Source organism: Ochlerotatus camptorhynchus, unplaced genomic scaffold (assembly GCF_037179485.1).
Source record: "Ochlerotatus camptorhynchus isolate MF236.1 unplaced genomic scaffold, CSIRO-AGI_Acam_v1.1 ptg000012l, whole genome shotgun sequence".
In the NCBI taxonomy this organism is placed as follows: Eukaryota; Metazoa; Arthropoda; class Insecta; order Diptera; family Culicidae; genus Ochlerotatus; species Ochlerotatus camptorhynchus.
In genome coordinates this window covers 922,355-994,443 of record NW_027040504.1, presented here as the reverse complement: position 1 = coordinate 994,443, position 72,089 = coordinate 922,355, and positions in this window count along the sequence as shown.

The window sequence follows — 72,089 nt, the reverse complement described above, 5'->3', positions numbered from 1 at the left end:
GATCAATTTGATTTAAAAAAAATAATTTGATATCATTTTGATTTTATTTTGATATCCAACTTTGCTCGGGTAGGTATTTTTTTTTTAATTTCACTAAATAAATTATCATTGTTTTAGCTTCGAATGGACTTGGAATCTTTTGAATGGACTTCTGATGTTCAGATGCTTTGATTTCTCGTTGGAAAAAATAGTAGTTTCCCTTTCTATTGGTCGAAGAGTCAACTGGGTATATTGATATTTGATTAACAAAATTTCAGAAATAAAGAATATTGCAAGGGGCAATCAAATCTGCACACTGTACCGAAACACAGCATGACACATTGTTTGGCACATTAAGGCACACTTTGACAAGAAAGACACAAACAATATAATATAAAGCGGCACCACTGTTGAGTGTTGACATTTTGCCAATCGTTTCTAAGGTTTACTACTCGGGTCAATACTTTGTTTACTCACAAACGAAACTAGTGAGAGAATATCAATATCATACATAAAACTGGTGATACAAGGATTCAATCAAGAAGCTGTAAACGACAAACGGATACCCACCGGTGTTGGGGATCATTGGAAAAATTCTGTAAGTATTGTCTGAATCGTGAATCTCTTCAAACCTAGCAAAACTAAGTCCGTCTCTTTCGAATCACAGCAAAAATCACAGCGGATCGTGTTTTCATCTAGAACAGCTTCTATCTGGGCCTAACTTCACTCGAGTTCATTTATGTACACCATGGCCGGTCCAGAGCGTCTTTCCAATACGGCAGTCAAGACGGTTGAAACGGGTTTCGTCTAGAGACGATTCGTTTTCGATTGAGTGTGAAATCATTGTGAAAAATGCCCGATGGTTGCAATTGATGATAAATTCGAACGGCCACACCAACAATTTTATCAATACACTATGCTGTTATTCGTATGAAAATAAGAGTACCATGTATCCTGCAAAGATCGGATTTAATTGTGGAACAATGAGCAACGGGCATCTATAGTTTGATAAACCTTCATATTCACTATTGGAAAAGTTCACCAAAACGCGCTAGGACTCACGAACTTTTTCCTTGATGAATTTCGTGAAACATCGTGAAAAATTTCCAATGCTGCTCACATTCTAGCCCACATGCTGTCCCACTGGAGGCTTTATTCCAGAACACACTTCTTATTTTTGAACATAACATTTGATACTGTCGTGTGTATCCAATCTTTAAGCGTACAACGAAGGATCAGAGCAATATCTTCTGCGAGAGTTGAGGTACATCAACAATTTTGTTATGCTTAATGAACAATAAAGAAGAAAACAAGCTTATCCTAGGGGCGGCCAGATTTGGCTCCCGGTCTTGCCTAGTACCTTCGGGACGGAAATTTTCATATTTTCTCTTGCGTTTTTCCTCGGATATTCTTGTCAGTAATTAGTCTTAATTGGTGTGGTCTTTGATAGGACAACCACAGGACTTTAAAGCGATGTCCATACAATATTAAAAGGTGTATCTGTAATGCTATATGCTCTTGAATCACGAATCGCCCACGTTCACCTGTGTGGAGCTGACTGGATTGGGCGGAATCTTCTCGAGTTCTATACAGATCTAAGGCGCCTGATAAAGCGCTTCCGCTGAAGTCTGCTGACAATCCTATTTTCAACGTATGACAGTTCTTCAGGGGAAGGCATCAAAATCAGCGATACGATAGACTTGGGTTATATCTTTGAGGACAAGCACTTCTGAGTCGATCAGATGATTTAAAACTGGTTCGACGATGTTGCTCTAAGCGTGTGATTGAACTATGCTTCAACACCGTATTGGTTTGATGGGAATGGAGAATGGAGGTGAATATCTACCATGATCCATCAGAGAAATTGAGAATGTAAACAAAATTACAAAAGTCATAACTTTCAGGGTTGCCAAACACCTTGATAAGCATACTTTAATTGTCCTTGATATGTATGTTCGGTAGAGCGCTTGGCACAGCTTTTGACACAACTAATAACTCGGTACGAATTAAGGTGTGCAGAGTTGAACACCCCTTGGAATATTGCATATAATTCGACTAAATTTTCAGTAAAAGTTTTGTGTTAAAACTTATTGAAAAATTGCTGAGTTGAAAAAAAAACAAATGTCCAGATAAAGGTTTTCGTAATTACAGACGCACAAAAAATAAAATTCTAGAAATTGTGATAGTTACTTCATAAAGAAAATCGGATTCACCTCTAACAACTGAAACTTAATGTCACTTAACAAAAATTTTGGAGGATTTTGGATTTTTCAAATAGACAAATTCTTTAGAAAGCATGGCTGAAATTAGTAATTTTTCAAGATTCTAAACTTTGTCCTACTGAACTATGAAGAGATTTACGTAAAGCTAAGACCATAATAAAGACATTTTACAGATTTTTGTCAGTCAGATACAGATTAAAAAGATTTTTTGCGATGAAAATACAGATTGAAAATCGAAAAAATATGGCATCACTGGCTTCGAATCGTGTTCGGGTGTAAATCAAAAGTCAAGAAACTTAAACTCACCACGGTTTGGTAGATTTGTAGCTGGTGAGTTTTGTTAGCTTGATATTCTAAGAGATGAACTAGCCTCAGGCTAAAAATCTCTATAATAAAGGAAAAAAAAAAAAAAAAAAAAAAAAGCTTGATATTCGTAGCTATATCACAGCTTCTTATATCAGGCGCAGTTGTTGATTTATAATTTTTGTCTACGAAAATCAAGTGTGATCTTGGGCATGGGTGAGAATTGATTTTTTGATATTTTTACGACACTGCACCGCATGTTACATTGCCGTTTACCGGTGTAAAAAGGGTGGACAGCTAAAAAAAACTGAGGTACATAAATATCCTGAAGAAAATATGCTAACAAGAAGTTCAAACCATCTTGATTGTGACCTCTGTGGAGTTGCACAATTAAAATGTGTAGGTACAGTGTATCTCAAATTTGAGCGTACAGATGTCCTTAACTTTTAGCTTTTAAAGCACAATTTAAAGAGATACATACGTTTCTGAATTTCTGGTTGCTTAATCATCATACATTTATCAATTATTGGTACAGTGTTGGGCTTATTTGGTTGCGTCTATTAAAAGTAAGAGCTATATGAGAAAAACGCGCTTGAAAAACCTTATTAGGGGAAATGGATGTAATGACGGCCTAAATGTCTCTTATTTGGGCCCATACATAAATTTTGAAATCGGCTAAATGTTCAATAGCGACCATTGGTCGCCGACCAAACATATCTATTAGTACAGTCCCAATGACGCGTTCATCTAGATAAAATTTATAAATAGCAGTTTTTAGCGATGGGCTCAATTTATTTCATCAACATTGGAACCATTTCCCCTATCTTGAAATATAATGAACTAACCATTTTTAAATTTTTCTCATTTTTAGTCATAATAAAGATCATTCATATTCCACTAATTTTACTAAAATTTACATGTTATTCCAATAAAGTCCAAAACTAAAACGATAAATAAATAAACATCTGTTTCACCACCAGCAAAGTTTAAAAAGAAATATATCTATTCGGACTGTTTCAAAAAAATTTACGCTCTATTTTGAGGTACACTGTATGTGTTAAAAAAAGCACTGCAGAAAAATAATAATTTCTCCAGGGAAACGTCATGCAAATAGTGAAAACCGGAAACTTCAGAATCTCTCCGAATTCGCAGATAATAGTAAAGACCACTTTGTTGTCAAAAGCATTAGGGAGGTAGCCAAGACTATTTTTTCAAACGTCATAGGAAGACGAATGCGTTTAAATTTTAAACAGTTAGGACCAAAATCTGCGCTTTCTCACGAAGATTTACAGATCTAAATCTGATTTTTAATAAAGGCAGTATGTAACAGTTAATTATCTTGTTATTTAACAGATGCTAAAATTGGCTTAACGTATGCGACAAAACGGCTGTCAAACTATCCTACCCGCTTTCAAATCAGCTATGAGCAACATGATGTTCGAGCTCGAAGATTTTTTCCTGTGAAATATTGTAAAATTTCAAATATGAGCGATTTTTGAAAGCGTACAGGAAAAGGCTTAGATCTTGTTCAAACCGATGGTATCGTATAATAGTGCTCATTTGAAGTAAATTCCTTTTCTAGGGAGCACCATGTTTTACCCTTCTTACAAAGAAGGGTATAGATATCACTTGAAAAACCAACTATCGATCCGAGGCCCGGAGGGCCGAGTGTCATATACCATTCGACTCAGCTCGATGAGATCGGAACATGTCTGTGTGTGTGTGTGTATGTGTGTATGTGTGTATGGGTGTATGTGTGTGTGTATGTAACGAAATGAATGCGCTCACGTTTCTCAGCAACCGCTCAACCGATTTGGACAAACTTGGCGCCAAATGATAGGTCTTGGAGTCCCATTGTACGATATTGAACGGTTTTGGAATCGGTGAACCGGTTCCGGAGATATGGCCGGAATAAGATCCGGTGAATATGGACCTTCACGCTGGATTTAACGGAAAACGTATCAAAACCATCATATACCATTCGACTCAGCTCGACGAGATCGGAACATGTTTGTGTGTGTGTGTGTACGTGTGTATGTGTGTATGTGTGTATGTGTGTGTGTATGTAACGAAATGAATGCACTCACGTTTCTCAGCAACCGCTCAACCGATTTGGACAAACTTGGCGCCAAATGATAGGTCTTGGGGTCCCATTGAACGCTATTGAACGGTTTTGGAATCGGTGAACCGGTTCCGGAGATATGGCCGGAATAAGATCCGGTGAATATGGACCTTCACGCTGGATTTAACGGAAAACGTATCAAAACCATCATGCGAAACATCAAATTACTACAGAATTCAAAAATAAGATCAATGCAAGTCGTGTTAAGTGTTCCAGACCACATTGGACACACTTGGACATGTTCCGGGTACCCCGGGGAAGTTGCTTGAATATGAATTGAATTAAAACCCATTAAATCACATTAAAATACGATGCTAAGGTGATTGGTAGCCTCACCAAATAGACTACACCCGGAGATATTCAGGGTACCCCCAGGCAGTGGCGTAGCGTCACTGGATGACACGGGGGTGGGGGGCTTGGTCACTGTTAATTACAATAAAATAAATAAACTTGAATATTTAAGTAAGAAGGGTCTGATCACACCATAGGTGGATAAATTCGGGTTTTTTGTTAAACTTCCAGTAAATATTTATGTAAAGATTGATAAGAATGAATTAATCAGATGGAATCGATAATAATAATAGAGAGTAAAACCATTGCTGAATTATTTTATTAATAAAAACTAAAATAAGAAATCATGACAAAGTCACGACATCTTACGGGACCGAAGAGGGTATCTGACTACCATTGAAACTTAGTATATTGACTTTAGTCTCCTTTTGTACCACTTTCAGCTGAATTTGTTTCGAACTTTAACAGTTTAGTATCGTCAATAGTCGCAAAACGCTTCCATAAACGGCCATGTAAACTTCAAAACAGTTTTTCTTAAAAAAACTCAAGATGAAATATTTTAAAACCATCACCGATTTGATTGTTAGAATCGATACTAACTTCCTGCGAAGAAACAATTGAGGTACATGAAAGTTGCATAAAACGTACTTTCAGACGTAGCGTGCGACGTACAGAAGCACTGGGTTGTACTATTTACGTGCAAAAGCCGAGCGGTACACCTAGAAGTGGTTCCTTCCCTGGATACGAGCAACTGCATAATAGCCATACGATGTTGTATGGCAATTCGTAGTGTTTCTCAGAAAATCCTTACTCACAACGAAACGAATATTACTGGAACCAATCAAGAGCTGAAGAAGATGGTAAAGGAGCTTGATCAGCAGTAGATAGACGAAACACTAAGCGTGAGGTAGTAGTTGTAAAATCATGTTTATTTCTGTTCCCGTAAAACGGGGTATCTTTGATAATGCGGGTAGTTTTGATAGTATAATATAAATATTAAATTAACTCGCTGCGCTTTTTTTTTCCAAATTAGAAACATTGGTTCCATATTGTAGCTTAGGGTATTTCCGTGAATATCGTATATAATTTTTATATAGTATGTGTAACATATTTTACAAACATATTTAAAAACAATTTTCGTGTTTTTGGCCTGTTTGAAAAAGCACTCAAACCATCACTTATGAAATGTATTTCCGATATAGCAATGACAAATTCAATGTTGTATTCTTATTGCTTATGATGTTTTCTTATTATATACTAGTTCAATGTTTCATATTTAAAGAACTAAATTGTTTGAGTTTCACTCATTTTTTTCTACATTCATCGAGCATCATCAAAATAACCCTAAATCAAAATGCTGAAGTTCGGTCACAAAGCTTAAAAAAATATGCAAATGCTATTATTTCCATTGAACAAACTACTAACGAATAAACTCTTGGATCCTCAGTACTTGTTTTAAAAATATAAAATTTGAAAAACATTCATTGCTATAAAAAATATTTAGAATATACTTTAAAAAACTATCAATGTTACCCCGCTTACGGTACATTGATTCAACATTTTAATTGATTAGCCTACCTGGCTCTTCATCTTTGTTTAATTTGATATTCTAATTTAATATTTGCGTTTTTCAACTAGTCTATAGAATACCCCTTTGGGGGTGTGTTTTGTTTGAATTGAAAAAGTTAAAACTTACCTAACTACGAGTATAACTTAACCTAACGTATGATCTGATGATTTGATCTCAGACAGGTGCCTCTGAACCTTTCCAAGATGAATACTCTCCGTTCTTCTAATGTCTGAATTCCAGCCAGGAGGTGAATCTCAGTATTTCTAGTCCGCGGGGGATTGTTCAGGACCATTCTAAGGATCTTGTTCTGGATCCTTTGGAGTTTAAGGCGATGGCTTTTGGCGCAACTCTCCCAGATTGGCATCCCGTATTCTATTACGGGAAGGATGATTTGTTTGTAGACAGCAAGTTTATTTTTCAGGGATAGAGTAGACCTCCTGTTGATGAGTGGATACAGTGATCTTATCAAGATGTTACACTTGGTTTTGGTTTTGTCAACGTGCTCCCAGCTTGCTGTCTAGTGTTAAGCAGAGGTAGACTACCTCTTTCGACCATTCCACCAAGTCTGGGAGAGTATGAGTGTGGAAATATGATGACCTGGGTCTTTGCCGCGTTGAGACGGATCTTCCAGCTGTTGAAATATTCAGATAGGACGTCCAGGGCTCTCTGAAGTTTGGCAGTAAGACCTCCGATGACCCTACCCTTGTAGACGATGGATGTGTCATCTGTGAACAGAGACAACGATCCACCATCAGGGAGAGCCGGCATATCGGAGGTGAACAGGTTGAATATAATGGGGCCAAAGATGCTTCCTTGTGGAACCCCAGCACCGATGTTGAAAGCATCCGATGTGATGCCATTCACAGAGACTCGGAACAGTACGATGGATAGTTGTTAATTATCTTCACTAGGAAGATTGGAAGACCGTACTGCTGCAATTTGAACACCAGGCCATCATGCCAGACATTGTCGAACGCTTTTTCAACGTGCAACAACGCCATGGCAGATGTTTTCGAAACAGACTTGTTCCGTCTGAGAATGTTTGTTACTCGAGTCAGCTGGTGGACGGTTGAACGACCTTTCCGAAAACCAAACTGTTCCTCGAGTAACAAGTTGTTTTCTTCGGCAGATGTTAGGAGCCGGTGGTGGACTGCTCTTTCAAACAGTTTTGATAACCCTGAGAGAAGGCTGATTGGTCGATAACTTGAAGGAGAGGACGGATCCTTCCCAGGTTTCCGGATGGGTATGACTTTATCTGACTTTCTGCACAAGGGGAAGTAGCTAAGTCGGAGACACAGTTTGAAAATCAGTGCTAGATTGTTGTAGAATCTGGAACTCAAGTACTTGAGTTCCAGATTCAGGATGTTGTCGATACCTGGGGCCTTCATGTTTTTAGATGATTTTATATAGGCCAACAGTTCGTCAGCCGTAATCTCGGATTTCTCGGAAAAAATATTAGGAATCTGATGGAGGTTGGTTGCGTTTTCAGCAACCTCAGTTTCGTGAGGGCTGACGATGTTTTGTCCGAGATTATGGGAGCTGACGAAGTGTTGACCTATCACGGCAGCCTTCTCTTCAGGAGTTAACAGACGAACCACTGGGTCGCCGTAACTATCAAGTGGGGTCAGTGGTGGAATTTAGTTAGTTTCCAAAAGGGCATTGCACAATCTGGGAGAGAGCGGATCCTGTTTGCAAAGTCCTGATTTCTGAGGTCCACCATGCTGGCTTGGATGGTTTTTGTTAGGCGATTACACTGGGCCTTTGAGAGCATTGGTACTGCCTTCGGATGGTGTTACGGAGTCTTATAAGGTCTTTGGTACATCTGTCAAGGTTCAGAGTATTGCTCACTTGTCTGGATACTGGCACGTGTTGTTCCCTGGCACGGGATATCGCCTCCGCGATGACTAAGCGTGAGGGACATAGAGTGGTCCTTTATACCTCCAGGTGCGCCTCTTTTTGGACGGTGCTGAGAGCGTTTAGCGCGTTCGGTGAAAATAGGCCTATGTGATATGCTGAACAAGAGAAACCCTACTGACCATTGACACATGTGTCGGATGATCCTGATGATCTTGAGCCGTTAACGCCTAATATGTTATTACTACGACGAAACAACCGTATGCAGTACGATCACGATTTTGATGAGAGCAGTTTGGTGACAAGAGCCGCCTACAAACAAATTTACGCTGACAATTTTTGGTGTAAATGGGTGGGGAAGACAATCGAAACTATTACGAGTACGCGGTAGGTGATTGGTGATGATAACGATGAGAACCTGCATTGTGGATGCTGAACCAAACGTATTATCGAGAAGGCTTACTATGGACCCGATGGCAAAGTTTGGACAGTGAAGATACGCACTTCAATATCAACGTACCTTAGGCCAGTTCCGTTGCTGGTCCGGAAACTGTTGGAAACTAGTAAGCCCTGAGGAAGACTTAAACAAAGTATTCATTATCCTAACAACCACTGTTGACTCAAGTTCAATAAAAATTTGGGATTTCATTGATTGTGTGTTTGATCCTCGTTTCGGAGGTAATTGAAACCCAGCATTCCCCTTTCAAGAACCTTTTCAAAGAAGAGTTCCTACGGTAATTTGTGCGACGAAGATTCAGTCCCCTCCTCAGGTGAGCGAACTGTCTGAGATACCGAACCAGCCACCTGAAACAGGCTACTGTGTTACCTGGCTTATAACGAATATACGTTGTATACGAGTACCCCGAATACAACGTATGACTCGTCTAATTTGGCATAGTATTTGCTATGTTACCTACAGTCGTAGTTAAATTCCAACATACTTTTGGTCGGCTACATCACAACTGGCATCACTAGTGTGCATCTTTCAAAATGTAAAGACACAGACAAGCCCTGGGACCTGGTTGCCTGGTCAAGATGAGGCCAATGCCCAGAGAAAAAGCTCCCTTAAAATTTTCTAAACTTTCTATCGGATTTTTTTTTCTATATCAGAATCTTGAATTTTTTTCCAATGACGAACCATTTTATATGACTGATGCAAAAAAAAGTCTTAGAGTCTTGAAATGTATCTCAAGCTTTTGTTTTAGTTCAAGATGTCGTTATGTCATCTTCTGCATTTTTTTATGTGCTGCAACTCCGGATTCTTAATTTAGATACTGTTAATAACTTTTGAACTTTGAATAGTCCTTCATTAAATTATCTAAAATCAATTTGGAAAACTTCCTTGCAATCTTGGAGCATGACATATTTTCGCGATTGTTGAGGTTTTAAAATTGTGCAGTATTCTGAATGTTTATTTTGCTACTGAGATATGGGGCAAGTGGAGCGAGCGGCATCAGTTACTTCATTGAACTACTTTTACTCAACCATAAGACTATGCAGATAATCGAAAAATGTCCCAGCATCTGATGTTCTGATGTTTTTTCCTATCAAAGATTCAATGCCATATTGTTTCAATCGTGTTAAGTTCTCTGCACCCTCTGCTTTATTCAAGATATCCCAAAGTCGATCCAAGTAATCAAAAATATCAATCAGAACTTTGATCCCATAAAATATGTATACGAGCCGAACGCGCCAACTTATGACGAAGCTGCCAAGTTACGAGAGGAGACAAAAGGGAGCAAAAATTCATCTAATAATATCTTTGAATAAATTATGAATAAATAAGGCCACGCTTTCATTCAATCGTGTATGATGCGAGTGTAGCGAAATCCTCCAGTCAGATCGGATGGCTCGGTTCAGTTTGCTCGTCAAGCTGGGTTGGATTAGAAAGAGGATAGACGACGTGGCGCTGCCGGTGCGGGTGGCGGGGAAATAAACGACGAGATAAGCAAGCAAAACATGTCCCATGGATCTCCGGTTCGTAGGATGCTCGTCTGCGCTGCTATTCAGTGTAGATCGCTATGAGCAGAATCTGATGGAAAATATTACAACAGCAGGATCCAAGACGAGAAACACGAGAAAATATATCGCATATTACTTTGATTGGATGGGATGGATAGTGTAGTGGCATCAGGGCACATCAAAAAAAGGCAAAACGAGCCAGCGCTAGCAGAACGACGTTCACTTCACGAGCAACATAAACATAAGATACACACATAAGACGGGAGAAAGATGCCGGCTACATGCTCCGATGGATAAATGGTCCAACCCGGCGTGGAGCTTGCGGAGAAAATACTGCTCACAGAGCGGTCGTCGTTGCTTTTTACTCGTTCTCTACGATGGCGGTGGTTGTTTTTCTTGGCAGTCGTTCGTTCTCGACATGCTATATTCAGGCATTTGCTTGATTGAAGTTGAAGCTTTTTGAGGCTATTAGGAGTGCGCTCATCAACTTTGCTCTAGCATATACACACTCAAGCCAACATCAACAACAACACCATGAGAGACCTTCTTCTGCTTCTTCTTTGCCTTTATTACGTCCCTACTGGGACTTTACGCCGGCCCTCAACTCAACTTAGTGTTCTTTGAGAACTTCCACAGCTGTTAATGGTGAGCTTTCTAAGCCTGTACCATTTTTGCATTAATATAACTGTGTGGCAAGTCGGTAAGTATTTCAACCCGAAAACATTGCTAGACAAGACCTGGAACCGAACCCAGCCGCCTCGCACCAGCATGGTCTTGCTTTATGGCTGCGCCTTTACCAACAGAGCTAAGAGAGGCCCCTGAGAGACCATGGATTGGGCCATCTACCAGGGTCTGACGGGTGGAGATGTGTTTCGTAGGACGGCGACGACGACCGATGATGATGATGGTGGTGGCCTCCGCAATAACATAAATATCAGAAATGGCAAGCGAAAGCAGTGAATTCATTAGTTTTTTCCCAAAAGCGGCAACCAGCCATCGGTATCAGCAATCTTCCCTTTGTTGTGGGTTGCCAAAGGATTTTTACCTTTCTTATGGTACAATTCAGTGGAAGTAATTGTTGCTGGAAATATTAAAACGATCATATAGAACAAAACGAAATCAAGTTTTGATTGCCAAGGCTGGATTTTATTTTCTTAAACCGCTCTGGCAACACTGCCCAAGAGTTCCAAATGGACCGAACCGAAAGCACAACACAAAACTCATTTTCCGCCGAAGGGGATGGAACGGCGAGGAGACCGAAAAAAGATCCTTCCCCGCCCGAGAAAGATCTACGGTGTCAATCTTCGTTCCATCCATTTCCATAACCGTAATCATATTTCGTGGGGATGTGATATGTTTTTGATTCCCTGCACCTCCTCCTGCCGCCTGCCTTCTACGCCAGGACTGATGTTGATTGGGCTCTTGGCATTCCCGGTTTGTAGGCTTGGCTTGGCCTGGCAGCGGGCACAACGAACGGGCGACGGTCTCTATTTCACGTTGATCGATTCAATACATATACGGGACACGTCTTTCGATAAATGTTGCAGACGCATGAGAAAAGCAAGTCACTCTCGCCGTCAGGAAAAGCTACCCATTTGGAGGAATGTGCTGCCTCGAATATATTGCGGAGCGGAATGGCGGTGGCAGCGGCGACGGCAGCAGCTAGGACATGTATACAACTGCCGCACTAAATATAAACAATAACTTAGGATAACCCTCATAAGTCTTGTACGTGTTATTGCGCGATATCGGTGTTGTACAGTGCGGGAAAACAAAACAGTTTGGCGTAAAGGCAGATCTCCGGGTGTACATAGACGAACACGACGAGGATGACGATGGCTGCCAGACTTTGTTTGAATGGTGATGGCTGCTGAAGGATGGAAAAAAGAAAATTCCACGAAGGAAAAATCTTTATCGAGTTGGATGGGTGGGGGGAGAGAGGCGAGAAAGGCAGGAGTGTATTTATGTTACGACTCAGTTATCTACGATAACGAGTTTGCTCCATTTGATTGGATGGAATTCGGTTTTCGCATGAGATGGGTTCGAATGGGTGCAAAGGTTTTGATTTTCTTTCCGGTTCTATGCGGTGGGAACGTAGCTTTAGTCATAAACTTAATCGCTAGCTACACTTTATGAAAACGGTTACAGTTGTCATATAAGTGCTCTGTGGGCACTCCGTACCGATCACTGAAACAATATTTAATAATTTGATGAAATTATGTATCGAAAACGAAGTGGTTCTCAAACGGCAAACATATAAACGACACCTAAAGAATTCACACCTTGCACATAGAATGATTATAATTTTCGCTCGCTTTTTCATTACCTTCTATCCCCCAGTGTCATGGCACCCAGAAAAGCTTTACTATATTATTTTCAGACAGCTGTTGAAGTAACAGAATACTTTTCCAAACTAATTTTGATGTACAGATGAATGACTTCAAAGTATTTAACGCTGTTTTTCTGATAGAAAAAATACATATAGGGGAAACTGATGTAATGTCGGCTTAAATGCTCCTAATTTGGGCCCATACATAAATTAAGCAATCGACTAAATTTTCAATAGCGACCAAAAATATCCATAAGTACCATCCCAATGACGCGTTCATCTAGATAAAATTGATAAATAGTAGATTTTTAGCGATAGGCCCAACCGTAGATCCATAGGCCAACATTAGAGCCATTTCCCCTATTTTTTCTTTCTCTTATGGCTTGTATTTCAGCCTGAAAGAAGGTTGGCCATCCACTTATCGCGATTGAAATATTAACACCGGGACCTGTAATGCCTGCTCGCACATTATTATTTTGTTTCGATCCATCTGTAAAGAAAACGACTGATCATGGACGGATTTGTGGTCCTCCCGCATCCCAAAGGGAGCGGTTTGGTTCTTCCACATCGAACAATCGATTAAAATTGAGCTTCCTTTCATTCCAGTCATTGTCAACAGTAACGAATAGATTGATTACAACTTGTTTCGAACTTTGTAGATGTCCTTTAATCTCCCCTTTAACAAAATATCTTTGTATGTTTAAGTCTTAGTGCGCTCTTTTCAGCATGTCATTACTCAAATTGTTGCAATTCAAGAAAGTTGGGTAGATCACCTTTTCGTGGTACGTTACGGGATGTAAGATCTACCACAGATTCCTAGTCCAGACTACTTCAAACTAGGGGAACAGGATTTTTCAGTAATCCAAGGAACACATCTTAGTCCTTGTTACTTTTTATGCCTTTTTGATAGTGACAAAACTCGGCTTTATCCACCGAGGATGATCTTGAAACAAGGAAAAAATGAGTAAGTTAGTCTTCATCAATGTGATTGCTAATCTTCTATTCGTTGTTCCCTAGTTTGATGTGATTAAGACTAGGGTTCTACTACATGGTCATTATCGGTGTCATTCCTTAATTTTGTTGTTAAGGAATCCAATTTTGACTGACAAAGGGGCGCGCCTTTGGAGGGTGTTTCAACACTCCAAAGGGTATTCATAGCGGGCCATTTCAATTAGAGCCGGATCCTTGCGATAAATGCGACAATGACTACTGTTAAAAAATCGAATACTTCATCATTTCTCAATAGTGATGGAGTAATACGACATGCACTAAACTAAGGACACGGGATATACTACAATAGCTCAAATTACTGGTCGCAGTGGTGTTAGGTCCGAACAGAAAAAAGGCTTTCGTAGGAGTGATACGCATTGCACTTATTGTGGATGCCGTATCGAGTATTCGCAGCTTTGCTAGTTTGTTTATTACATTATTTTCCTTAGTTTTTGGCCACCATACTAACGAGGCATATGTAATTCTGAGACGTTTTAAAGCCGCATATATATCCAAAGGATCATTGCCGGTCTTAGTCCCCATTTACAAATGTTCTTTTACTTACCCAAAGTGCATTTGTTGCTTTACCTATGATTTTATTCAAGTGTTGGTTCCAGATGAGTTTACAATCGATTATTACTCCTAAGTCTGTAACTTCAGACGAAAGGTTTATTGAAGTCCTGTCCATATTTATTTTTATGTTCCTTTTTTTATAAATGGAACAATATGTGTTTTATGAGGATTGATACTCAGTCCTTCAAGCTTGCACCATTCGCTTGCACGGCGCTACACCACCCGCACTATGGGGAAAGTGGTGGCCAAAAATCGAAAAATTGAGTGGCTTTGAATGACGTATCTTGTAAACCATTTGATAGCCAGATAGTTCAAACCCAGATGCCCAAAATTTCAGCCCTCTGTGATGAAAACTCATTGCGCCACAGACATCAGACTTAGGAAAATTTTGAAAATTGTAGAAAAAATGCATTTGAAACAAATGCAATTTTCTCAGCAAATAACGGTCTAAACATTGAATTTAATACACCGTTGAAAAGCTAATTGTCTAAACTTAAAAATGGGTATGTTGACAAAGTTACACGGTTAATTAAAATTAGTTAAAAATGGGCAATTATTGAAAAAAAAATGTTTTTTTGCCTAAGTTGGACTATATCTAACGAGCAGGGCCGAGCAGGGCCGAGCAGTCTCAAGAGACCACCACTACGTTTTAGTTTAGGGTCTATACTATCTGCGGAACAAGGATCCAGCTGCGTATAGCTGCGTATGAGCGTCATTTTGGCACAAAGTCGTAAAAATGATTTTATAAATGTTTCTTTTGTTAATTACATATATCGATTATACGAGCATTAACCAAAAAAATCGTACAAATTAAACACTGGTTGAAAAGTGGAACTGTTAAATGTCAAGTTTGGTCTTAAAAATGTTACACACTTAATTATTATTGTTGTTACAAATGGGTAAAAACAGACCGAAAATTATCATTACATATAGAAACCGTATCTACCCAACTGGACTAAAAAGTTTTCAATGTTTTCACGATAACCTTTTGATATTTTCAATACATAATAACCAACGGAAAAAGAAAGACCACTACCAAAAAGAAATTACCTGTTCGAGTGCCATTTTACAATTTCTACCCACTAAACTTAAGTAAAACTATTATTGATGTTACCTACTTGCATTTAAAAGACGAGGACAAAATTTTCAAATCATGAGTTTGTTTTCGGCTTTAACGCTAACAACGTGTGTGTGCTAACAACAATATTGTGCAGTAGTTTAATCGAAAATCTGAAAACAATTGTTTGTGATAATATGGATCATAGGAGCATCGTGTTACTTTTTGATCCAAAAGAATCTCAAGTAGTCAATGCAACAAAAGCATTTGAATATATCAAGAAAAAATATAATATTGATCTTGCCAAAGAAGAACAACTTCTTAAAAAGTTGAAGTACGTAGCACAACATTGGATTGGCTCGATAGTCATTTGGAACTTGCAGAGTACATCGCAGAAACACCTTCAACATCAACTGGCCATGATGGACGCGGACGTCCACAAAAACAGTTTGATGAGCTTAGTGATAGAAGTAAGCGAAGGAAAACCGATGAAATATTTGGCGGTAATGTTGGCACTATAGAAAGGCCTGTTTTACTCACAAGACAAATTGCGTATAGACATGGGGATTCAAATATGGTGAATTTGATTGGCCATGTTCTCAAAAATCGAGAAAGTGCATTTAAAATGTTTACGACTCTCAAAGATTCGCATGGAATGATGTCACCTGAAGAGGCGTTCGAATATTTTTTAGACTGCGATTTTTCTAAATATGCATATGAGCAAACAGTGAAAAAGAACCCATCAAGCTAGAATGTAATTAAGAGTATGAAAAAAGTATGCTCACCTTCAGCCGAGTCAATCGAAGAGTCATCATCAAAAATTCAGGTAGACATAAATATCCACATATTTTTCCAGTACACCTACTTTAAATGTTTCTTTCTTTTCAGGTCAAATTACAGGCACTCATGAATCATACAACAGAAAGAATCATTCAAATCATCGATGCGGAAATCGTCCAACAAATGAATATCAACGATGACACAGAGCTAGTGCTTTTAAGCAGCTGGGGTATGGATGGCTCAACAGGCTATTCACAATACAACCAAGCGCTATCAACGCCAAATCAAAAAGATGACAGTGACGTCTTTTCAGTGACAACTACTCCTATACAACTTTATTATAAGAACAACAAGAAAAACATTTTGTGGCATAATTTAACACCCCAAAGCATTCGGTTCTGTAGGCCAATTATGCTGGAATTTATCAAAGAGTCAAAAGAGATGGTGCTTAACACCAAGAGATATATTGAAAATCAAATAAGTCAGCTTGTTCCAGTAAAATCCAATTATCGAATGTTGAATATGCATTGGTTGATTTTATTTTCGTTATGAGTATGATCGACGGCAAAGTTCTTAATTATGTAACTGATAATTCTTCCATGTCCAACTGTCCAATTTGTGGAGCTACTCCGAAGGCAATGAGTGATATAGAGGTAATATTTTTTTTTTCAAATTTAAAGGGCCATAAAAATAACAATGTTTTTTTTTATACTTTACAGAAGTTGGAAGCAGGATACGATTCGAACGAAGATGCTCTGCATTACGGCATATCTCCACTGCACGCTTGGATGCGATTTTTTGAGTGTTTATTACATATTTCCTATAGGATGGAAATTAAAACGTGGAAGATCACGAAGGATTTAAAGGCCAAATATCTTGAACGGAAAAAACTCGTTACTCAAAAAATGTACAAAGCGTTCGGAGTACGAGTTGATCAACCCAGGGCAGGCGAAGCTGGGACCAGTACAATTGGAAATGTGTGTCGAAAAGCATTTTCAACTCCTGAATTACTTTCCAAAGTTTTGGATATCGACGAAGAGCTTATTATTAGATTTCGTAATATTTTAATAGTAATCAATTGCCAAGACCCGATCAATCCTAAAAAAATGGATGACTATTGTAAGGAAACATATTGGCGGTATCTTAATTTGTATGATTGGTATAAAATTCCAGCAACAGTGCATAAAGTACTCGCTCACGCTGGAAGCATAATAATCCATTCACCTGCTCCTCTTGGCATGTTAGCTGAGGAAGCAGCAGAGTGCCAACATAAACTACTAAAAAAATGTCGTACCCATCATGCTAGGAAAAGGTCACGAGTTGATAATCTACATGACGTCTTTATTCGAGCTATGAACTCATCTGATCCTTTGATAAGTTCAATAAATCTAAATAATAGAATCCGAAAGCAGGTATCACTTGAATATCCAGATGTTGTGAAATCACTTTTAGTAATCGAAGATCTTGACAGCTCTGAAAATATAAACACTGAAGGCAATGCACTAGATGCATTAATGGATGATGTTGAACAACTGGATGATGATTTTGGTCTTGATGAAAATGCAGAAAATGAGTAGAATTGCTTGTGAATTTAATTTAGTTTTAAGAGAAAGTTATTAAATAAATTTTATTATGACAATTAGTCAAAGAAAATTATGTTTTATATTGTAGTACCTATATTCATCCCTGCAGTATAAAAAATGTAGTTCAACTTAGTTAATATTTTTTTTTTATTTTTTTTCCGTCGATCTTGTTTTCTGTGCTGAGCACCAATGCTACCGACGTGCCAGGAAGGCAGCTCCCACACCTGGACCCTACCTATCGACCCATCAACTCATGAACCGGGGACCAACGGCTTTACTTCCCATCCGAAGGAAGGCGTGATCAGAGATGTTATGCCTCAGAACATCCCGGCGGCGCCGACTGGGATTGAACCCAGGCCTGCTGGGGTGAGAGGTAATCACGCTTACCACTACACCACCGGCGCCGTTACCTTAGTTAACGATGTTGATATGTGTTCAGTAAAAATAATGGAAACATAGTAAAAAAATAATCCTTTCGACTAGCTTTAATGATTTATTTCTCGCCTTGAGTATCATAACGGCATAACTGCATTGATCGATTTGTCTTCATCGATTTTCTCTTTTGTTAATAACTTGACCAAATCGAAGCCGATCGACGTGATTTTTTTTACTGACGGAAAAGGATCATAACCAGTGCTGCAAAATTTCGACACTAAAAACTGATAATAACAAAACAACCCTGGTCACTCATTTCAGCAGAGAGTCACCATCAGTAGCAATCAATATCAATTGTCAGTGATATTACTATCAGTGACGACGATGTGCAGTTTTTTATTTTGCTGAATTACTATCGAAATCAAATTAATTTAGCAAAACAGTTACATAGAACCATCAAAGTGAATACGAATCATCATCAGCCTGGAGAACAATAATGTGACACAGAATGCGCAAATTCACAGTTTTTTCACCAAGGGAATCTTTGTCACTGACAAAGAAAAGAGTGAGATTTTGACAAAGGAAATTTGGATTTTCAGTTCTATCAGTGTTGCTGCTGAAATGAATTTTGTCTATATCCACTGAAGTTTTCTCAGTGAAAATGACAAATCGCAGCACTGATCATAACATCTTGCCACAGTCCAAAAATTGCGTCGATCGGTTTCGGTTTGGCCAAGTTATTAACGAAAGAGAAAATCTATCAATGCAGATACGCCCTTATGATGCTAAAGGCGAGATTTGGACGGAAAAATATTTTCAGTAGAGGGGAGGTTCGATAGACAAATAATTCTTCATCAAAATACCTGATTGGTAAAACAATACTCTTATATCACATATATAAAAAAAATGGGGGAGGGGTCAGGTCTTGGCTAGGACGGGGGGGGGGTTCCACCTCCACCTTTCCTATTTAATCTTATGCACAGCAACATTATTCTAGTTTTGATTTGCATTTGAACTGTCCCTAAAATTAAAAACAAACTTTCAAGTTTATTGTTCAGGAATAAGTAGCTCATCATTGGGTTTAATACTAGTTACACCTTCCGGATGCGATGAAAATACATAAATATGACTAATTTTATGCTTAACTTACTATAATACCATCAAAAAGTGCGGAAAAACCAATAAAATATTTTTGGCCACCACTTTGTATGGAGCCGCCCCATAGTGCACCCGTCAGGACGTTCCAGGCAACAATGCATACATTCAGGCACGAAGGAACGTACCGCTGTACCAAATGCACACAAATTTAAGGTTTTGTTTGAAGTCAGTATTCCATTCTTCATTTACCATCTAAACAAGGAAGACACTTTAAATATTTATGGCATCAACTCCATATTCCAGGAATTGTCAAATGGATCCTTGGGAATGACCCTGAATGATAATCAGGTCAAAGCATACTTCAAAGCTACCGCCCTTTGCGTTTAAGTTCATTGGAATATATTATTCCATATAACTTGAAGGTAGCATTAGCGTCTTTCTTGTTTAGATGGGAAATGAAGAATGGGATACTGAGTTCAAACTTATTTAAGGTAGCTACCTTAAATTTGTGTGCGTTTGGATATTTGGCAGGATATTTTGCGTTCTAATCTGCAAAATAGTGTCGGTTTACAGCGGTACGTTCCTGCACGCCTGGCTGTAACTAAACCGATCTGAATAATTTTTGTTTTGCATCCTATTTATATTAACATCGTCATATTTTCCTCTGATAACTTTAACAATGTTTTATAAATAGGAAGAGATAACGATATGAATGTGTTTCAGAATGAAATACATGTTTTTTACAAATGGTGTAGTAAAAGTTTATTGAAATTAAATATTAAAAAATGTAGTTTTATAACGAACAGTAGAAAACTAAGCGAACTAAATCTTTGTATTACATTAGGTAATGAAAATGTTCAAAATTGTAAAAAGTTAAAGGGATTTAAGTGTTGTTCTAGATTCTTAATTGATATTTGTGGACCATTATAACACAATAATACATAGAGCAGGCAGTATGCTTAATTTTATAAAACGTTTCGGTCTCCTCTTTAAAGATCCTTATACAATAAAATCACTTTACATTGCTCATGTGATGTCAATATTAGAATATTGTAGCGTTGTTTGGTCACCTTATATGAAAAAGCATGAAGAACGAATAGAGTCAATTCATAAGCAATTTTTATTATATGCACTACGTAAGTTAGGTTGGACGGCTTTTCCTCTCCCGTCATATGAAGCAAGTTGCTTATTGATCAGCATTCAAACATTGAAAGAACGTCGGGATTACGCAAAGATTTCTTTATTAAACAATATCATTTCGCAACGCATTGACTCAGCTGATCTATTGTCAAGGTTAAATTTGTATGCAACTTCCCGACAATTAAGCAATCGACACTTGTTCGCAGTAGATCGCCATCGGACCAATTACGCTAAATTTGGACCTGTAAATCAGATGGTGACTGTTTATAATCATCATTGTGAAATGATTGACCTAAATATGCCCTCAACAGAATTTAAAATATATTTCAGAACCCTGCGAAGTAATAGAACATAAGTCTTAATGTTAATATGTAGTCTACGATTTGATTGATTGACGAATAAATAAATAAATAAATAAATATCTGCAAATCAAATTACTTCAAAACCTTGTGACTCAAGATTAGTTATTAAATCGTCTACTACTAATGACCAAAGAATTGGTAATAGAACACCTCCTTGTGGACATCCTTTAACAGTTCGTACTGATATTGATGAGCTACCAGATCAGGTGATATTTCCCGTTTCAAAAGCATTTCATTATTAATCCATTTAACGATACAGCGACGCCGGTGGTGTAGTGATAAGCGTGATTACCTCCCACCCCAAAAGGCCTGGGTCCAATCACAGTCGGCGCCGCCGAGATTTTCTAAGGAAATAACATCTCTGATCACGGAAGGCAAGTAACGCCGTTGGTCCCCGGTTCAAGAGTTGATGGGTCGATAGGTAGGGTCCCGGTGTGGGAGCTGCCTCCCTGGCGTCGGTAGCATTGGTGCGCTCACCACGGAAAACAAGATCGACGGAAAACAAATCATAGAAAAAATGTAACGATACATAGAAGAATTTACGTATTCTCGTCAATCTATGCAGCGTCCGCGCTTCAATTAGCATTTTCACAACGTCACGCACACATATGACGTGTCTGATTGTTTATATTTATCTGCTGCTATTTTCTCTTTAAATTACACTCGACAGAATTGTTCAAAACTGTTTGAAAGCGTTTTTGCAATGCTCCAAACTTCTCAGGTGAGTATTATCGACAGGCTCTTTTTCTTCGGTAATCTTTCCATTTGAACTGCGTGTTTACCTGTGTTAAACAGCTGTTATATTATCAGCAACTCGAAATCAGCTACATTTTGTAGTACGTATATTTCATTTCAAGAAAATTCAGGCTTAACAGGATTGCTAAGTCGTAAAAATGTAATCAGATTGCAGCTGAAAGACTAAGGAATAGGTTGAATATATTTAGCGACATATTACCCTATGTCAAAGCCACGCTTCATCATTGTATTCATAATAGAGTTGTGTGATGTAACGTGTGTTCATCGACCAGTAAAATTTTTTTTTTCAACGGGTTCAGTATTTTTTTTATTAAAAACATAATGTTTATTCTTCAAAAAGTTAAACGTTAATGAATATTGGAGATGGGACCCTGGTCAGCCGTACGAGGCAATTTAGTCGCGATGCTCTCACAAAAGCGCTGGACGGCACTGAAATCATTCTCATTTTTTATTGAACACTCGTTATTGTCAAATGCTCCCTCTTTATGGAGGAATTTGCTTTAGGATTTTTTTTTCTATTTTTGAAACAATAGTATAAAAGGTGCCCCACATCAAATTGCAGAACGGAAAAAAACGCTGTAGAAAATTACCCATTGGGTTTAAAATTTGGGTAGAAGTAGTTTAGAGTGTATTGTTTACACTGTATTTTTATCGTTGTCAGTTTTTTAAGACATCGGAAAACAACTCGGAATCGTGCAGTCAACGGTGAGTCGTGTGATTAAACGTTACTACGAAACTCTGAGCACCGAACGGAAGGAGAAACGGTCAGAATGGATGTTCTATTAGTGATCAGGATCACAAGTGTGTCGAGAAAGCGTTTAAGTGGAACCCCAATGCTTCGGTCAGGGATGTGGCCAAAAAGTTGAGTTTGTCCAAATCTTTCGTTCAGAGAGCAAAGAAACGGGAGGGACTGCATACGTACAAAGTGCAGAAAGTCACGGGCCCGGAAACTGCACACCCATCCCCTGCCCCCCCCCCCCCCAACGCACCAGAACCAAGGCCCATCGAAAAATACTGGCCTATTATGAAGCAGGCACTACGGAAGCATCCCAAGGAGGTCAAATCTGAGGAAGACAGGGTTTCCATACAGAAGAAGCTGCAGCCAGATATTGTACAGAACCTAATGAGTGCAGAGTTAAGCGTAAGGTGCGAGCGTATGGTTAGGTTATGGTATTGAAGTTGAATGAAATAAATATGCCAAAAGCTTAATAATGGGTTATATTTAATTGTCTGAAAGTGTGAAAAGGATCGGTAAACTAGGTAATTTTCTGCAGCGTTTTTTACCTAGTTTCTAAGTGAAAATGTACCTGTGTTAATATATATTCGGTAAATGTGTTAATATATATTCGGCAAATTGCTCGCTTTCTACTCTTTACATACAATTTTCACACTGCCGTACTGTAACGGAACTATCAACTCTATACTTTCATCCCCTCATCTATTGTATAAAATGGAAATTTTAAGTCTGATATTTGTCGTTAAGCTTCTCCAACTATATAATTAGAATAATCGGTGTCTTCAGCAAACAGATTTAGATAAAAATTATCCATTAGTTACCAACTCTGTTCAGAAGATTATTCCTGTCATCCACATTTAGAAAGAAAAACGCAATTCAATTTAAGCTTTCTTATATTTTCTCAAAAATATGTTACGGTTCATATCAGTCACTTTTGTTCATCAATAGTCTAGGATCCGTTATTCAGATTGTCCATCTCAAGAACTTTACCGAAGCCGGAAACTTTCTAGCAAGTCAATATGTTAATTTGGAGCAAACAATTAATGTACACACTTAATTCAGATCACCGATGTCGGTAGGATTTGACCGGGTTTTTGAACAGCAGAACAAGTTGGTAAAATTTTCAAATGACCGTTGCACGTGAGAAATCAAGAAAATGTATAAATTTTATTTTTCATCAATAAATGGGGCAAACTGAACAAGTTCTGTCCAAGCTCGGAATAAAGTTTCTAAATATTGGATTTTACACTGATTTTTAAACTTTTACCGAAAAGTTCTGTAGTTCAAAATTTACCGAACGACGGAGGCCTGGATTAGTGTGTACCATATAATAAGTATTGTCAATTTTAACAACTTTAGCCAATACGGAAACCTTCTGTCTAGTCCATATGTTAAGTTAGGGCAAACATTGAAACATCAATATCACACTAGCGTCACCTGATGAGTTAATTCTGAGCTGAACTCATTACCATAATATAGATCTTGTCCATCTGAAAAACTTTGCCTAAGACGGGAACCTTCTATCTAGTCAAGATAAAAAGTTAGGGCAATCAATTCAAAATCTATGTCACACTAGCGCTGGCTGGTGAGTGCATTCTGAACCAAACTCTCTATCTTATGATAGGTCTTGTTCATCTGAACAACTTTACCGAAGACGAAAACCATCTATCTAGTCCATATGCTAAGTTAGGGTAAATAATTCAATTCAGGATCTGTAGATAGCGTTATATAATGTGTATATGAGATGACGCAACTTGATCATTTTCGTTTTAGCGCCATCTAGTAAGCATATTCTATCATACACTATCCATAATTGTAAAGGTCTTGTATTCCTGAACATTTTTGCAGAAGGAAGCAACATCCTATGTGGTTGGGATCCATTTCATGGGTATATTGTTACAATGACTCCTCCCTTTGGGAGATCTGCCCCCTAACATAAATTTTGATAATTTAGACAGAAAAAAACATTAAATTTAATTTACAAAACATTTGAAGTCTCAAAAATCCGTTGAACCTTTGCTGAGATATGACCATTTAAATTTGGGGTCAAATTGACCCCTAAGTGCAGACAACGTAAGCTTTTTTTTGGCACTGACGTAACCATTCGTCAACAACTTTCATCGTCTTTAGCTAACGAATTTAAGCCCATTAGTGGGATTTCTAACTTTCAGATATGATTAACATAACATCCAAAGGTGTAGCCATGTTTATTAGTTGGGTCATTAAACCGAATGGCATTATGCTTAACGGCCCATAGTGGGAAAATTCTGAAAAAAGGTGGTCAAAGCCCGTTTATTGCTTTTCTCGATGTTTTAGCGTTTGCATCTTTCGAAATATCCATACAAGGGCAATGGCCATAATGTTGGCATATGGACCTAAGATTGGGCCCGTTGCTAAAAATTTGCTGTTTATCAATTTTATCTAGATGAACGCGTCATTTGGACGGTACTAATGGATATTTTTTATCCCTATTGAAAATTCAGTCAATTGCTGAATTTATGTATGGGCCCAAATTAGGGGCATTTCCCAAGTAACAATTTTGGTTTTATGAAGGTTCTGTAGACCATGATTTAGTCTTGTAGAATGCTATAAAACCTCTATAAAACTGGAAATGTTACTTGGGTTAGGCCGACATTACATCCATTTCGTCTATATTTTTATTAGGCTGGTATTACATTTAGAAAAAAACTAACTTTTTGAAATCACAAGATACTTTGTTTATGTCTTGATAATAATATGTAGAATTTAAAATTTCATGAAACTTTGCTGAAGACACCAAGTTCCTACGTCATAAGTCTAGCGAAATATAAATGGATTTTTGTCAGGGCTACCTAAAAATCAGTGTTATGCCTTTTTTGCCTCATAAATCTTAACTAATCGATTCGACATGTTCTACAAAGTTTTCAATATCATCAAAATACACAACATTTCTTGTGACAGCAACAGGTTACTTTCACTCACTTCGCTAAAAAAAAAGTTTTTCGAAATTATGGAATCATTGGATGCTATAATGATATTTTGTACTTGTCAGATAAAAGAAGAGGTTGAAAAGTATGTGTGTGACACATAAAACCTCACAATCGCGAATTTATGACTCGTGAGCGTTCACTCAGAGTGAGCACTCACGAATCGCAAAATTGCTGATTGTGACGCACTAAAAGAAATAATGACAGGTTTTATGTGTCAAACACCTTGTTTACAAACTTGTCTTGTAACTTACTAGTACTAATTACCATTATAATATCTAATGATTTCATAATTCCGAAAAACAGTTTTTTATAGCAAGTGAGTGTAAGCAGGGTTGGACAGCATTATTTTACATCACTTCATTTGCTTTGTTGAGCGATTTTAAAGCAAAATTTTACCAATTTTGCGGTTACCCTTTCTCTGAAAGTGGCAGTTTTTTATTATGGTTTTCATGGTTTGTAGACAGAGGGCGCAATATGTTTTTATATTTTTCCTTGAAAATTTAGGCTTGTTTACACAGTATATAAAAAAATCAGCGATGTTTTTCGTTTTTGAGTTATATTTTTTTGAAGATATCAAGTTTTGGGTTATCGCTAAATACTCCTATGCGACTAGACTACCATGCATCTCCATTGATTTCCCGCGCAGAAACCGGTAGCTAATCGATTACAAATGAATATCTGTTTGTGGTATGATACCAGATTTTGGTATGCTTGTGGTATAAAACCTTGTTTTGATATTATTCAGTTATCGAAATATTTTGTAAAATATCAAATGAATACCAAAATAACAAAATGTAATCTTTCAGTTTTACAGAGTTATTGAATTGGAATTAAAAGACCTTCAAAATAACAAGCTATGTTATCCGTTTGTTATTGTAATAACTAAATTACTTATTAGTTCATTATTCGTAGTATATTTTTGAGGTATTACTTTTGGTAAGTACTAGTTAGCCTCACTAATGCCATATTTAGGCTGCCAGTTATGCTATATGCATACCTTAATTTAGTATTAATAAGTTCTTTGACTATATGACGGTTTTCATCTCTTTTTGCCAGTGGTGGCGGGGGGGGGACACCCCTCACCATCCCTCTCCAAAGGGGGAGGTAAAGTTTGGTAAAGAGAGATGAAAAAACCGATTTGTACCTTCCTTAAAAAGTTGTCCTAGTTCGCTATTCTAATATCTATATACAATCTTCACACTGCCGTACTCTAACGGAACTATCAACTCTATGCTTTCATCTACTCCATCTATCGTATAAAAATTACCACTACAGTCTGTTATTTGAAATTAGCATCTTCAACTATTAATAAGTTATTTTTTCCTGCTCGGTTTATAGCGACTGCAACATGGTCACGACGCATGGTTGTCTAGTTGCATAGGAGTATTGAGCGAAAACCCAAAACTTGAAAGCTTCACAAAAATATAACTTTAAAAATAAATTAAAGACATTTTTTCTTAAAGGTTTTTTTAATTACCTTCCATTTGATATTTCAATCTTTGAAATCGTACAAAAGTTATGATTTAAAATAAAATAAAAACAAAAGGTTTTTTGGACCACCCTAACATGAAAATGGTCACCCTAATGGCAGAATAAAAAAAAATACAGGTCTAATATTTTACGATAACGAATAAAAATACATTTTTTTACGAAATTCTGAGAACCACTATATCGTTTTGCTATGGAATGGCTGTGTACTACATGGCTACAAACCATGTAGCTTAAAAGTAGTCTACGAAATGATTGACGACTTAAATAAATAAATAAATAGTGCTGTAAAGATATGTGCCATTAATAGTAGCATAAACAGTTTTTTTCAATGTCCACAGGCAAAAAAAGTTTGAACACATTTTTATTGGGCATAGACGAGAGCTACACGCGATCTTCAGCCATACATATGAAGTACATTGGGATTATAACCAAGTGTACTACTAATGGCTACGTTACATTTACATATTTCAGGATATTTTAACCAAATTTTTGTTTTGGTCCAATATCACCCCGCATAAGGTTATTAGTCTATTTTTTATTTAATTTTAATAAAATGAGATATTAATGCCAATCAACCATTGATCATTGATGAATACATTCACATGCTTGAAAATGTTTTGCTTGCTAAAATGTGAATGTTGTAAGGTAGGAAACGATTTTTTTTTGGCCTAATGTCACCCCCACTTACGGTACTTTTCTATAATACTAGCTGAGCGTAAATGGCCTTGCTTGGGATTCAATAGTAGCTTGAGTTTATGCGCCGATTCAAAAAGCATGCTTCATTTTTCTGTTTCATTTGTATGGGAGGCCACCCCTTACAGAAGGGGAAGGGGTCTCCAACCATCATAAGTATCTTTCTCGGCCCCAAAAACCCCTGCATTCAAATTTTCACGCCGATCGGTTCAGTAGTTTCCGAGTCTATAAGGGTCAGACAAGCAGACATAAATTCATTTTTATGTATGTATATAGATTCTCTAATTAAGAAATATTCCCTTGAATTTGCATGAAATTCCCTGATTGTCTCAGAAAGTCGAAACCCTGTTGTAGGAATGTTAGTAATATCCCTTAGATTATCAGATTTCATTCCAGTATTCAGTATGGACTATCTGAACAGACTATAAACAATAATGTTATCATCTCTGCGTACAAGATCAATTGAATAAAGCACTTTAATTATATCATGATTCTGAAGTTATTTTTTATGTTTATCTTGTGTATTATTAACTTACCTTAAAATCCTACTGAAAAATCAAATTCCATCCGTAAGTCTCCAATGAATTGCACTGCTGTGTTATATTGTCTGTAAAGAAATCAAAAACAGTTAAGCAGTATGAGCTCAGTTCGTTCATTTGGTTATGAAATGAATTCTTATTTGAAGGACCCAATCTCGATTCAATATCGTAGAGTGACGTGTTTTGTTTGTTTGCATACCACTTAGTCCAAGCTTGAACATATTTTCATACACAATATACTACCATATGCAAATTCGCCATGCAATCAGCTTAAATTATGATAACCTTAGTTCCTCCCTTCCCGCGCTCGACATCCTCTTTGAACTCTGCTTATATAAGTCTACGTTTAGCAAAATGATGAGCAAAACACAGCGAAAAAATCCAAGCATCAAAGTATCAAAAAACAAACACGATCTCATCAAAAAGTCAGAGAACTGTAGTTTTCCCCCAATTTATATTCCTGCTTCATCACGGCCCACCCCTTGATGTTTCCTTCTCACCCATCATCACCGCGTGCTAGCGAACAGAGCTGAAAGCCTCTGACGGCTCTCGCATACACAACACCTAGACAGCACCAGCAACGAAAAAGTCAAAAAGCAACTGGGTGTTGTTTTTCTTTCAACTTGAAAATTAACAAAATTTATCTTTCGTAATGTAATGCAAACTGGAGTAGGAAAATGTAGGTATATATTTTTTTCTCTGATGTGTTTGGCTTGATCCAACAAAAACGGGGAGCTTGAACCTTGACGACGACGACGACGACGACGACGACTACGAAGACCCTCCCAGGTTCAACTCCCACGCTCCAGTTCCACCGACATCCACTAGGAGTGTGATGTATTCAGTCAGTCTGGGCCGGCCAGGCAAGGCAAGGCATTTTGGGCTACGATTACGACGGCACCCCCGTGGCATCCCTCCCTTCTAACTAGCGATGGTAGTGGTGGTGGTGGTGTTGATGAAAGCGTCCAGGATCAGAATTTTTGTTTTTTCGTTCGAATGACTGTGCTGGGTCAGCTTGTGAATGGGGGAAAATATTATAAAATCTAGAAATATGTACAACAGGAGTCAGGAAAAGCAGCATGGCGATTCAACAAAACGGATACGGCTACATGACGAGATGAGATCCGGCTTTGTGCCTTGTAGGTTGGATCTTTGTTTGAGGTGGAAGCTATACCTATTTAATATTTTTACAATTTCTAGAGAGACAGAACGTCTCTAGCGGAGGATTTAGTTAGCTTAAATTGTGTTTCCCAAACGAGGGTGAAGGTTAGTGGGCTAAGTGTGTCCAGTGACATTTTCCTGGGTCACATCGAATTAGTCGATTGGATTATTAATCTCAAGTTGATCATTTAATAATTCAAAATTCTAGCGCTCAGCGATTTCTTAACATGAAAATCGCCTTAAAGTATCTCCATCTAGATTGTTAATTTGAATTCAATATATCTTTTTTTTCTGATCACAACAATGCAACAGAGACAACTAATGTATGTTATAAGTCATTCTTACAAAATCCTTAAAATATGGTAATATTAAATTTTATCCTGATCCATCCTCTTTACTCGACTCCATCATACAAACAAAACAAGGACGACCGTGGTGAGCACTGAAGGAAAGACACCGACCAAGTACTTTTGCTGCTCATCTTTGTGCCTCACTGCTGCTACGTTGCTGAGGGAGTGTTTGTATAATGCAGAAACGTTGTATCATGTTGTTCCCCTAGTACACCAAGAGGGGATTGACGTTGCTGCGGAATCATCATCAAGACACATCACCGTACCATCACGACGACGACGATGACGATGCCGGATGAGAGATGAAAAGGATCCTTTCGAGCATCAGGTTGATGGTTGCCATTCAGAAAGTAGAAAACCGGGAACCCACCAAGACCAACAGCAGCAGCAGCAGGATTGTGGCAATACATGGGAAAAATCTAGACACCAACACCGCCACCACCACCACCATCACACCAAGACAGGCAAGATAACCGTTAAGGTGCGTAATAGCGTTCCAGTCGTCAAGTCAGCCAGCGCATCCGACAGCAGCATCGATTAGACATAACTTGTCACGGTTCTGAGCAGTGGAATGGGTGAGGAGGAGGAGGAGGAAAAAGGACTTTTTCTGCTGATATGATCTCATCTACATACAAAACCATCATCGTGCTGCTGCTGCTCCTATACATATATTTTGCGATGGTTGCGACATCAGCGACAGAAAAAGGTGTTCTCATGTACGGCAAAAAAGCATCACTACCACCACCCACTCGGCAAATGGAAGGGTTGATATGTATATCTGGCACACAGCCACATTTTCGTTTGTTCGTTTTGTTCTCGGTTAGATTGTTTGAGTTTTGCAGTTTGTTTTGAAGCATATCTGACAAAATTTACACATTAGAAACTTATGAGTATGAATCTTCCAAACCAGTAGCCGCAAACGGTCAAATCTAATCTGACTGATTTATAGATCACCAATGCTCCAATTTAAAGATCAATCAATCACTCTAAATTGCCCACTGCCATCAACTTCCATTTCATCGGATACAGCACATTAAACCCATTGTTGTCAAATAATGTTAAAGCAATTTCCCATAGCCGAGTCATAAAAATAAAAACTTCCAACTAGCGCAACAATTAGTAGCAATCTAAATCATATGAAATTTTTACAACATTCCGGCAACTTGAACTGGCCCAAAACATCGTCAAACACTACCTCTCACAACACGTCCACCGCAACGACAACAACACGATAGGTAGGTGGTGGTTAAACAGATGATTTTATGGCCCCAGCCCCTTCACACTTCACGCCGTTATAGCTCTGGTCTAACGCTCGATGGAACCTACGGCGATGGTACGCGGTGGCCAGTTTGAGAGCCCCAGCAAAAAAAATAAAGTGTTGAAATGCTACCATCAAAATCTAATCGTTTTACGAATCCTCCCTCCCCAGAGCAGGCACCTACAAAATTCGAAACTGAAACAGTCACTCGAATCCATGCCGTCGTCGATGTCATTCCTACAAATTTGGATCAACCGAGAACTGTTCGCTCCGGTGACAACCCGGAGTTTCCCTCGGCAGCCTACGTGCGATATGTTTGTTTATTTATGCTCTGGCAATAAAAAAAAAACGAAGTTAAATATCGAATAAATTTTTTATTAGTTATATAATTTTTATGATACCACGGAGCACAAGAACAGAACGCGCGAAGCTCTGCATCCATTGGATTCGTTCTATTCATGGCCAGTCGCGGGTATAATCGGATAAAGCAGTCCGGACAAAGCGGCCCGGAAAACGCTACTTGAGTCTCGTGATCTGAACCGGAGAGGGTGAATTATAGCCGGTGGAAAGGTGCTAGATTAACATGGGTTTTTGATAGTGCACGCTGTTTACTGGCGTGTAGTTTTCAGCGCGGTGTAAAACGTTTTGATTGAGTTGAGTCTATAAACATTTATTGTTACTTTAGGACGCAGGTGCGGAGCTGCCTTCGAACGCATGAATGAACATTCTTCCTTATGCGTCGTCTTTCATATAAATTCCTCTGCTATAAAAAATGTCGCAGGAGAAACTGGACACTGGACACCGTAAAGAGTTTTCTTTTTTTTTAACTCTTTATTTGTTCCAAATTCAAATTAAATTACATTTTATTTTATCCTAGGTGCTCGAGCTACTACAGTTACTTATCAGCCGTATTTGTTATGATAGATATCTAAGTGTTTTTACATTGTTCCTGCCTTGCAATTCAGTGTTTTCTAAACCTGAGGATTGCAACGATTTTTGCCTGAAATAATGAATTATTTTGTTGGACATTTGTCCTAAAGTCTCAACATTTGAAATAATATGTACCTCGATAATACTGTACCAGAGAGGCAACTTCAAAATCATCTTCAAAACTTTGTTCTGAATACTTTGAAATGCTTTTTTCCTGGTGGATGATGACACCAGCTAAGCGATCGGGGCGTCCTTCAAAGACAACTGGCCGAATTGACAGAGCTATCGTGAAGAAGTTGGAGCTGGACCGGGGACTATAAGCTCCGAAAATTGCGAAACAGATTGAAAGCTAGTTTTCCATTCAACTGACATCACAGTCCGTACGAAATCGTCTTCATAAGAAAAGTCTTAAGGGCAGAGCAGCTCTTAAGAAGCCAATTAAAATAAAGATTGAAGTGGGCACAGGACCACATTTCATGGACTAATGATGACTGGAATAAGGTCAGATGAGACGAAAGTAATGCTATTTGGTTCACCATTGATACCATCAGACCCAAATAGCATTACTTTCGTCTCGTCATGGTTCATGAAATGTGGTCCTGGGTCAACTTCAATCTTTTTTTGATATATATTGCAACCATGGCTTCTTAAGAGCTGCGCTGCCCTTAAGATTTTTCTTATGAAGACGATTTCGTACGGATTGTGATATCAGTTGAATGGAAACTCGCTTTCAATCTGTTTCGCAATTTTCGGAGCTTATAGTCCCCGGTCCAGCTCCGCCTTCTTCACGATAGCTCTGTCAATTCGGCCAGTTGTCTTTGAAGGACGCCACGATCGCTTAGCTGGTGAGATAGAATCACGCTTTCTGTACATCTGCACAATTCCAACGACCGTATCTTTGTGAAGCTGGACAATATCGGCAATATCACGGTAGCTTTTGCCAGTTTTGTGATGTTCAATAATCAAATTTCAAATACTGATCGAAATTTGGTCTTTTTAGGTATTTTGAAACAAATAACTTCCAATTTTGAACACAAAACTGAAATTTTGAGCACGAAAGGAGCAACTTCTTTGTGTGGTGTTAAAGAAGACAGTCCGAAAATACATGACCTTGATTATGCGTGGAGTGCGTTCTTTTGTACGTACGAGCTAGAAGAGCGTTATCAGTGATTGCGGTGGTTTAAGGAAAATTAAATAAAGCATTTCTGAAAACATGACGCTGCAAAGTCTCTAGGCCAATCGGGTGAGATCTTTCCATTTTATCTATTTATATTTTATTTTTTGTCACTGATTTATCAAATGCTCTATATTGACGAATAGAGTTGCCAAATCATTCACCCTCCCACTAACACAACTCTTTCCTTCCTGTGACACCTATGAAGGTAGTATGGGTTCCCTGCACCTTCTTAAGTAGATGTTGGATTAACTTTCCCTCCCTTCCCCTGCGATTGTAAGGGTGTGGCCAGGTGTATAATGCGATGCATGTATTGCAGATTTTATTTTCGTGTGGGGAAAATCACTAATCCCAAGTGATATTTTCTGCGTCAACACTCGATATTTTTTGCAAAACGTATTAGTTGACCATTATATAGCCACCCACGATTTGTACAATCGCATATGCTATGCTATGCTATGCTATGCTATGCTATGCTATGCTATGCTATGCTATGCTATGCTATGCTATGCTATGCTATGCTATGCTATGCTATGCTAAAACTGAAATTTTGAGCACGAAAATTTCAAGAGCACTTAATGATAGATAGACTCAATGTTTACATTCGATAAAGCTGCAGAATACACACTAAAACTCTGTAAAACACACTTAAATCGTAGTATCCGTTTGGGGGTGGATAAACTTTTTTTTTGCGTAATTTTTTACCATTTTTTACCATATGAAAAAAATGAATTCTCGTTCTAGTATGATTTCCGGGCGCCTCATGGGTCCTAGAATAATTGTGTAAAATTTCAGTTCGGTCGGTGGAACTATATTTTATCGCCCACGGTTTTAATTTTACATATGATTTTCTATGGGAAAACTTACTTTTTCAAATAAAAAATCTGGTGAGGTCACCCATTGTCCTCTAAAAATAAATCAACCCAATTTTTTCCTAGAAAATTTTACAAGAAAACTTTTCTTCGAAAACCGCAAAACGATCCGACGCTTGTGAAAAAAGTTATTTAGCAATCACTGATTGCTAACCAAACGAACTGCTCATTATTCTTTTTTTCTAGCAGCACTGCCAGCTGCCGCCTGCTGCTGTCTGCGCGAGGCAGTCACGTTGTGTGGGGGTTCACTCAGCATGGAGGAAAGCCGATATCATGCGCAAAGAATCTTCGATTTTGATGAAACTTTACACAGATTTCCGGTATAGTACAACAATTATTTGAAAACAAGCGTGATTTTTCACGAGGGTGTATTTGCTTTGGCGCACAATTTATTCAAACAATCCTACTTGGAAAAACTTCGAGTGTAGAGCAAAATCGTCTAGGAAAAAAATGATGTAAAGGGTGATACGGTCAAAATTTGGTCAATATCAACTTGACGTTTTTCTTTCAATTTTGCATTTAAAAAACCTGAACACCCCTCATTTTGAAGGTGTGTGTGTGTAGAATGTTGCTCCTATTTTGATTTTGGAATTCACTCTTCAGCTGTCAAAATGCCGTCCAAGCAAGAAGAGCAGCGTATCAAAATTTTGCTCGCGCATCGCGAAAATCCGAGCTACTCGCACGCAAAGTTGGCAAAATCGCTAAAAGTTGCCAAATCAACAGTTACAAATGTAATTAAAGTGTTTGGGGAACGTTTGTCGACAGCCAGGAAGTCTGGATCGGGGGGAAATCGAAAACCGGAAGCCGCTGAGACGACAAAGAGAGTTGCCGGTAGTTTCAAGCGAAACCCTAACCTCTCTCTCCGAGATGCCGCAAATAAGCTGGGTGTATCGTCTACAACCATGCATCGAGCCAAAAAACGAGCCGGACTATCGACTTACAAGAAGGTAGTGACTCCAAATCGCGATGATAAACAAAATACGACGGCCAAAGCGCGATCCCGGAGGCTGTACACGACGATGCTGACGAAGTTTGACTGCGTGGTAATGGACGACGAAACCTACGTCAAAGCCGACTACAAGCAGCTTCCGGGACAGGAGTTTTATACGGCAAAAGGAAGGGGAAAGGTAGCAGATGTTTTCAAGCACATGAAACTGTCAAAGTTAGCAAAGAAATATCTGGTTTGGCAAGCCATCTGTACCTGTGGCTTGAAAAGCAGCATTTTCATAGCTTCCGGGACTGTCAACAAAGAAATTTACGTGAAAGAGTGTTTGAATAAACGTCTGCTACCTTTCCTGAAGAAACACGGTTGTTCCGTACTGTTTTGGCCGGATTTGGCATCTTGCCATTACGGTAAAAAGGCCATGGAGTGGTACGCCGCCAACAACGTGCAGGTGGTTCCCAAGGACAAGAACCCTCCCAACACGCCAGAGCTCCGCCCAATTGAGAAATACTGGGCTATTGTCAAGCGGAACCTAAAGAAGACCAAAAAAACTGCTAAGGGCGAGCAGCAGTTCAAGGCAAACTGGCTTTCTGCGGCGAAGAAGGTGGACAAGGTGGCTGTACAAAATCTGATGGCAGGGGTCAAGCGTAAGGCCCGGCAATTCGGATTTGGAAAAGCGGAAGCCTAACTGAATATTTTTCCTGAATTTTATACTAATTGAACTTGAAAAAGAAATTTAATTTGATTTTTTAAATGAACGATTTCACCGATTTACACGCGTTTTCCCTTGACCAAATTTTGACCGTATCACCCTTTACCTTTGGTAGTACACTGGGATGGAAAGACTCTGGCTGACATCAACGGAAAGCGCGTTGATCGGCTTCCCATTCTTGTTACTGGAGCAGGGGTGTCTAAACTTCCTTCGGTACCTTCCATATCAAGTGGAACGGTGGATGCTGAATCAGCTGCGATAATGGAGACAATCAACGAGTGGGGTCTGCAGGAAAGAATAGTTGGAATGAGCTTTGATACAACTAGTGTTAACTCTGGCGTAAAAAATGGTATTATTACCCGTCTTCCAGTTCTACTGAAAAGAAACTTGCTACCATTGGCATGCCGCTATAACATCGCCGAAATTGTATTCAAACACGTTTTTGAAATATATGGCGATAAGTCGAAGTCGAAGTCGAACAATCTCGATTCTTTCCATGAATTTAAAAAAAAAAATTCAACCAAATTCGGAGTAACCGAAAATTCCGGACCGTTATGGATGATCCGGAGCTGAGGACCTTAACTGAACCATGGAGAGACGGAATCATCGCGTTTTGTAACGACCAGCTGTTGATTAAACAACAACGATAGGATTAAGAAGAGCTCCTCGAATTGGTCGTAATGTTTTTGGGTGGAGTTCCTCCAAAAGGATTAAGATTCCACAAGGCAGGTAGCCTCAGCCGTGCGAGGTGGATGGGTCGCGAAATATACATTTTGAAATCGTGGATGTGCAGCGAAAACTTCGATGATCAGTCTCATTGGAAGCATTACACAACTTTGACTCTATTTCTATCGCAATGCTTCATTCGATATTGGTATCGTCTAAGTAGTTCTGTTTCGGCCCCTCGAGTGCATCTGGAATTTTGGGCAGATCTCCACAACTTTCACGATCAACATTACGCTTTGATTGCCATGAAAGCCTTTTAAAAAACATCGATGGTACTTATCGGAATGGAACGTGGCCCTTGCTTTTTTCGATTCAAAAGTAGAAATAAACGAAAAAGTAAAGATGGTAGCTGCTTTAAATGAACCAAAAAAATCGATCGAAAAATCCGGAAAACGACGCCAACCTCATCGAGGATAAAGTTCATGTCAGAGCAACTAACATCAGTGACCATTCGACCCTTTCGGATTTAATTACTGAGGCTTCAAGAGAGTTTTTTACTGCAATGAACATCTCCACCGATTTTCTCGGTGAAAACCCTGAACATTGGAATTTAAATCAAAATTACCTGAGAGGTAAGTAAATATAACATATCATCAAGATCAAAGTTATTTTTTGTTGCTGTGTCATGTTCATTAAAATGTATTCACTGTTACCAACCAAAAGAGAGTGATATATTTTCATAAACATTGTTTCGATTTTGAACAAAAAAAGTGCTTTAAAATTATTGAAAGTGACGGTGGTTCTCTTCTACTTAACAGCGCAGCAACGAGTTCAAGCTCTTGGGGTTGTGAATGATGTCGCGGAAAGGCCGTAAAGCTTGTTTTCGACCTCAACAACTCGGTAACCAAGAATCCCGAACAACATGAATACCTGCTGCAAGTTGTGGAGTAGGGTTTTTGATCTAATTTCCGTCCTACTAAGCATAACCCGAGCTTTACCTCTTTTTTCTGAACGAGTTTAAACAAAAAATGGAATATTTATGTCAAAGATGACTTTTAAATTTATTCACCTTTCCATACGTACCGTTGGATTTGATAAAGAGTCACAAATTGTTGAGATATTGTTTAAAATCTAACACTGCTTCTTGATTTTAAATTCGTTCTACGAGTTTCAATTCCGTCCTAATGCATTGAAACGCCATTAGATTTTCTTCGTCCTACGGATAATCGTAGAAAAAGGGGATTCGCTAGGAGCGCTTCTTTTGTTTTGAGAACAATGAGCGTAAATATTCATACAATGCGCTCTAACAGGGTTTATGTTGTAGCTAATAAACTAACGCATCGGAACAAACCTATCATTGATTTCTGCACGGTGAAATCATTGATATTATTGATCTTTTCTTATTGATAGAACGGAAATGGGCGATTACGACGAAGTAGCGCCGTACCCTGCCACCGAAAAATGAAGTCGATGAAATATTGAAGAATGAAGACAGCACATCGACTGATAAGGTTTGAATAAATTGTGCGCCAAAGCAAAAACACCCTTGTGAAAAATCACGCTTGTTTCCAAATGACCCCCGTGAAACAAAATTGTTGTACTATACCGGAAACCTGTATAAAGTTTCATCAAAATCGAAGATTCTTTGCGCATGATATCGGATTTCCTTCATTCTTTCCCACACAACGTGACTGCCTCGCGCAGACAGCAGCAGGCGGCAGCTGGCAGTGCTGCTAGAAAAAAAGAATAATGAGCAGTTCGTTTGGTTAGCAATCAGTAATGGCTAAATAAAGTTTTCCACAAGCGTCGGATCGTTTTGCGTCGAAGACCGAACAAAGTTTCCTTGTAAAATTTTCTAGGGAAATGTTGGGTTGATTTATTTTTAGAGGACAATGGGTGACCTCACCAGATTTTTATTTGAAAAAGTAAGTTTTCCCATAGAAAATCCTATGTAAAATATAGTTCCACTGGCGATAAAATATAGTTCCACCGACCGACCTGAAATTTTACACAGTTATTCTAGGACCCATAAGGCCCCCGGAAATCATACTGGAACTGGAATTTGAATTTTGTCCCACCCTATCACGATATTGGCTCAGCAGGAAGCATGGCCAGTCTAAAAACTTGTTTAAATATGAGATGTTTATTCTTCAGGCAAAGTTTGGATTTCCTGTTTATAAGAGAATACAAAAATTTTATAAATATGTTACATTTGGCTTGAATGCCTTCAATGTGATCTTTAAAAGTTTGTTTTTGGTCGAGTACTAATCCAATATATTTCACTTGACTTGACCAAGAAATTGGCACTCCGTTCATAGTGACTAAAGGGTGATACGGTCAAAATTTGGTCAATATCAACTTGACGTATTTCTTTCAATTTTGCATTTAAAAAACCTGAACACCCCTCATTTTGAAGGTGTGTGTGTGTAGAATGTTGCTCCTATTTTGATTTTGGAATTCACTCTTCAGTTGTCAAAATGCCGTCCAAGCAAGAAGAGCAGCGTATGAAAATTTTGCTCGCGCATCGCAAAAATCCGAGCTACTCGCACGCAAAGTTGGCAAAATCGCCGTTACAAATGTAATTAAAGTGTTTGGGGAACGTTTGTCGACAGCCAGGAAGTCTGGATCGGGGGGAAATCGAAAACCGGAAGCCGCTGAGACGACAAAGAGAGTTGCCGGTAGTTTCAAGCGAAACCCTAACCTCTCTCTCCGAGATGCCGCAAATAAGCTGGGTGTATCGTCTACAACCGTGCATCGAGCCAAAAAACGAGCCGGACTATCGACTTACAAGAAGGTAGTGACTCCAAATCGCGATGATAAACAAAATACGACGGCCAAAGCGCGATCCTGGAGGCTGTACACGACGATGCTGACAAAGTTTGACTGCGTGGTAATGGACGACGAAACCTACGTCAAAGCCGACTACAAGCAGCTTCCGGGACAGGAGTTTTATACGGCAAAAGGAAGGGGAAAGGTAGCAGATGTTTTCAAGCACATGAAACTGTCAAAGTTCGCAAAGAAATATCTGGTTTGGCAAGCCATCTGTACCTGTGGCTTGAAAAGCAGCATTTTCATAGCTTCCGGGACTGTCAACCAAGAAATTTACGTGAAAGAGTGTTTGAATAAACGTCTGCTGCCTTTCCTGAAGAAACACGGTTGTTCCGTACTGTTTTGGCCGGATTTGGCATCTTGCCATTACGGTAAAAAGGCCATGGAGTGGTACGCCGCCAACAACGTGCAGGTGGTTCCCAAGGACAAGAACCCTCCCAACACGCCAGAGCTCCGCCCAATTGAGAAATACTGGGCTATTGTCAAGCGGAACCTAAAGAAGACCAAAAAAACTGCTAAGGGCGAGCAGCAGTTCAAGGCAAACTGGCTTTCTGCGGCGAAGAAGGTGGACAAGGTGGCTGTACAAAATCTGATGGCAGGGGTCAAGCGTAAGGCCCGGCAATTCGGATTTGGAAAAGCGGAAGCCTAACTGAATATTTTTCCTGAATTTTATACTAATTGAACTTGAAAAAGAAATTTAATTTGATTTTTTAAATAAACGATTTCACCGATTTACACGCGTTTTCCCTTGACCAAATTTTGACCGTATCACCCTTTATGCCACTAGGGCCTGTACTCGAAAAAAAAAATGCACCAGACAAAAGTGTTCGCCAAAAATTTATTTTAAGTCGGATTTTCTTGAAACTTTCAGGGAATGAACTATTACATATGGATTATGTTTCGGCATAATTACTTTATTCAATTTCCATTTCCATCGCTGAAAGCCTGAACCTTTCCCTTAAGACCCCTCATTACATTTTGTGCAATGGTGGAGCCGACCTTTTTGGTCACTTTCATCCATTCTTTCTTCAACTCCAGCTCGTTCTTAAACACCTTGGACGATTTTCGAACTTTGGCCTTCATTATGGCCCAAAATCTTTCCACCGGACGAATCTCTGGTGAATTTGGGGGGTTGGCGGTTTTTGAAACCAATCCAACATCGATCGCGCGTAATGGCATGATGCCAGGTCCGGCCTAAATAATGTCTCGCCTCCGTGCGACCGCAGGAAGGGCAACAGACGGGGTGGTGCGGTTAATTTCACTGTTGATGGTACCCATTGTGATGTACGGTTTTCTCAGTTTACCGCATTGGCATATGGCCTGCCAGAGCAAGTATTTTTTGGCGAATTTATCCACTTACTTCTTCCTTATGTCTTCCGGAACATCAAACCGTGATTTGGCAACGTAGAACTCCAGCCCCGGTATCTGCCGATAATAGAACAGCTGGTTAACACGCAGTTCAAATGGAAAGGGTGCCGAAGAAAAAGAGAATGCCGACAATAGTCACACTCACCTGAGAAGTTTGCAGCGTTGTAAAAACATGTTCAACCCGTTTTGATCAATTCTGTCGATTGGAATTGGTAGAACAGCAAGCAGCAGATAAATGTCAACAAACAAACCTGTCATGTGTGTGTGTGACGCTGAGAAATCGCTAATAGAAGTACGGACGCTGCATAGATTGACGAGAATACGTAAATTCCCCTATATGTTGAAGAGGTGATGAAAGTTCTTTCATCTGTAGATCCTTCTAAAGGCCCTGGTGCAGACTGTTTGCCGCCATCGTTCATTAAGAAATTTTCTGCGTCTCTCGCTTCACCTGTGTCGATTATCTTCAATCGTTCGCTAGTTAGTGGTGTTTTCCCCACAATGTGGAAGGTTGCGTCCATCACACCTATTCACAAAGCTGGAAACATCCACAACGTTGAAAATTATCGCGGAATTTCGATTCTACGCTGCCTCCCAAAAGCTCTGGAGAAGATCGTATATAAGGTCGTATATCAAGCGGTTAGGCCAATAATTATAATTAATTACCAAACATCAGCACGGCTTCGTGAGGAAACGCTCTACAACAACCAACTTAATTGTGTTTGTCAACTCGCTGATCAACTCCATTGAAAAACGACGACAAGTTGATGCCATCTACGTGGACTTCAGTAAGGCGTTCGATAGGGTTCCACATGTGCTTGCAGTGGACAAAATGAGGTGTATGGGATTACCTAATTAGGCCACGAGGTGGCTACAGTCTTACTTAACTGACCGCTCAGCCTATGTCAGCATTAACGGTGTTAATTCGCCTAGTTTCGAGATACCCTCTGGTGTTCCCCAAGGTAGCCATTTGGGCCCTTTAATTTTCATCCTGTTCGTGAACGATCTGTGTAGTCGACTGTGTTCTTCGAAACTTATGTTCGCCGATGACTTAAAGATCTTTCGTACAATTAAGTCAAGACTTGACTGTTGCGCACTCCAGAAGGATATTGATTCCCTTTTGCGCTGGTGTACATTAAACGGTATGCAGGTTAATGTCACAAAATGTTGCGCAATATCTTTCAGCCGTTCACGCGAGCCCTTACGACATGACTATAGGATAGGACTCAGTAGTTTGCTCTTCGTTTCTTCAGTTAAGGATTTGGGTGTTATCATCGACTCTAAAGTCAGATTCAATGAGCACATCTCCATGATAACTGCTAAAGCATTCGCCACATTAGGTTTCTTGAAACGAAACACAAACGCATTCCAGGACATCTACGCGTTGAAATCACTATACTGTGTTCTCGTCCGCAGTCTTCTAGAGTATGTTGTTGTTGTGTGGGCACCCTTTTACGCTATTCAAGCTAACAGAATCGAAGCCATTCAGCGAAACTTCGTAAGATACGTTTAACGTGTTCTGCCCTGGAACGATTCGGTAAATTTGCCGCCTTACGAAGAACGGTGCAGGCTGATTGACCTGGACACGTTGGCAGCAAGGAGGAAACTACTTCAGCGACTCTTCGTGTTTGGATTGCTTAACGCTGACGTGGATTGCAACTCTCTTGTGAGCCAAATCTACATCAATGCTCCTCAAAGAGTTCTACGTAGTTACCGTGGACTTTGTGCTGTCGTGTGTTTAATGAAACGTTTGATGTATATGATTTAACATTAGTAAGTCTACTTACAGACATAGAGTTCGACACCTAGCCTAGAAAATATCTGTACAACATTATGTTGAAGATTTAATTAAATAAATAAATAAACACCTTCCGGGCCTTCACAGGGTCAGCTCTCTTCGATTTTCTTCCACTTCCAGCCCGCCGCTCGGTCGTCTGGGACTCTTCAAACGATTTTACCACCCGAGACATAGTTGTATGGGTGATTCCCAGTTGTCTTCCGATCCATCTCATGGTCGCAGTCGGATTTTCCATGACGGCGCGCAAAATTTTCCGGCGATTTTCTTCTTGTTTCGATGACATCTCAATAACAACTGAACCGATTGTTATGAAATTTTGCACATGTAAACAATTCACCTCAAACTAGTTACATCCAGATTTTCATCAATTTTTACCCACGGATAAAAAGCTACACACGGATAAAAATGCATTTTTTTTTCGAGTACAAGCCTTACTACTAGGTTTCAAAAAGGAAGCTCTAGGCTTATGTGGAAATATTATATGTTGAGTTTTGGAAGCGTTGGGAGAAATCTTCCATTTTTGTAAATAAGAAGAGAAAATATCTAAACTTTTCTGCAGTCTGCTGCAAATAACACGAAGACTTCTTCCTTTAGCGGAAATGCCTGTGTCATCAGCGAACAAAGATTTGTGGCAACCCTGAGGCAAATCAGGCTGTTGAGTAGTTGAATGCCTATAGCGAAATCCAAACTGCTCAACTGCAAAAATTTAGTTCGTATTGATGTGAAGTATCATTTTATTCAAAGTTATCTTTTCAATTGTTTAACTTACTGATGAAAGCTAGAAGCTTCAGCTGGATTTTTATCCGGCTTCAAACATGGAACAACTTTTGCATTTTCCCATTTATCAGGAAAGTATGCCAAATGGAAACAACTTTTAAATAGTTTTAACAAGAAAGATAAGGTACTCTCTAGGAGTTTTATGATGAGGATATAGAAAATTCCATCATCACCTGGAGCTTTCATATTTTTAAACCGAAGTGAAAATGTTATACAATATAGGCCCAAGAATGCTACCCTGAGGAACTCCTGCTCTAACAGGTAGTCGATTAGATTTGGAATTTTGATAATTTACCTGCAGAGTTCTGATAGTTAAATAATGTTGAGCTAATTTCATAATACAGAGTGGAAAATTAAACATCTTCAATTTAGCAATCAAACCTTCATGGCAAACACTGTCTAGAAGAGCATCTCCAGTTGAGCAGCCTTCAGATTTGTTTGAACGTATTAAATTGGTAGCTCTTAAAAGTTGTTGAGTAGTTGAATGCCTATAGCGAAATCCAAACTGCTCAACTGCAAAAATTTAGTTCGTATTGATGTGAAGTATCATTTTATTCAAAATTATCTTTCCAAATGTTTTACTTACTGATGAAAACTAGAAGCTTCAGCTGGATTTTTATCCGGCTTCAAACATGGAACAACTTTTGCATTTTCCCATTTATCAGGAAAGTATGCCAAATGGAAACATCTGTTAAATAATTTTACCAGGAAAGACAAGGTACTCTCTGGGAGTTTTTTGATGAGGATATAGAAAATTTCATCATCACCTGGAGCTTTCATATTTTTAAACTTTTTAGTAATGGATCTTAATTCGTCCTAATCAGTCTCCCAGGAATCATCAAAAATATTTTCTTGGGAGAAAATATTCAGATAATCCCGAGCAACCTGATTCTCAATAGGACTAGTAAAACCCAAACTGAAATGATGGGATCTCTTGAATTGCTTAACAAGTTTCTGAGCTTTTGCCGAATTTGTGATCAAAATTTTACCACCTTCTTAAGGGGAAGTTTGTTTTATGGTACCTTTTTATTTTTCTAAAAAAATTGGGACTAGACTAGACTTGAAGTGAACTAAATGAAAATCATTAGAAATCCCGTTGCGCGAATCGCCAGGACGGGAATTTATTTTCATTTTGATTACTTGGAGTGGCTCAACTGCAAGTATTTTTTTTCAATTCATCTTTGATCTGATCCAGAGAGTCACCACTGGGGAGACCTTTCAAGACAACCTTGAACAGATGTTTAGTTTTGGTGTCGTAAGTAAAAAATGTGTGTTGCTTCTCTGTAAGGTACTTGAGAAGACGTTTGAATCCGTCCAGGGTTTCAGCCAATACACGGCATTCACCCTGGCGGCCAATTTGAAGTTAAAAATTAAATTGAACAGAATTCAAAAGTTTCTTGCGAAGAGCATGGAAATCGGAAGTGGTTATTACAATAGGGGGAACCATTTTCTTCTTGGCATTAAGCCGGGAATGTTTAATGGAATTTTGCCTGGATGATGGATCATTCTCATCATCCGTAAGCATATCAAATTGATTGCTCAATTGAATTTCATCAGAAGGGGGTTCAAGCGATTGCCCTTTTCAGATAACTATAAGAATCCGAAGGATCGAAGAGGAATTTTCCAAATCGATGTCCAAGCAGGATTACCTCGGGTAGGGTCGAAACAAGGATCGAAGAGGAGTAAGAGTCAAAAAAGGTAGAAATTTTACAGCTGGAGCACTGAAAAGTGCTGTTTAAATTTGTTGCAGCTATAGGTAGCAGTAATACTTCCTTAAGCAAAAAGCAAATAGATTCGCACGGCAAGAGAGCGGCTAATTTAGGGTATACTAAAGGTGGTTAAGTAGGCATATTGGCCATTAGCCCGTTAGAAAAATAGTTGTAGAGTTCTATGAACATAATGAAGATCAAGGGACCAAGTACACTGCCTTGTGGCACACCTGAGAAGATCTCGAATGTTTTGGATCGTACAGAGTTGACAGTTACAAATTCTTTGCGCTCTGAAAGACAGGAGTACAGTTGAGACGTAATCCATCTAAGAAATCCCAAGTGTTCCATTTCTTCATCGGCCAGAAGATGAGGAAATGCGTCATAAGTCTTTGTCAAATCGACATGTATCGAGTCCACTATTCCATTCCGTTTGATTTTGTGGTGACGCTGCTCATAAAGTTGGTGTAGTTGAGCGATTCTTCACGAAATCATGTTGAGCTGTTGCGTCATTTCCTCTACCGTTAGTTGATTCAGTGGAATAGTAATATCCTACGACATCAAAATCATAAAATTACAATGGTTAAGAAAATAAATGAGCATAGAAAGCATGATGGATTTAATTGAAATATTCTTCAGATCTGTCAGTTGAATCTAGAATAAGATTCTCTTGTTTGACGAAATAATTTTCTCTAGCTCTCCCAGTTCAAAAATATGTCCAGTTCCAACGACATAAATCATTGATTTAGTATTGAGTTGTTCTTCTGATTCCTCTTCACCACTTACCATTTTGGGATCCTACTCTCTGTTCCCATCCCGTCGAAAGAGATTCTCCAAAAAAAGGACCAAAGTGAAAGCGTTTTTAAAAAAGCGCTTCCTGCTGTTTCGAATCGGAGGAAAAATTCTGATCCCGTATCTCTCCGGTTCGTACCGCAGCTCGCTGCACATGTTTGTTCGAACATATACACAAAATTTGAACCCACATTCCAACGCTCCAGCATTTCGGTTTCTTCTACCGTCGTCGTCGTCGTCGTCATCGTAGTCGAATTCGAAAATTAAAAACATGCACTCGAACGAGCTTATGTATAATTACCGGTATCGTTGTATCGCCGGGCTTTATCAATTTAATGAATCTGTACTTCCTCTGTCCTCGCACTAAATCATTCCGGCAGCAGCAGGGGCATGACATTACCAAAAACAAGCGGTCGCCCGGTTTTGGGATAATCACGAAGTGGAATATTTTCCGTTGTTACCTCCGAATAAATTCTATTTCGCTCCCTTTGAGACGACCCGCGCCTTCGCCTTCGAACCCTTTGTTACCAACTATCGATAGTATCGCAATTTTTTTTTTCGCCCGTTCGACTTTTCCGTGATCGAGAACAAGTAGTTTGTTGTTTCTTGTTGTACGGGGGACTACTAATGGTCCATCGCGTACACCTAGCAGCAGTAGGTAGGTATCTTGCGAGAGGCACGTTCGGCAGCAAAACGTGCCACTTTTTCCCTCGACGGCATGTCTGATGGCTGCTACTTTCCCGACGGACGCAACTTGCCGCGCCGCACCGAGCCGAGCCGACCGAGGTTGCATGGGTTACATGGTGTACGTAGCTACGTACTTACGGAGCTCTCAAATCGAGCATGGCTCGTGAGCCCCCGAGTGCACCTTCCTAATTGGATGCAATAAAATGATTTAACACTCAAATGATATCATAATTTAACAATATAAATTGTTAATAAACGTTTTCATAAATACCAACATTATTTCCTATCTTAATTTCGCATCTCGCCCCGGTGCGCTACAGCAACGTTAGTTTTATTTTTACGAGCAAGTTATGAGCTTTGTGGTTGGTGGTGATCCAGCAAGCAAGTTAGCATGGCATGGGGGGTGTCGGGGAAAAGAAGTAGCGAAAAAGAAACGAGAAGCTGGTTGCTGACTCGGGAGAGGTTTCTAGCTTGGTCCGAAGATTGCAGTCATAGGAAGCAATATGGGCCGTGCGCTCCGTGGGTTATTGTCGTCTTCTCGTTTTTCTGTTTTAAGACATAAATATCAAAATCATCAATGTGTCAACGTGTTGCAGGAGTAGCATATTATTTGAATACCTATCGTTTTTATTTAAATAAACCTGAATCATATCAGTTTAATTTTGAAGATAATTTAATATTCGAAAGAAATATTGGAACTGAAATATGTAACTTTACAACTCCCTGCTCCCTACTGCTCTTTAGATCTACTGAGAGGTCCCCAAAAACTGTGCTAAATTTTAACGAATTCCGATATGATCTTTATTTGCGGGAAAACTTTCCCGAGTAGCACACTTCCGTTAATAAAAGTTACAGCAACTTGTTTATGACTGAAATAAGTCGTAAAGAAGTTTCTACAACCGATATATGACAAGCGTGCTACTAGGGTTAATGTTTGTAGGTAAATATATTAGAATCGGAAGGAAACTACTCATTAGTAAATGATAAAAATAAAATAAAAACTGAATGTTAACCAAACCTGAAATTTGGAATGGAAAAACTATGCACTACAACTTTGTCGTAGTTCGCAAATAAATTTGACTTCTATGCAAAAATTTCTCAACCTTTTACTTTAGGACAAGTGTTCCGCGCATACTTACAAGCTCATGTATACGTCTATAGCCTGTAGGTATGAACGGAGCATTTCCAGGCCAAATAGCAAAATAAAATTAATGATAGTCATTCACATTTGAGCTAAAATTTGGCCATTTTGAAACTTGCAAAAAACTTCAAAATGGGTATTCGATATCCTATAACCAATCCTAACTCGAAAACGTCTCTTCCAATCAAAATGACGTCTGAACCAATTTTGTAGTTAGAAATATTAAATAGTTTTGGGTAAGAAATTAAAAAATGTTTAAAATTTAAATCGTAATTAATGAACCACTGAATACTTTTGATTCAAAAGTTCATGAATTATGATATTCTCTTTGAAAATTTCAAGAAGGACACTTAAAAATTAACAAAACCATTCTATAACAACTTCTCAAAAAAGAAAAAAAAAAATTAAAATTGAGACTTTTTCTTTATTGAGAATTTCTACACGATTTTTAAAGTAAAAATGGTTTTCTGTGCATAATTGTTTAAACCTCCGCCTGTAGCACTCGCTGTCCTCCGCCAGGTTGATGCCGATTGGGATCATACCGGCGATAACGCATACTGCTTCCGACGAGATGGTTCTGTACGCACTCACGACTCGCATGGCCATGTGCCGGAACGTACTGCTCAATTTCCTTTGGTTCTGCTTCGTTTCCAGCGCTGGAACCCAGGCTGGACCTCCATATCTCAGTATCGATGATGACACGCTGGCCAGAAGACGCCTCTTGCTGCTGCTGGGACCAGCGTTGTTTGGCATGATTCTAGCTATCGCGTTGATGGCCTTTGAAGCCTTCTCACAGGCATATCCGACGTGGCTGTTGAAGTTTAGCCGGTCATCGATCATCACTCCTAGGTATTTTAACACACGCTTCGAGGCTATGGTGTGCTCCCCGACGGTGATTTCTGCCCGCTGTACCGCTTTACAGTTACTGACCAATAACACTTCCGTTTTGTGGTGGGCTATCTGCAGCTTCGCTCCTTGCATCCAATCATGTCGATTGCCTCGGTTGACAACACTTCCACCTCTTCCAGCGTCTCGCCTGTTACCGTCAAGACGACGTCGTCCGCAAAGCCAACGATCTCAACTCCTTTGGGCAGTTTCAGCGTTAGCACGCCGTTGTACATCCCATTCCAGAGCGTTGGACCAAGGATGGAGCCTTGTGGAACTCCCGCTGTGATCCTAATCGATCTCAGTCCCATGTCTGTCTCGTAGACCAGATCCCGGTTCTGGAAATAACTCCTCAGGATCCTGCACAGGTAGTCAGGGACCCTCATTCTATGCAGTGCTTCGGCGATGGCCTCCCAGCTGGCGCTGTTGAACGCATTCTTGACGTCGATCGTTATCATGGCGCAAAATCGATCTCCTCTCCGCTTCTGTTTAGACGCCTTCTCGGCTCTCTCGACCACTGTCCGAATTGCATCCACCGTCGATCTCCCTTTCCGGAATCCGAACTGCCTCTCCGACAATCCGTGCTCACTCTCCGTGTATTTCGGCAGCCTGTTTAGGATGATCCTCTCCAAGAGTTTTTCGAGTGTATCCAGCAGGCATATAGGCCTGTACGATGCTGGATCCCCCGGCGGTTTTCCTGGTTTCGGCAGCAACACTAGCTTCTGTATCTTCCACCTGTCAGGGAAGTGACCCTCGTTCAGGCATTTCTGCAGCACCATCCTGAACATGTCCGGGGATGACTGGATCGCCGCTTTCAGCGCTACTTTGGGAATTCCATCTGGACCGGGAGCTTTCTTCACCTTCAATCCTTTCGCCACTGCTACAAGTTCCTCGTTGGTGACTTCGACGTTATCTCCCTCTCCTTCTCCGTACGGTGATGGTGGCCAGGTTGTTGGGTCGTGCTTTGGGAAAAGTCCTTCCACGATGACTTTCAGTTTCTCTGGGCACATTTCAGTGGGCATCGTTGGACCTCTGATCTTAGCCATCACGACTCGGTATGCGTCGCCCCAGGGGTTGGCATCAGCGTCTCGACACAGTTCGACTTGCTCTGCTTAATCTCTCGTTTAAGTGCGGCCCTGGCCGCTCGAAACACTTCTCTTCGTTCCTCTCTGTCTGCTTCCGTTCTTGCACTCTGAACACGTCTTCTGGCTCTGAGACAACTAGCGCGTAGAGTGCTAAGTGCCTCGTTCCACCAGTAGACTGGACGCCGTCTGTAATTTGGCTCCAGTTTCCTCGGCATGGTCGTGTCACATGCTCTCACTAACGTTTCTGTCAGCTCGTCCGCATTTAGATCTGCGGGACTCCTGTCCACACGAAGTGCCTCAACGAACAGATCCTTGTCGAAAGCCTTCGTCTTCCACTTGCGGTCACAAGTTCTAGTAGAGCCTATGGCAGAAAATGCAGAGCAAAAGAGAAGAGTGCGACAGTAGAGAGCAGAACCATTCATTTTGTGAACAATTCCTCGAATTTCGTGGCTCGAAATGTTGGTAGCGTAGTTTGGGACGATTTTCGCCCATGAGATGAAATGGTCAATTGATTATTTAACCATATTCAATAACTTTATGAAAATTTGTGTGTGTGTGTGTGTGTGTGTGAGAGAGTGTATGTGTGTGTGTGTGTGTGTGCGCGGGTGTGCGCGGGTGTGTGTGTGTGTGTGTGTGTGTGTGTGTGTGTGTGTGTGTGTGTGTGTGTGTGTGTGTGTGTGTGTGTGTGTGTGTGTGTGTGTGTGTGTGTAAATCTCTACAAATTTCATTCAGAGAATTTTAATATGGGGTCCATGGGACATATGCAAGTCTTTATTATGCACTATGTATTATTATTGTTGTCCTTACTAAAAATGCTTAACAACATATGCATTGAGTGGCCATTCAATTCTTACCTAAGTTCATTTACCGATTCAAACCGATCTTCTTATCTTTCTTTCTTTTATTTAACGTCGGTCTCTGTTCCGCAATCTAGTGCCAATCACCAACGGACATCGATTGCCATCCATTGACGGCAATCGAATGTACAGGAAGGCAGCTTTTCCACACCTGCGTAGGATATCGCACCCATTCACAACACACATGGGCCGGGACCAACGGCTTTACTTCCCTTCCGAAGGAAGACGTGACCAGAGATTTTTATGGCTCAGAAAAATCCCACCGACCTCGGCTGGGATTGAACCCAGACTCATCGGGGTGTTAGAAAGCAGTCACGCTTACCACTACACCACCGGCGCCGGCTTAAGAGATTTGTTTTCTGTCAATCATGTTTTCCGAACTAAGTACCAATGCCTAAGAAAATCCCGGCGGCGCCGACTGGGATTGCACCCTGGCCCTTTAGGGTGAAAGGCAATCACGCTTACCACTACACCACCTGCGCCGCTAAATGTTTTAAACTTAATTAGACTTTTTTTTTTAATTTCAGAACCTTATGCAAGCTTGGGAAACTTCGTTGAAGTTAAGTTCTTCTTTAGGCTTCAGGACACGTCGTTAAGGTTCAATTTACTTTGATGCTTTTTGAAAAATTTCAAAAGCACTTTTTTTCGACGCATTATTTCAGATTGCAAAAAGCTCGCACTATTCGATTCCTTTTGATATTTTACACAAAATGACGCGAGCTTTTTGCAATCTAAAATAATGCGTCGAAAAAAACTGCTTTTGAATTTTTAAAAAATGCATCAAAGCAAATTGAACCTTAAAGTTTAATGGACTTCACAGATCCATCGCAGGAAATCAATGAAATTCTAAACAGTTAAGGGGACTTAGAAGAAGTGCGCCGTTACGTGGGTAGATCACCTTTTCGTGGTACGTTACAGGATGTAAGATCTACCACCGATTCCTAGTCCTGACTACTTCAAACTAGGGGAACAGGATTTTTCAGTAATCAAAGGAACTCATCTTAGTCCTTGTTACTTTTATGTCTTTGTGATAGTGACAAAACTCGGCTTGGTCCACCGAGGATGATCTTGAAACAAGGAAAAAATGACTTAGTTAGTCTTCATCAATGTGATTCCTAATCTTTTATTCGTTGTTCCCTAGTTTGATGTGGTTAAGACTAGGGTTTTGATGCATGGTCATTATCGGTGTCATTGCTTATTTTTGTTGCTAAGGAATCCAATTTTGAGTGACAAAGGGGAGCGCCTTTGGAGGGTGTTCCAACACTCCGAAGGGTATACATAGCGGGACCTTTCAATTAGAGTCGGATCCTTGCGATAAATGCGAGAATGACAACTGTAAAAAAATCGAATACCTCATCATTTCTCAATAGTGATGGAGTAATACGACATGCACTAAACTAATGACACGGGATATACTACAATAGATCAAATTACTGGTCGCAGTGGGGTTAGATCCCGAAAAATAGAAGAAGTGCAGTGAATTTCATAGGAATCCTGAGAAGCTCAAAGAACCTCTTTGGGGGTTTTTTTAATTATAGAAACTTAGCGAACTTCGTAGAAGTTCAGAGAATTTTGTAGATGCTCAGGGAGTATTGCAAAACTACAGTATTGATCGTAAAACTTCATGGTTTGATTTTGGAACTTAATGGAAGTTTTGGGAGCTTTGATCCGCCCAATTGCGAGAACTTGAAATAATTGTGGATCTTGGAACAAGTTGATGGAAGTTAAGAAGCACGGATAAGTGAACTTTGTACAGCTGTGTTCGATAAAATAGCAGCGCATGCTGATTTTCATACAAAATGGTCAACTTTTACATGATGTTACTTTGTTACCTTATAATCAATTGAGCTGAAACGTTCACCAAAGAACTACAGATATGTTCAATTTTACGATTACAAAATATTACATTTTTGGAAGCACCTGCCGGAAAGTGAGACACCAGGTAAAATTCTGTAGGTGTTCAGGGAACATTGGAGCAATTTCAAATTGGCCGAATTTTAGCTTGAATGTGAATGATTGCCCATAATAAACAATAACGAAAAGATTCGTGCAAATCAGAGAAGGTTGAGTCTGATATTCATTTTTTTGCTTTGTACCATGTGGAGCAAGTAATTTGCTAAAATTTTCATAAAAATTTCAATCCTTTGCGTGCCCTTTAGACATGTGTTATTGAATTGTTGCTCCTTTTGTTATGAATAATAAACATTTTTTACTTAAAAAAATTCACACGTTACCTTTATGTGTTCCACACTTCGATTTGCGCAAATTGCGAAACACATCCATTTCATGTGTGAAAATTATAATAGAAATTATTCTCGAACAATTGTGTTCAATTGTGATACACTTGGATTACATGTGTCTCGACAGTCTGACACTTTATCATAAAATTTCCTTCATTCAAAAGCATATTCTCGAACATATCTGGCTCGTGTTTCTTACTTTTGATAATAGATCAAAACTTATACCAGCAATATTGCATTTCATTTAATGATTATTTTTTCATTATTAATTCATAAAATATAATAAACAACACTGCAGCTTTCTCTCGAGCTCTGTCCAATCACGTCACTACACCAGGACTTAGGAACCCAAGGATACTTTAAAAGACAGTTATGGAGATAAAAAGTTTTTCATCATTTGTTGTTATTCTCAGTCATTAAATAGGATTTATCAACAATTTACCTGGTCAGTTTTCTGTTTTAAAGATGATCCAGCCAAGGGCTGAAAATCTCTCTAATGAATCCAAAAAGTATTAGTACAAGACACTGAAGAAGTCTGCACATTGTAGACGAAATACGCGTATCTGTCAAGGATAAGCAAATAAAATAGTGGAATTAAATGGAAAATACTAATCCTTCTCTCTCTCATTATACAGATATTCCACTAAGACGCCCACATTCATCAGGATTCCAAAAATAAAGTTTTCTTTCAGATAGAACTGACCAACTACTTCACACCGGCTGACAAATTGATTGCTACTGGGAAAAGTAATATTGTGGGGTACCTGTAAACTCTCGTAAGGGTCCATAACTTTAGCAGCAACATACATTAGCATTGATTGTTACTTTGTTTAATAATTATTTTGACACTCGTCCTGCTACTGATGAGATCCTTATGCCATACACGTTAAACGCGATAATAGAAAACAGTAGCGCAGATCCTTTACTGAAATCCCATTAATTTCAATAAATAAACACACGAAATTATTGTGTGATTTGTTTTCATTTCACCGACAGCTGATTTTTAATTTTTCAACATTGATACCATGAAATGCGAATGAAATCCACATGATATCATGGTGAATGGAAATTGGCAAAATTCATATTTGAAAACACATGAACGAAACATGGGCATTTTTGTGTGTGTTCAAAATACGTACCTACAGGAATCCCCCGAATAGCACGGTGGGTGGCTATTTTTTGGCTGTCTTTCAACAAATTGCGTCATCATTCGGCCAACTGACCTGGATCTGGTGGAGGAAGTTGCCTGAATAATAGATTCTAAAATTTATTATCAAAGCACTGCTATAGAACCGTTCTCAAGCATACTTGTGCCATCCAAAACCGGCAATGAGTATCATTCTCATTTCAAATGAAACCCATCGTTCTTTGTCTTTCACCGGGCGCCCGGCTGCGAATAATTAAAAAATCGATATCGCCCAACCCACCTACGTTCGCGTATCTTGCTCTGAATTACAGCAAAAATCGTTAAATTCCTGTCGTTCTCCTTGACAGACAGCCTGACTGTTGTTTTGAGGCCATCAACGTCAACGTGGAAATGGCTCTTTATTCCATCTTATTTGTTCGCCTGCCATCTGTATCATTCCTCCGTTCAAAAACCAACAACGCACCTCCGGCATTCCTCTTCTACCCGGAGGGTAGGTTGGATTGAAGAAATCATCAACCACAGTGCGAGCGAAAAAAAAAAAACATCATCATCTTCATCACAGGGATATCGCACTCACACAACCTGCTACGAACCACCCATACAGTGACGAACAATCAAACAGTGAAACGAAGAAAATCATCCCTTTTCGCTCAAAACGTTGATGGCTGAAAAACGTTTCCACTCACAGAGCAGCTTTCTCATCCCCTCGTCAGATCCCTATTTATTTTCGTAGGACACCGCGCCTGATGTTCCATCAGACACCATATCGTCCTTTCCAACCACTCCGGCTCGCTCTGTGTGCAAGTCGTCAGTTCATTTCATCATCGTCGTCGTCGTCATCAGCGTCAGGATGTCTTTTCCCTTTCTGTGTTCTGCCATTCCCTTTTTCATTTCAGTGTGGCAGTGTGGGGTTGGGTTAGCAGCAGCAGCAGCAGCAGCAGCCAGGATCTCGTTTCTCGTCAGTCACAGTCATCGTCGTCATCATCAACTGAAACCGTCCATTTTTAACACTCACTTTTCCTCGGTATTCCTTTCTTTGTCTTTTATTCGCTGCTGCGGCTGCTCTGCTAGTCCTTGGGTATATAATCGCAGCTCCTGGTATGCCATACCTACATCAGCAGCAGTCAGTGCCATGACGATGCTAGGAACAGATGGATTGGCGCAGGTTTAGGTTCACAGTGGCTGATGGTCTGGAAGGCAGTTGGTGATGGTCGTCGTCGTCGTCGTCGTTCGAAGGTGGTGGGAAAATGCACACCAGCGTGACATGGGGGTGCCAGGCAGTGTGGTAGCGATGTGACTGGTGAATTGAGAAGTTTGTGCTGCTTTGCGCACTAGGGGCGGAAAAAGGTTTTACTGATGATGTTTTTTTTGTGGTCATGGTAGGGATGTTTATTTGATCGCTAGGCTAAGATGGAATTGTGGTAATGACGGTAACAGCAAAAATTGGTCGAAACCCTCAAGCTTATAGTTGTTTGATTTTTTTTTGAGGAAATACTCTTTTATACAATCAGGTCTTTTTATATGGTGGAAACGTACCGTGGTAGTCGGTAAAGGTGCAGCTATAAAACAAAACCATCCTGGACATACTTGCCACACAAAAAAACTAATGCAAAAATGACACAGGCTTAGAAAGCTTCCAATTAATAACTGTAGAAGTGCTTACAGCACACAACATTGAGAGTCGGTGTGAAGTCCCAGTAGGGACCTAATCAATCCAAAGAAGAAAGCGTACGATGTAAAAAACCGTGATGAAAAAACCAAGAAAAGAAGCAAATAATGGGAACATTCATAATTGATGTAGCTTATTTTTTGCCATTTTAGACACCCCCCCCCCCATTCCCCGTCGTAGTGTATTTTCCTTTACTTTATACATGACTCGTCACAAATTTCGAAGCCTCTCCAACCTCTAAAAATGCTACGTCATTTGTGAGTGGTCCCTTAGTAGGATGTTTTAATTTACATACCTGTTACTGTTGAAATGCTTTCTCCAAATGAAACTTCTTCTTCGTTCATTAATGGTTTAATTTTTTTTTTTCATTTTGATCAGGTGGGACATAGTGAGCATCCCGCAGTTCGGCTCTTGATATCCAGCTGCATGAAACAAATCAACTGGTAGTAGGTTCAATATCATTATGATATTGATCTTACCACCAACCAATTTGTTCCGAACGGCCGAAAGTCCAAGCTGGTGCACGGGATGCTCACTATGCCCCACCTGTTCACTATGCCCCTCTTACCCCTACAACTTAGCAATTTGAAAGTAGACAAAATGCTCAGTGAGAACCGAAGTTGGGTTAAAAATCATAATAATAATTATAATTTGTGATTCTGATTGTGTCAGGGGGTAAGTCAATCTGCCACCTTGTGTTACACACATCAAAAACACTATTCGACACACTGAAACACCTTTCAACCACCATGAGAACCAATTTTTCAACTGCCTAGAGCCAAGAATGTTTAAGTTCGTTTGATGTCCTTTTTTGTTTTTGTTGATTGTTTTCTGAAGGAGACATCTCCCTTCAGCAATCTGTAGGATTCCACCGAGGATTCCACAGAAAACTGATCTGGACATGGAAGTAACACTCACTCCCGCAATTGGGACATTGAAAAAACAGACAATTTAGCCTCTAGAACAAGCTAGAATATCTGCAACTGTGTATGAATGAAAAGGAGCGGATAGTAATTATCACGTCAATTATTGACTGATAGCTAGGGTTACCATATGGTATCCTAAAGGAGGACATGTCCTTTTTCAATAATTTTTCTACATCCTCCTTTTGCCCTAAAATGTCCTCCTTTTAGATCCTTGTATTTTCCCAGTTACTTATTCATTAAATTGTTTTCAAAGAGCGTTGTTTGCAAAGCTTATTTGATTCCTTAGGCTGTGGACCCTTTTTCTAAATTCTTACTTAAATTTGACGTTTCGAAAATAAATTCTCCCTATTGTTGATCGTGTGATTTTCGAGAAGGTGTTTGTCAAAATTGATTCCTAGTCTGCCAGAAATATGTCTGGTACAATAACAATAACAGGTTTATTAGAAAATTATCTATCTGTCAAATTTAAGTTAAAATTCACCAAATGGAACACAGCCACACACAGATTGATTCCAACATGTGTTCGATTTTGACGTTCTGATTCTATGGAATTTTAGGTATTTCAAGCAAAACTATTCAAATCGACGTATCTGGGAAAGAATCCCTACCTGATGATGGTGTTTGTTTGCGTGGGTGAATTAGCAATTAAGACAAATCGTCGATTGAAGAGATTGTTTACAAAAGCAGATACGTTGATTTGAATAGTTACGCTTGATTTGTTTAAGCCGCTGCCATACTGAGAGCGAAGAGGCACGCGAAACGCGAAATGGAATGTAAGGAATAATATCAATCATAGGAATTCTTTTGTATAGAACGCTAAGCGCGCCTCTTCGCTCCCACTACGGCAGTGGCCTTAGAGTCCTATGCTGAATCATTGATAAAATAAACAGGTTGCTTGATGTTTCATGTTGGTGTCAATCAGCGATGACATGTATCCTGATTTTTGTACATGTTGGGATTGTTTTAAGGCGAGATCATTTCTAAGTATCAAAAATTAATTTTGAAGGCTAGTTTTATGCATTTTCAGAAGTATAACGAGAAGATGAATTGGTTACGATTACAAGATATTAAAAATCTCAGTTGAACCTTTTGCAAATCATGAATTTTGTAATAGCGCACATATTATTAAATAAAACGTTTGATAAAAACTCATTGTCCTCCTTTAATGTGAAGAAAAAGAATCATTGTCCTCCTTAATCTCCAAACCTCAAATGAAATGTCCTCCTTTTCAAGTTTTTGATATGGTAATCCTACTGATAGCTGAAGAGAGATATTTATTTCTAATTTGGTAGTCATTCCATATACACAACACTAAATCAGAGAGATCCATCCAACTAGCTGCGGCGTACAAAAAAGTTCGTGTTCTTTGCAAAATTTAGATCCAGAGATTGTTTAGAAAGGGGCATGCTTGATTGGGTTATCAGTGCTTCATGGCGACTGGAATTCGATTGGGATGGATTCGAGAGGGCTTTACTGGTTTGAGCCAGGATCTCAAGCATCAGAATTTGACGGCTGAGGGAGTACTTTTTGAGATCGAATCGGACATACACAGCACACTCTTTTAGATAGGTGATGCGGATGACGATCAAGGATGAGAATTTGAATTCTTGTAAATTGTTTACGTTGACGTGTGCTTTTTACTGGGATTCCATGCTTACACCAAAGATGAATACTAAGATGAAACTGTCGGAAGAAAAACTTTTTATTTTAGTGTCCTCTTTCACAGTCCCTTTCATCCAATGAATACCCCCCGTATTCAACGTAATTTTGTGGTTTTGCTGCCCCCTCGGTAGATATGAAATTTTGCGCTCTTTTTTTATCAAAACAATCACACCAAAATCAGAGATGTCGCATTTTTTAAATTATTCGATTAACATCTAATCGATTATGTTTTGTTCTTTATGCTGTCATTTTTCCACCAATGAGAGTGCAGTATATGTTTGAAACGATGGGTGATGATCCTCTGGAGAAGTTAATGCTTATATCAGCATGATATAACTGATTACAAATATTTTACTTTTCGGTTGGCTAATAGATTAATCGATTATTCCAATGAAAATTGGCCATGACTAAATGAATGTGAAACGTCATTTCAAATTAAGGCCGTACATAAATAATGATATAATTTGAAAGGGACCGGGGCTAATCACAAATTACGTCCGCATGGTAACTGAAATAAACACGAGTGCGGTCCGGTTGCTTACACTGTGCATTATTAATTTGGTAAATTTTTGGCGAGAGCAAAGAAAAAAGAATTATGTTTGTAAACACATGTGGATGTAATGGTTGCGAGTAATCATTAATTTTTGATCAACGTTTTGACAGCTAGCTCGACATGCAGAAACACGCAGAAACATTTTCCGGCACCCAAAAACACACAAGAACAATCAACACAGGCACAAGGTGGCAAAGTGACCTACCCCTGGATTGTGTGTAATCTATTCAGATCAGATCAATAACATATTTTACACACTCAGCAAAATTTCAACAAATTTGAAAGAATTTAAAATATGAGTTTTATTTTTGACGCATTTCGCGCCAAATCGTATTCGGAGCTGGCAGCACCCTCTCAGATTTCAATGAAACTTTCTGGATGTGTGGACCTTGACTAAATATGCATACTTAGTTTTTTTTTCAAAATTTATCTAGACTAACATTTGAGAAGTACCAAACTTTTTCTGCCGATTTTTTTTCAAAAAAATATTATGGAAAAATGACAACTCCTACAAAAATGTGTTGTATGGATGACTTTTAGGAAATTGTCCAAGTTATCGAAAAAAAAATACTGGAAAAAATTTCATTGAAACCTACTCTAAAAAAATCAATTTTTAAAATTTAAAGTCGATTTAAAAAAAATTGCCATGCTTGATTTTGACTTTGCCTCAAGATAGGTAATTATGTTTACTACCAACCGTTGATTCATCACGAGATGGGTACTTTTAAGGAAAAAAAGTTTTTCTTACAAAAACTTTTTCATGTCTGAACTGATTTTTTTGTTTGATTTGCCATTTTCACACAAAACTAAACCAGTGAAGCTCAAAATCATCGCAGAATCCAATGAAGCTCAATTTGCGTTTCAATTTTGTCTAATCAGTTCACGTTGATTAATTGAGAATTTCATATGAAAAGGGCTCATGATGCATTTCTCGCCAAATCGTATTTGGAATTGGCAGCACCCTCTCAGAGTTCAATAAAACTATTTGGAATTGAAGACCTTGTCAAAAAAAATATCATTCCCTTATTCTGTTGTCAACTACTGATGCAAAATTTGATAATATGTGAGAGAAAAAAGACAAGATTTTTCATGTACACCCAACCGGTGGATGTAATATTCGCTTACAATTATGTGGGATTCATCATCAGAGGATGTAAGTGGAGACCGCATGAACCGAGGATGCGATATACCTAGCTGCGGTCCAATGCAAGAAAATTGGAGACCGAAAAATGTAGAGTGTATTAGTGAGGTAAATTAGTTATGTCGAAAAAAATAGGAAACAGACTGCCGCGACTGGACTCGAACCACGAACGTTGCGATTATCAGACCTGTGCTTTCTCCACTGCTCTCTCTATGCTTCTGAATATGGAAAGCCTAAAAGCAAACATGAAGCGCTCATTCTCTCGCATACACGATTTCGTATGCTTTTTCTGCTGGAGAGATTCAAGGCAAGTGTGTGCGTCGTTCTACAATGTTCTACAATGTGCGTCGTTCTACAAGCTTAATGGTATTGTCGAAAGCGTATATAGAACACGAAATAAAAAGACAAAAAACCATTACATCGCCTGCATGGTCAATTTCTAACATTGTTTGCGATGTTCATGAACAGAGGATGATAGGAAACGGAACTAACATTCGTTGTAATAGATTTTTGGTTTGCGTGTGGACTTCTATTATGAGATATCACGCTACGGCATGACTCACAAATGCTCATAGTTTCATCAATTTCGTGGTTATATCCCATAGAATGTATTTTTTCTACCATCGTTGACGATATGGCCCGTTACTTATTTCGTTTGCATCTTGGATTATTTATATTTGCACAACATTTCAATCCTTTGAGCCTCAATTTACTACTTTGGTCCATGATAATAATTTTACTACAACTTGTCTTCACAACTTTCGTTATCAGATTGACTGCTGCTTGTATGAAATCAACCTTAGTTTTACAGTGCTCATAGGTAGAATGAAGTGGTAGGTATATAATGTTAATGGTTCCGGTATAAATAACAGAAGGGCATATAGAATTATGATGCGATACGTTGACTTCCCAAATCGTTATTGATTCGAAAGAAGATCTCAATTTAAATTTTATTCATACCTAATTCTTTATGGATAATTTGAGCTAAGAATTCTAAGTTGCTATAGGAGTATCGGATTTTGCCTCAGTAGTAGATAATATAATCAATTATATTATTTTCTAATGATATAAGCCATTTTCATATGGAATTCTTGATTAATCCAAGTGATTAGTTGCTGATTAGACAAAATTGAATCACAAATGGAACTTCATTGGGTTCTGAGATGATTTTACCAGCTTTACTGGTATAGTTTTGTGTAAAAATGGTTAGTTTAAAAAAATTAGTTCAGACATGAAAAAGTTTTTGTAAGAAAAACTCTTTTTCCTTAAAAGTGCCCATCTCGCAATGTATTGACGGATGGTAGTAAACATAATTACCTATCTTGAGGCATAGTTTCATCCAAATCAAACATGGCCATTTTTTTAAATCGACTTGAAATTTTAAAAATCGTTTTTTTTCAGTGTAGGTCTCAAATGATATTTTTTTCAGTATTTTTTTTTTCGATAATTTGGTCAATTTCCTAAAAGTCATCAATACAACATATTTTTGTTGGAGTTGTCATGTTTCCATAATATTTTTTTGAAAAAAAATCGGCAGAACAAGTTTGGCCCTTCTCAAATGTTAGTCTAGATAAATTTTGGAAAAACTGAGTATGCAAAAGTGCTTATTTAGTCTACACATCCAGAAAATTTTATTGAAATCTGAGAGGGTGCTGCCAGCTTCGATTCGATTTGGCGCGAAATGCGTCTTTGATATTTTTTTATTTGGTTGAAAATTTTTACTCGAAAACTGTTTGTCCGGTCGGTTTGATGGTCAACTAGTGTACGGCAGTGTGAAGATTGTATATAGATATTAGACAAGCGAGCTAGGACAACTTTTAAGGAAGGTACAAATCGGTTTTTTCCATCTCTCTTTACCAAACTCCCCCTTTGGAGAGGGATGGTGAGGGGTGTCCCCCGATTTGTACCTTCCTTAAAAGTTGTCCTAGCTCGCTTGTCTAATATCTATATACAATCTTCACACTGCCGTACTCTAACGGAACTATCAACTCTATGCTTTCATCTACTCCATCTATCGTATAAAAATTACCACTACAGTCTGTTATTTGAAATTAGCATCTTCAACTATGTAAATCGTTGACTTCACGTAGAAAAATGGCCAAAAACTACCAACATTTAAAAAATATCTTTTCTCAAGCCGCTACATCTCGAAAACGGTGTGACTTAGCCAAATTTTACCCAAGTGATTTTTTATTATAAATTTGGTGTACTTTTATTATTTAAAGTCGAATCAGTAATTGGACCAAGCTTTGGATATTTTTCCAAAAGCTTGAGTTTTTTTTTAAAACCATTACTTTTTTGTCTATCATTTCTCCAGTTTTAGCGGCACCAGTGGTGCAGTGGTAAGCGTGATTGCCTCCCACCCCAAGAGGCCTGGGTTCAATCCCAGTCAGCGCCGCTGGGATGTTCTGAGGCATAACATCTCTGATCACGCCTTCCTTCGGAAGGGAAGTAAAGCCGTTGGTCCCCAGTTCATGAGTTGATGGATCGATAGGTAGGGTCCAGGTGTGGGAGCTGCTCCCTGGCGTCGGTAGCATTGGTGCTCAGCACGGAAAACAAGATAGACGGAAAACAAATAAAATGGAAAAAAATTCTCCTTCTTGAAAAAAAAAATATGTTTTAAGATTTTATTTGAAATTTGAAAAAAGTTGGAAAATTTTTATAGAGTCTAATTTTTTTTTTTCAAATAGTCTCATTTATTATCTGACATATTGCCAAAGACATCGAATCGATCGGGCACACAGTTTTCAAGTAAAATTTTTCTGAAGATAAGCTTGATATTTTTCTATATGCCCTTTTCAATAATAAGGCTGGAATAAAATTGACGATATGAAGATGCAAAATGGCATTGTCGGTTATAAGGAACGTTTCTGCAAAATTTTAACCAAATCAAAAAATACAAAATAGACCGATTTGCGAATTCGTAGGGAATTGCTCATATGCAATATTCAAATGATGTTATATGAAAATGACCGCTGAACTGTGGCCGTTATTTTCCCCAACAAGGTCTACACTAATCACTTTAAAAAATGTGGCTGCTTCTTTTATGCTATATTTTGATTAATTGACATCACTTTTTTGAGACATTTATGTTAATATTTTTATAAAAATGCAAAATATATAAAATAATGGGTATTTATTGGATGAGCTAAACCATTTTGATAATTTACAGGGTACAAAACTTATACATTTGACGTTATAGGTGAAAAAAGGAAAATAAAACGCAATTTTTGAGGTTAGTTTTCTAAATTGGTTTATATCTCGCTTACAGTGAAATGTAGAGTTTTGATGTCTTGGACAACATTTCTCAGCACTTTAAATTACATTACTTTGCCCAAGAAACTACCCAGCTAGTACATTTCGTTCTTGTTTCAAGCGCCACCTATGCGGCGTAAAAATGAACTAATATGAAACGTCGCTAGAGGTTTTGGCCACGCGAATGGCTACGCTGCCCCACTGTGCGGCGTATTAAACAGATTTACCAACTGCTCCAAATCCACAAAAAATTCGATATCACCGCTTGTAAATGTAATAGATAGGTAAACACAAATATTTAAGCTACTCCAACTTCCTGTTCCGATTAAAAAACGGTGGTGGAAGAAGGTCTAGACTGCATTATTAAAAATTGGTTTGATGAATTTGATCGTATAGAGATTGTTTAAGGTGATTCCTTGTAGAGTTCACAAATGGCCGCTACGTAGGCTATACATGCACGTCCACTTCGAATTTTCAATTACACAAATCTCGGAAATCAGTGCTCAATTCCACCTAAAATTGCTTCTTCATGTATGCTGCAGCGCAGCAAAAGTGGAGTTACAATTTGAATGTTGGACGTGTCGTAGAAGCTTATATTTGTGCACCTAAAGTTTCGAAGTGGTTCCGAGAATAAGAATGTCACAGCGATTCACCTTAAAGCTGCAGTAAATTATTAATTTATTAGCCACGTTAGCACCGTCCTAAAATGAAAACTACACATCCCTATCCCGATTGATTGATACCGATGATTCCACGTCTATGATGATGGTTCTGAAAGATCGGAAAATTTTCTCCATCATCATTATCATCATCATCATTAACTTGAAGTGGCACTCACTGTACTCCAGCAGCAAACTAGCAGAGCAATTCAACTCCAGTCAGTCCAGCGGTAATATAGCTGTGAAGTTTTCTTCAAGAACCAAATCTACAGTGAGTGTAGTCGAGTCTCGAGACATGCTCGGCGAGCATTCGCACACTTCCAGTAGCAACCGTAAAAACGTTGGATTCGCTGGCAAAGAAGACCGACGATGATGAAGAGGAAGAAACAGAAATAAAAACCAAAGCACTTTGAGGGGTGTAAATAGTACAGTTCGTCTATTTTCAGAAATAATTCAAACTCCGAGACAGGCCGAATGTAATAAATCTGTCAGAAAATTCTTCCTCCGGCAGTGCTTTCTTTCGCTCTGTCGGGAAGTGGCACTTTTTGGATGGCGGCGGCGGCGGCAGCTCAATGGTAGTTTCTTTGGATGGATGAAATGCGGGTCTCGCCAGTTCCTTCCATCCCAGTCGACACTTGGTTTTTCTGTGCTGGTCGGTTTGATTGCCGCACAACTCAGTTAGCGCTTTTGTGTTATTAGACACCACTAAATTATATCTTGCACGGGCTTTTTGCGCCTTTTAACACAAGGGTATCTATCGTACTCCAGTTGTGGTTGTGACACTTTCTTGGAGTGGTAAAAACAGTGTAATAGAATGGAATTGTGCAAGAATGATGAAACATCAATGGTTAATGTAGAATTCTTCTGAGTGAAACCTTCCTGAATTATTTTTAAAGGCGTCTCCACTTTCAACGTGGTCAAGGCCATCGATATGTGAGTTGGACCGAAAAAAAGACAAACAAAACTCGAACAACACCCCAGTCGGCTGCGGCGATGCCAATTAATCACCATCAATGGAGATTAACAGGAAATCGACATTTGCATAACTAAAAGCGATAATTTGAAGATTCGCTCAAATGGAATTAAGCCAAACAGAGGGACTGAGCAGAAGCGAAGACGAAAATGTCACACTGCAGACACCCAAGCCAGATGGGCTAATATTTATTCAGAAAATCTCCTCCTCAATGAATCTGTCACCCTCTAGCTCACACGTTGACGACGACGACGAAAATCACGATGAAGATGAGTGAAACACTTTGCACAATCTTTCGGTCGAACAAAATTAGGGGGCCAAAGAATACGTCGCACAACTTTGCTTCCAAATGGTGGCCATGAAGATAATGACTATGCGCGATAGAAGGTAGGTATTCCGATATTAAAGAGTAACTTGGCTTCCTCCATTCGAACGATTTGCTCGTCCTAAACCGCTGAAATTTTCTCGCCACAGAGCTGCTACTCGTTCTTGCCCCAGCTCCAATCTATATGGAGTAATGATGACGATGGTAGTGGCAGAGCAGAACTAGAGTCTTCAACTTTTGAAAACTTCAAAACCAGAGCTCAAAATAAAATAATATTAATAACACAATGAAAGAAAACCCATAAATTATGAAGATTTATACTTTACTCAATCTATTCATTCCATTTCATTTTCTTAATGAATGATTTATATGCAACGAAACAAAGCAGCGCACTCAGAAAACGACGACGACAAAGACGACGACGACGACGGCGATGATCAAGACGGGTCCGGGCCATGACTTTGAGAGATGGCTTTCCGGAGGGATCCCGGGGAAACGATATCGTTCCGATATGGGAACATTGTTGTTGTTGTTGTTGTTGTTGTGTGTCGGTCGGTGTTGAGTATTGGTTTTTTGGGCACTCGCTGGTATGGAGTGAGTTTCTGAGGAGAATGTGAAGCAGAACGGGAAGTCCGCTGCTTATTGGCACTGATGCACTGGAAGAACGGAGAAAATGTTCTCCGTACCTTCCACTGGGTGCAAGTTGTTTGGTGTATTATGGGTGCGATGCGGTGATTGGGGATTGGGATTTACGTAGAAATTTTGTTTTAGTTGTTATGATTTGCTACTTTATTGGGAATTTTGTAGCATTTGACCTTTATATTGAAAGAGTATTTGAATATATTATTTTTATTGGAACGGTTATTGCGGTAAAAAAGAGACTTTTTTCACCGGTTTTTTAGACAAGGGTCATCGGCCACATGTGGTAAATCTTGAAATTTAATTTAAAGCATTAACATTTTTACTGTTTATAGTCCAACTTTGAAAGAGATATGTATTGCATTTCTGTAGTTATCGCCAAAACAGAGAGGAGATCCCGCACGATACATTTTGAAGTCTTCAGAGTAGCAGCAAATGTTTGCTGCAAGTGTCCCGATTTGTATAGAAACACACTACGAAAAATATGAAGATTTTGGCCTGACCTTGAACCGTTCCATTACGCAAGAAGAGTGATAAATTAAATTGAGCGCTCCTTGACACCTGTAGTATCCAAGGCTTCGAACCCTATGTTCCTCAACTTCATCTAATTACAATTTTTAACTCAAATCCCAACACTAGCATCTACTCCAATACATGTTTGGTAAAAAACGTGAAAAAGTTGATCAAAATGGCTAAGGTCCCAGTGAACTGTCGCAAAACTGTCATAAATGACGTGAAATCATTTTTTAAGCTAAACAATAAACAAAATTTACAAGTAAAAGTACAAAAAAAAAAAATGATTTTAAACTAACTTTGTATCATATTGTATATTGATCAGAAGTGATGTTTACGTGCAACAATTTATTGAAAAATTTCAAAGACATTATTTTGAAAAAAAAAAAATCTTTTTTTTTTTCAAAATGACCGATTCTTTGCAAAAATGTGAATTGGCATAATATGCAATCATACCAATCGGACAAAGATGAGTCATCCTTTATATTTTTTATCGTCTATCAAACTGCTCCTATGTTGAAATAATCTTGCTAAATCAATCAAAACGATAATCCTTGGCATCACTTGATAAATATATTAAACAATCTTGAGATTTCACTATCGTGACTCGTACGTTCTGCACCATACTCAGCAGGTGGCGAAGGTGTTGGCCGCATCGCACTGGCACCTTTGTTGGCAGCATCTGAAACCCCCTCAAAATCCCTCATCATCCCTCTTCAACTGGGGAGTTTGGTAAAGAGAGATGATCAACCCAATTCGTACCTTCCTCAAAGTTGTCCTTGCTCGCTTTCTACTCTCTATATTCAATTTTTACACTGCCGTACTCTAACGGAACCATCAACTCTATACTTTCATCTCCTCATCTTCGCACTTTAGTCAGTTATTTGATTTTTTTTGTATTAATTTATTTGATATTAAACTTTACAGAGCCAAGTTATCATTTGCGTTATACACAATTAATGTCTTAAATCTAGAGTTAAAGGAATTGAACCGATTACTCGCGGTCGTCTCGAGGTTAGTAGAGATTAGTTATTTGAAATTAGCATCTTCAACTATACTTCTAAGTGTTTAATCTGTGCTAATTCTTTTTAAAGATTTCTGGCTTGTCTCACTAACTTAGGGACAACAATCCTGAATTTATCCTCCTATGGTGAGATCTGATCCTTCAAACTAAATTTAACAAGACCCTGGGGATACCTGGAACATGTCATGAGCAATTCAAATTACTTCTATAGAACTGGTTTTTGATTTCCCATGCGATGATGTGCCACATGATAGGATGTATTCGTTTCAGATCAGATTTAGTCTCATGGTCGTACTTGTTCCGGCCATATTTCCGGATCCATCTGACTAATTCAAAAACCATTTAATAGTGAAGAGCTTTTTGAGTGTGTTGACTTATTTTCTTTTAATTCCGTTAAAATTGCTTATCTTTTGACTGATACGCGTATTTCATCTACTACTTCCAGACTTCATCCGTGCCAAGTACGGATCTTGTTCCGTCCATATCTTCGAAACCAGTTGACCAATACCAAAACTCGAATTGAATGCTGGTTTTCCAAGCGATATGTACGTATATCCTTCATTGTAGCAAGGGTGAAAATGTCTTAACTTTGTTAGTAGAGCATCTGGAAGATTGTATTTGACGAACATTTCTCCAATGATTTCTAAATTTCTGGACATTTCTGAAGGGCAGCAGAGTAAAGGTATACAAATAAAGTGTCAACAGGTCATATTGACCCGAATTTCATATGGAATTTGATTAAAGTTTAATTTACGAAATGTATACGTTTTTATAGCCAAATTGTATGTAGATGATAAAATTTTCAGTTTCTGGCAGATATCACAGGATTTGACCCACTTGGCCACTAGGAATCAATGTTGGAAGAAGTCATGTTTGGCCGCAGTACAGCTATGGAGACCTATTGTAGGCACCATGAAATCACATTTGGAAATGTTCTAACTCCCCCATAAGTTAAAGTGAATTTTCAGAGTTGGTTGGAAATGCTATCTAACATGAAGCATTAGTGTGATAATTTATTAGCTAGAGAATGGTCTTAGAAGAGGGTAGGTAGATAGTTCCGTTAGAGTATGGCAGTATGAAAATTTAATAGAAGTTGAAAATGAGCGAAGGGTCATTAATGCGACAGTGCAAGTTAATGTTTAAAACCCGATTTTGAGAAAGTGACTGCATGCATGAGTAACGCAATCATTTCTCAACCAATTTTTGATGTTTAACCAGTTTTGAAAAGAAAAAAATGTAAGAACTATCGAAATATATACACATTTATGGTGATTGTTCTGGAATTCGTTTAGATTTTTCTAATTAAATATGACTTTTATACAAACAAATACCATTTTCTAACTTTAGACGAAATTAGGGTGTCCAAAACATGACCCTCCCCTTGCAATAATACCACTTGTTCTTTATGTAATCCTGAAGCTTTGGTAAAAATTTGAGCCAAATCGGTCAGCCTTTATTCACTTTAATGGCGTCTTAAGTTAGAATAATGCTTTTATTTTGGATATTATTCGTATTAAATTAAATCATTTCTACGATTATCTGTGAAATCACTATATATGTTGACATATATCAAAAACCCTGACTATTTGACTATTTTATGATATTTAAATTTGTTGAAAAATGAATGAGTTACTTATGATAGTGTGTTTTTTTTGTTTTTTTTTTAACAATAACATTAATTAAATGTTGGGGGTGTTCGAACAATTTAAAATATGATAAGGTCACTTGAAAAAATAATTGATATTTTTTAATTGCAACACGGTGTAATACATCATAAATCGTACATTTATATAAGAGATAGTTAAAATACATAGAAACCATGCCTATTTAAGGATAACTGATATAATTTTGCTCAAAGGAACATGATCGAAATGTTCCGGGAACCATTTACAGATTTTTGGATTCCGGATACCGGTTTCGGTAGCCACAATTGACATTTCCAAAATACTGAGCATTTGTCACATAAAGCCACTTCAGGCCAATGTGAATGAAATTAAAGTTTAGTTTAAAAACTTTCCCAACAGATGATCCAGCCTACGTCTCGATAATAAAGAAAATTAATACAAACTAAACTACATATTTTCCTGAATATGTGGCCAGCGTTAACTTTATTTAAATATATCATATTAACAATATGTTCCACTCTTTCGCTTAGCTCACAGAGAACAGACGTTGAGGCTCAAACTAAATTTTTGTAAAAACTTGTGTAAAGATTCCTATTCGACTTAAGTGCCACCAACGGCGACTTCTCCACTTAAAAACCCTCTTTGAACAAATGATGGCGCTGGCGTTGTACAACTTACACTAGACACTAAGTGCCGGTAGCGCCGAGTGGTAACTTTCAACCGAAAATGTATCGATACTAGCGCCAAATTGGTCGAAAGTGGAAAATTTATAGAGGAAATAAGGATATATTTACAACTTAGTGGAATTTGGTCTGCTAATCCTGGAAAGGTAGTAAGTTTCACAAACCATATCATACCTGACTGGGAAAGGACGTGTTCAGGCAATTAGCTGTCCACTCATTAAATGGTGGTCAGCTTGCATGATACGAACAGTAAACAGGGGTACCACAAAAGTTCAAATAATGGACGCAGTGGTTCAACTCCCAAAAAAAAAAAGCGCTACGCAACGGCGACGTTCCCATTTATCTTTACACAAGTTTCTGGTGGAAGTGTTTTCTGTGCATATCTGGCGAACTGAATCTTTAACGATGACAGCTCTGTGGCCAAAAAGTCTACCAATGTATTTATTATTGATTTATCTTCACGAGGGATAAACCAAATGAAAATTTGGGACTTATTTTAAATGTGTGTATTTTAACTTATTATTTTACTTGTTGGCGACAGTGACACGTCAGATGCTGACCTTTTCCAACGTTATATGGTGCAAAAAGCAATATTTTCGGGTCGCCATTGCACTGTATGGTTTCTTTGGTTTGTTTTCCGTCGATCTTGTTTTCCGTACTGAGTACCAATGCTACCGATGCCAGGAAGGCAGGTCCCACACCTGGACCCTACCTATCGACTCATCAACTAACTCATGGATCGGGGACCAACGGCTTTACTTCCCTTCCGAAGGAAGACGTGATCAGAGATTTTATGCCTAAGAACATCGCGGCGGCGCCGACTGGGATTGAACCTAGACCTAGGCGCCGCTGGATCATATTGTTAATATGATATATTTGATTTCTTATAAAACTTAGCATGCGACACATTATATTGATATGTATAAAATAACTCTGGGAATGTTCCCAGCTAACAATTTTCATAATGTAAACGCTTTACTTATTTCGTTTATACAGCCTCAAAAGCTGTATTCAAACGTTACTCGATATGAGTCAACTTTCACTCAACCTCTATACAAGCAAATCTGGCGAACTTAGTCAGCTACTTATGGCTGTTGGGACGGTTGGAACAAGCTCTTATTGCACTTCCATTTACGTTTCTAAACAGCTGCTATCCTGCTATTTAGTTGTGTGTGAACTTGAAAGGCGCTTATTCAACCTTTTTCCGGTTATCCAATAATCACTACACAGCTTTCTCTTGAAGCTGGGATAAATATTGTTTACGCTTTTTGTTGTTGGAGGAATTGATTGCGTTTATTTTTCTGTGAGAGTCAAACTAATCGAAATTAGTTCTAAGCGCATCACCAAATTATTTACCCTGCACCGGAACCTGGAATCGAACTCGAGACGACCGCATTGGCCTTAGCACTTGACACTACCAACTTCACTACGCCAACACGATGGGAACGGTCGTAAAATAATCTACCTACAAGACTTTCTACAACACTATCGCTGAGTAGAGGCTTTATAATATTGCACATGAATCACTTTTCTAGACTACCCAACTAACAATTTTCACAACGTAAACGCTTTACTCATTTCATTTATACAGCCTCAAGCTGTATTCAAACGTTATACGATATGAAGAAACCTTTACTCAACCTCTATACAAGCAAATCTGGCGAACTTACTCGGCTACTTATGGCTGTTGGAACGGTCGGGAGAAGCTCTTATTGCATATCCATTAACGCTTCTATACAGCTGTTATCCTGCTGTTTACGTGAACTTGAAAGGCGCTTTTTCAACCTTTTCTCGGTTATCCAATAATCACTACACAGCTTTCTCTTGAAACCGGGTTAAATACTGTTTACGCTTTTTATGAAGAAATTTATTGAGTTTATTTTGCTGTGAATCAAATTAATCGAAATTAGTTACAAATCATCACCAAATTATTTACCCTGCACCGGAGGAACCTGGAATCGAACTCGAGATGACCTCATTGGCAAACCTTGACACTACCAACTGTGCTACGCCAACACTTTGAACTTATGTAAACAAATCAACATTCCCTTCTACAACAAAATCACTGAGTAGAGGCTTTATAATAGTGCCCATGAATCACTTTTCTCGACTAGTTATAAAAGAGCAGAGTAAAAGCTGTAAAACTGCACACGTCTAAAAATAAACCTAGTTGACTGTGAAAATGCTTCCGAAGTTGCTCTAACACAGTTTATAAGCTGAGTACAGGTTGTTTAGTTGTTGAAAAAGCACTTTTGATGTTTATGTTATTCAGTAAGAGTGGTTGGTTGTATAGAAGCCATCAAATGAGTAACATATTCACTTTGTTAGCTTTGTTTTGCGCTACAAGTTGAAAGTTGATTAGTGTGTGTATAGAAGTGACACTAGCGTTTATTGGCTGATGTTATTCAGTGCGACTGACAAATTGAATAATGGTTGTGAGAAAGTTGAGTAAACGCTCTCCAAAACTATTTTGCTAGCTTTTGCTTGTAGCTGTATCTGCAGCTTCTTTTCAGCTACTTTACAGCACAATGCTGGAAAAGTTGGCTTACAAAGCTGAAAATGTTAGTTGGGTTTTACAATTTTGTCTGATTGTCACCCCCTGACGATAATAGGTAAAGAAGTAACGAAGCCGTAATTTCCTCTACGGTAGAATTAGCACCGTATTGATCTTGACTAGGAAATAAGAAATTCGTTAAACTCATCAACTGATGAATCTGAGCCGACAACTGTAGTAAACTTTCTTCCTTTTTCGCATTCTTCTCCCTCCAGACAGAGTTCTGATGAGATTGTTAATGTCCCGAACCTTAGCTAACCAGATTGGCCTATGCCTTCAAACGCTATGAAATCAAATCTGGCAGTTCGTCGAAATCAAACTTTCATGTATTTTGTCCCTCTGTTTGCTACGAATACGGACCAAATAGACGAAGAAACGTGAACCCATCGAAGAACATAGGTTAAATCTTCCCAAAATGTCGTGCAGACTTGAAGTTTGGTAGGTTGTAGAACATTTTCGTAGATTTAAGCAAGTGGTAGTGCACCACGCATCTCGAATCGAAGGATGGATTGGGGTTTCTGGTATCCATCCTGATCCTAGCATTGATTGTAAAGGCATCCACTGTAGGTTTTCTTCGATGCATTCGAATATCCGTCATACTGTTGAACATCGGAAGCTCGAAGTGAAATGTTTTTCCTGGCCCACACATCCAGAATAGAACACTGGCCACATACAATCAGACAAAATTGTAAAACCCAACTAACATTTTTAGCATTTTAAGCCAAATTTTCCAGCATTG